The sequence below is a fragment of the Sphaeramia orbicularis genome, chromosome 6, assembly GCF_902148855.1.
Source record: "Sphaeramia orbicularis chromosome 6, fSphaOr1.1, whole genome shotgun sequence".
NCBI lineage: Eukaryota > Metazoa > Chordata > Actinopteri > Kurtiformes > Apogonidae > Sphaeramia > Sphaeramia orbicularis.
This window is the reverse complement of record NC_043962.1, coordinates 21,710,192-21,766,510: the sequence shown is the minus strand read 5'-3', so window position 1 is coordinate 21,766,510 and position 56,319 is coordinate 21,710,192. Positions and strand designations below refer to the sequence as shown.

At 34.9% G+C, this 56,319-nt stretch overlaps 1 protein-coding gene across 3 annotated transcripts; it reads left to right on the top strand.

Annotated features, from left to right (window-relative positions):
• Positions 1-16,736: 16,736 nt before the first annotated feature.
• On the top strand, positions 16,737-51,260 carry cd44b (CD44 molecule (IN blood group) b). Of its 3 annotated transcripts, XM_030135713.1 has the most exons (9): positions 16,874-16,905; positions 16,938-17,119; positions 36,665-36,824; positions 40,374-40,483; positions 40,651-40,710; positions 46,387-46,800; positions 48,309-48,401; positions 48,517-48,595; positions 50,470-51,260. In XM_030135713.1, exons 2-9 carry the CDS (start codon positions 17,053-17,055, stop codon positions 50,678-50,680), a joined length of 1,194 nt encoding a protein of 397 aa, XP_029991573.1. In that variant the 5' UTR covers positions 16,874-16,905; positions 16,938-17,052; the 3' UTR covers positions 50,681-51,260. The 3 variants fall into 3 exon arrangements, with proteins under 3 accessions (XP_029991572.1, XP_029991571.1, XP_029991573.1); XM_030135712.1 differs by having other exon boundaries at positions 16,737-17,119; positions 46,390-46,800; XM_030135711.1 differs by having other exon boundaries at positions 16,737-17,119.
• Positions 51,261-56,319: the final 5,059 nt, after the last annotated feature.

Here is a 56,319-nt window from a genome sequence, read left to right as displayed (position 1 = left end):
TGACGACAACATCTTCTCCTCTAAATGTGCAGTCATATGGTCAGTAGTTTAAAACAGTGACTCATTCTGAAACCACCTTAAAACTGACCTCATAATTATGTGTTCCATGAAAGTAGGTTATTAAGTTAGTAAGGTAGTAAGTTTTTATTTTAGGTAGTCCATAAAACGCTATTTTAGAAACAGTGACATATAAGACTACTCTATTTAGTTTACCCAAAAATCCATCAGTAGTATTTGGTCACTATTCTAAAATTATCATGACTTTATTAGGAACGGTTTGTAGGTATTACTGGTCACACAAGCAGCTGCATGAATGGAAATGTATTCAACATGAGGCAAACATAGGATAATGTTAGCCTTTCATAACATTAGCCTTTCATAATTGAAGCCTTTCATAGTGTTAGCCTTTCATAATGTTAGCCTCTCATAATCGTTAGCCTTTCATAATGTTAGCCTTTCATAACGTTAGCCCTTCATAACATTAGCCTTTCATAATGTTAGCCTTTCATAACGTTAGCCTTTCATAACATCAGCCTACTCACACAGTTTAACTATTGACGACAACATCTTCTCCTCTAAATGTGCAGTCATATGGTCAGTAGTTTAAAACAGTGACTCATTCTGAAACCACCTTAAAACTTACCACAGAATTATATTTTCCATGAAAGTAGGTTAGTAAGTTAGTAAGGTAGTAAGTTTTTATTTTAAGTAGGCCTCAAAATGCTATTTTAGAAACAGTGACATATAAGACTACTCTATTTAGTTTACCCAAAAATCCATCAGTAGTATCTGGTCACTATTCTAAAATTATCATGACTTTATTAGGAACAATTTGTAGGTATTACTGGACACACAAGCAGCTGCATAAATGTAAATATATTCAACATGAGGCAAACATAGGATAATATTAGCCTTTCATAACATTAGCCTTTCATAATGTTAGCCTTTCATAACTTTAGCTTTTCATAATGTTAGCCTTTCATAATGTTAGCCTTTCATAACGTTAGCCTTTCATAACATCAGCCTACTCACACAGTTTAACGATTGACGACAACATCTTCTCCTCTAAATGTGCAGTCATATGACCAGTAGTTAAAAACAGTGACTCATTCTGAAACCACCTTAAAACTTACCACAGAATTATGTATTCCATGAAAGTAGGTTATTAAGTTAGTAAGGTAGTAAGTTTTTATTTTAGGTAGTCAATAAAACGCTATTTTAGAAACAGTGACATATAAGACTACTCTATTTAGTTTACCCAAAAATCCATCAGTAGTATTTGGTCACTATTCTAAAATTATCATGACTTTATTAGGAACAGTTTGTAGGTATTACTGGGCACACAAGCAGCTGCATGAATGGAAATGTATTCAACATGAGGCAAACATAGGATAATGTTAGCCTTTCATAACAGCCTTTCATGATTTAAGCCTTTCATAGTGTTAGCCTTTCATAATGTTAGCCTCTCATAATCGTTAGCCTTTCATAACATTAGCCTTTCATAATGTTAGCCTTTCATAGTGTTAGCCTCTAATAATCATTAGCCTTTCATAATGTTAGCCTTTCATAACGTTAGCCTTTCATAACGTTAGCCTTTCATAACATCAGCCTACTCACACAGTGTAACTATTGACGACAACATCTTCTCCTCTAAATGTGCAGTCATATGACCAGTAGTTAAAAACAGTGACTCATTCTGAAACCACCTTAAAACTGACCTCAGAATTATGTGTTCCATGAAAGTAGGTTATTAAGTTAGTAAGGTAGTAAGTTTTTATTTTAGGTAGTCCATAAAACGCTATTTTAGAAACAGTGACATATAAGACTACTCTATTTAGTTTACCCAAAAATCCATCAGTAGTATTTGGTCACTATTCTAAAATTATCATGACTTTATTAGGAACGGTTTGTAGGTATTACTGGTCACACAAGCAGCTGCATGAATGGAAATGTATTCAACATGAGGCAAACATAGGATAATGTTAGCCTTTCATAACATTAGCCTTTCATAATTTAAGCCTTTCATAGTGTTAGCCTTTCATAATGTTAGCCTCTCATAATCGTTAGCCTTTCATAATGTTAGCTTTTCATAACGTTAGCCTTTCATAATGTTAGCCTTTCATAACGTTAGCCTTTCATAACATCAGCCTACTCACACAGTTTAACTATTGATGACAACATCTTCTCCTCTAAATGTGCAGTCATATGGTCAGTAGTTTAAAACAGTGACTCATTTTGAAACCACCTTAAAACTTACCACAGAATTATATTTTCCATGAAAGTAGGTTATTAAGTTAGTAAGGTAGTAAGTTTTTATTTTAGGTAGTCCATAAAACGCTATTTTAGAAACAGTGACATATAAGACTATTTAGTTTACCCAAAAATCCATCAGTAGTATTTGGTCACTATTCTACAATTATCATGACTTTATTAGGAACGGTTTGTAGGTATTACTGGTCACACAAGCAGCTGCATGAATGGAAATGTATTCAACATGAGGCAAACATAGGATAATGTTAGCCTTTCATAACATTAGCCTTTCATAGTGTTAGCCTTTCATAATGTTAGCCTCTCATAATCGTTAGCCTTTCATAATGTTAGCTTTTCATAATGTTAGCCTTTCATAACGTTAGCCTTTCATAATGTTAGCCTTTCATAACGTTAGCCTTTCATAACATCAGCCTACTCACACAGTTTAACTATTGACGACAACATCTTCTCCTCTAAATGTGCAGTCATATGGTCAGTAGTTTAAAACAGTGACTCATTCTGAAACCACCTTAAAACTTACCACAGAATTATATTTTCCATGAAAGTAGGTTAGTAAGTTAGTAAGGTAGTAAGTTTTTATTTTAGGTAGTCCATAAAACGCTATTTTAGAAACAGTGACATATAAGACTACTCTATTTAGTTTACCCAAAAATCCATCAGTAGTATTTGGTCACTATTCTAAAATTATCATGACTTTATTAGGAACGGTTTGTAGGTATTACTGGTCACACAAGCAGCTGCATGAATGGAAATGTGTTCAACATGAGGCAAACATAGGATAATGTTAGCCTTTCATAACATTAGCCTTTCATAATTGAAGCCTTTCATAGTGTTAGCCTTTCATAATGTTAGCCTCTCATAATCGTTAGCCTTTCATAATGTTAGCCTTTCATAACGTTAGCCCTTCATAACATTAGCCTTTCATAATGTTAGCCTTTCATAACGTTAGCCTTTCATAACATCAGCCTACTCACACAGTTTAACTATTGATGACAACATCTTCTCCTCTAAATGTGCAGTCATATGGTCAGTAGTTTAAAACAGTGACTCATTCTGAAACCACCTTAAAACATACCACAGAATTATATTTTCCATGAAAGTAGGTTATTAAGTTAGTAAGGTAGTAAGTTTTTATTTTAAGTAGTCCTCAAAATGCTATTTTAGAAACAGTGACATATAAGACTACTCTATTTAGTTTACCCAAAAATCCATCAGTAGTATTTGGTCACTATTCTAAAATTATCATGACTTTATTAGGAACGGTTTGTAGGTATTACTGGTCACACAAGCAGCTGCATGAATGGAAATGTATTCAACATGAGGCAAACATAGGATAATGTTAGCCTTTCATAACAGCCTTTCATGATTTAAGCCTTTCATAGTGTTAGCCTTTCATAATGTTAGCCTCTCATAATCGTTAGCCTTTCATAACATTAGCCTTTCATAATGTTAGCCTTTCATAGTGTTAGCCTCTAATAATCATTAGCCTTTCATAATGTTAGCCTTTCATAACGTTAGCCTTTCATAACGTTAGCCTTTCATAACATCAGCCTACTCACACAGTGTAACTATTGACGACAACATCTTCTCCTCTAAATGTGCAGTCATATGACCAGTAGTTAAAAACAGTGACTCATTCTGAAACCACCTTAAAACTGACCTCAGAATTATGTGTTCCATGAAAGTAGGTTATTAAGTTAGTAAGGTAGTAAGTTTTTATTTTAGGTAGTCCATAAAACGCTATTTTAGAAACAGTGACATATAAGACTACTCTATTTAGTTTACCCAAAAATCCATCAGTAGTATTTGGTCACTATTCTAAAATTATCATGACTTTATTAGGAACGGTTTGTAGGTATTACTGGTCACACAAGCAGCTGCATGAATGGAAATGTATTCAACATGAGGCAAACATAGGATAATGTTAGCCTTTCATAACATTAGCCTTTCATAATTGAAGCCTTTCATAGTGTTAGCCTTTCATAATGTTAGCCTCTCATAATCGTTAGCCTTTCATAATGTTAGCTTTTCATAACGTTAGCCTTTCATAACGTTAGCCTTTCATAATGTTAGCCTTTCATAACGTTAGCCTTTCATAACATCAGCCTACTCACACAGTTTAACTATTGATGACAACATCTTCTCCTCTAAATGTGCAGTCATATGGTCAGTAGTTTAAAACAGTGACTCATTCTGAAACCACCTTAAAACTTACCACAGAATTATATTTTCCATGAAAGTAGGTTATTAAGTTAGTAAGGTAGTAAGTTTTTATTTTAGGTAGTCCATAAAACGCTATTTTAGAAACAGTGACATATAAGACTATTTAGTTTACCCAAAAATCCATCAGTAGTATTTGGTCACTATTCTACAATTATCATGACTTTATTAGGAACGGTTTGTAGGTATTACTGGTCACACAAGCAGCTGCATGAATGGAAAATTCAACATGAGGCAAACATAGGATAATGTTAGCCTTTCATAACATTAGCCTTTCATAGTGTTAGCCTTTCATAATGTTAGCCTCTCATAATCGTTAGCCTTTCATAATGTTAGCTTTTCATAATGTTAGCCTTTCATAACGTTAGCTTTTCATAATGTTAGCCTTTCATAACATTAGCCATTCATAACATCAGCCTACTCACACAGTTTAACTATTGATGACAACATCTTCTCCTCTAAATGTGCAGTCATATGGTCAGTAGTTTAAAACAGTGACTCATTCTGAAACCACCTTAAAACATACCACAGAATTATATTTTCCATGAAAGTAGGTTATTAAGTTAGTAAGGTAGTAAGTTTTTATTTTAAGTAGTCCTCAAAATGCTATTTTAGAAACAGTGACATATAAGACTACTCTATTTAGTTTACCCAAAAATCCATCAGTAGTATTTGGTCACTATTCTAAAATTATCATGACTTTATTAGGAACAATTTGTAGGTATTACTGGTCACACAAGCAGCTGCATAAATGTAAATATATTCAACATGAGGCAAACATAGGATAATATTAGCCTTTCATAACATTAGCCTTTCATAATGTTAGCCTTTCATAACTTTAGCTTTTCATAATGTTAGCCTTTCATAATGTTAGCCTTTCATAACGTTAGCCTTTCATAACATTAGCCTTTCATAATGTTAGCCTATTCACACAGTTTAACTATTTGCAACCAAATCTCTTCTCCTCTAAATGTGCAGTCATATGACCAGTAGTTTAAAACAGCGACTCATTCTGAAACCACCTTAAAACTTACCTCAGAATTATGTATTCCATGACAGTAGGTTAGTAAGTTAGTAAGGTAGTAGGTTTTTATTTTAAGTAGTCCACAAAATGCTATTTTAGAAACAGTGACATATAAGACTACTCTATTTAGTTTACCCACGCTGTATACCCAGGACTACACTACTGGGTACAGCCCCCCAGGGGGTGTTTGGAACAATAAGGTGAGAGGAGGGCGCTGAGACTGAAATGGGGGGCGTTAGTCTGTATAAGTATCAACATCAAGCAGCATTTTTATGTAAGTGGAATGAATTTCCATGCCCCCCTCCCCCCAGTACTTCACAATAAGGTACGTCACACACACTTATTGAGTTACACCCCCCTGGTCTTTGGTGGTAACATCTGTTGCGTCCACCCCAGTCGTGAGGGGGCACCACCTATGCTACCTATATTAACTCCCTCAGAACCCCCCCTCCGATAACTTGTTGCAGATGGAGGATTTTTTTTTTTTTTTTTTTCAACTTTATTGAAAACATTTGAGTATACAATACAAAAATTTGAACAAACAACAAGATGTCTAAAAGGGAATAGCATTTGAACATATGAGTTTGAGAAAATATTTAATAGATTTAAAGACACAAAGTACAATATACAAATAATAGTATAAAAAAAAGTAAATAAATAAAAATAACAAATCTAACAAACATAAATAAATAAATACAACAGAGAGTTCAGTCAATATTAAAGAATTGTTTATAAATAGCCAGGGTGTTAGAGCTCTTTTTTTTTATTATAGATAAATTCTAAAGATTTAATATAGTTTTGTTTCGGACGAGGAATGGATGCGACAAGGAGGATATGATGAGGTGGAGGGGGGGGGGGGGTTACCTACGGAGTGAAATAATGTAAAGGGCAATTGTTCAGAAAAGACTGTGAAGTGTGTGTGTGTGTGTGTGTGGGGGGGGGGGGGGGGGGGCTGTCTATTTATTTGGTATTATTGATTTTGCTGTTTTTTCTTTTCTGTTTTTCCTTTCCTTTTTTTCTTTTTTTCCCTTTAATCTTCTTTCTATACTATTATTTACAACCTTTTACTGATTTCTCGTTTTTGTATACTCACATCCTGTGAGCCTTTTACTCATTAGACCACAGGTGTCAAACATGCGGCCCAGGGGCCAAATCCGGCCCACCAAAGGGTCCAGTCTGACCCTTTGGATGAAATTATGAAATGCAAAATTTACACTAAGATATGAACAATCCTTTTAGTTCAGGTTCCACATTCAGACCAAGTCAATCTCAAGTGGGTCAGACCAGTAAAATACTATCATAATAACATAGAAATAATGACAACTCTAAATTTTTTTTGTTAGTAAATGTAAATATATTCATGTATTTACACTAAAACAAAGTATAATTTCACAAAAAATGTAAATAACCTGAACAAATATGAACAACTTGAAATATCTTAAGGGAAGTAAGTGTAATGTTAACAATATTCTGCCTGATTTTAAATAGTTTGTATATTTGTAGATCCACTGTGATCTGTAAGTTATAATGAACATGTGGAAATGATAAACTGAAGCAGAATAGCGTTAAAATTACACTTAATGTTTCAGTTTGTTCATGTTATTCACATTGTTTGAAAGGATAGTTTGTAGATGTAAACATTTTCATTGTTTAATTTTACTTTTTTCACTCTAAAACACTGAGAAAATTTTAGAGTTGACATTATTTATATATTATTATGTTATTATTTTACTGGTTCGGCTCATTTCAGATCAAATTTAGCTGAATGTGGAACTGAACTAAAATGAGTTTGACACCCCTGCATTAGACTTTCAACTTTGTTTTCATTCTCTCTTCTGTCTCCACCAGAATATACCCAACCCACACAAAATAATCATAAATAATCACACAAATATATATATACACACACACATGCACCTGTCTTTGTTTTGCTTAATGTCTATGTCTGGTGTCTATAAACTTGTATGCCTTGAAATCTATGAATAAATATGCCAGATGTTTTGTCTTGTATTTTTTTTATTACCCCTGTTATAACGTTTGTCTAGCACTAAATTAAAAAAAAAAAAAAAAAAAGGTTGAGAACCATTGTTTTAGAAGAAGCAGTAAGAACAGACAGAGGAAGCTAAATTGTGTGTGAGAGCCCAAATTCTCTCTAATAAATCACCAACTGTTTAGTTTAAAAAAAGTGAAAACCCACTCCTGCATTTATCATTTATCATATTTATATTCTTACACACTATTCGCCACATAGTTCATTACACCCCATCTGTGCTGAGGTTTCTTTTCAGCAGATGGTGCATTTGTCGCTCTGTACGTATATGGTAATCTTGCAATCTTGTCTAGTTACCGAACCGGTCCAAGGGAAAAAACTATGTTCTCTTGCAGGAATGTTGAGGAGGTGCCATTAGTCGGCCATTACCACAAGGATTCCCAACCACAAGTGCGTCTGATTACGTCTGTGTATGTGTCTTCACTGAATAACCATCATGGAAATTTCTTCTTCTTTTTTTTTATTATATTTTTTTTTTTTGCTGGATGCATAATGGTTGAGTCAGCAGTCTGATGTTTAATTTAGGCTTCAGTCATGCTCAGGGTACAGCTGTTCTCCTCTTGTGTTTCACTTTGAGTTGCTGTGATGTCATTCGCTACAGAAAGCCAGATGAAAACCACAGGACGACAAGCAACACTCTTCTAACTTCTGGTCTAAACTTGAAAAAATATACCATATCTAAAAGTAATGAGAAAATAACTATAACATCTTGAAATGTAATTACATATTTTGAATATCATTGAATGTCATTCGTAATTTAGAATTCGTTGTAAATTTGATCATTTTATTTGGTAAATTGCATATTCACAAAAATAAATATACCAAAAACACACCCAAATTTTAAAATCTTCCTGATCGAATTGGAAAAATATGTCAAATCTTTAGAATTTATCTTTAACAAAAAAAATAACACTAGCACCTTGACAATTTGTAAAGAATTCTTTAAAACAGACTGAACTCTGTGATGCATTGTTGTTTATTGTACTATAATTTGTCTATTTTTCCTTGTGCCTTTAAATCGGTGCCTTTTTATTAGGCTCGAGCCCTGACGTACATGCCAGCGAGGTCCTATTAAAATCCCATGGTTTTGTTTTTTGTTTTTTTTTACTTTCACCACTTTGAACACAGATTTGACCCCCCGAACGTTAAAAAAAAGTCACTTTTATTTGACCAAAAATTCATTCATTCATTTTCTGAACCCACTTTATCTTCACTAGGGTCACGGGGGTCGCTTGGAGCCCATCCCAGCTGCATAGGGGCGAAGGCAGGGTACACCCTAGACAAGTCGCCAGGTCATCGCAGGGCAAATTTTGCCCTGCCTGGTTCTTGAACCCACACTTCTTGCACAGCAGACCAGAGCACTAACCACTAGTCTATTATGAGACACACCAAAAATTCAAGCCTGGAGAAATTTTTTTTTTTATTTGAAGTCGCCAAGAAAAAAAAAAATCCCTCAAAAATCCAAATGTATTAGGCGGATGGGAGCCCTCCCCAGATTTTTTTCCACATACAAACATGAAACTTGGTCCAAACATAGCCCATGTTAGGACAAGTTAAAAAAATTACATTATGGCCCCGCCCTACACCCAACAGGAAGTCGGCCATATTGGATGGAAGTGTGGACCTGTAAAATCCCACCCTTCATACTTTCATCATCTCCTCCTAGGGTTTATATCCTATTTGGACCAAACTTGGTAAAAATCACCTACACACATGTGTGATCAAAAATTATTATCTATATTTTTGATCAAATGTTGGGCGTGGCTGTGATGACCTCACAACGAAGCGGCCATTTTCAGGAGTATAAAAGTGAGTATATCTCACACACAGAGTGTCAGATTGAGTTGGACCCAGTGGAACATTCGTGCGGAATAACAACCTGAACACGATGATATGGAACTCGTATAGTTGGATCATAAAATGGCTCGTAAAATGGCGCCCCCTACATTTTTTATAGAGGATTCTGTTGGGTCTCTGTAAACTTGATTTGATTCTGATTTGAATTGATAAAGCACTTTGTGACTCTGTCTGTGAAAAGTGCTCTATAAATAAAATTTACTTACTTACTTTTTGAATGGGACAAAAAATTTTCTTTTGATGTCGTCAAACAAAATTTGGCACACACATCCCTCATGTCAAACTGAACCAAAAAGCCAATAAGGACACACCTCTATTTACAATTGTGTTGTCATGATAACACCCAAACTGTGCCATAGAAATGAATGGGGTTTTGTCAGAATCCCACCCCTCATACTTTCATCATCTCCTCTCAGGGTTTACATCCAATTTGGACCAAACTTGGTGAAAATCACCTACACACACATGTGATCAAAAGTTATCAGTGGCATTTTTGATCAAATGTTGGGCGTGGCTGTGACGAGCCTGTGATGAAGCATTTGTTGTCAGAAGTATAAAACTGTGCTTATCTCGCAAAATGTCGGGTCAAGCCTTCGATACGGTGTCCTCTCACTGTCGGTGGTCTCGGCGGTCGCATGGGGAGGCGGTGAGGGTCTTAACACCGCTTGTGGTTTAAATTTTTTCTTAAATTTAGTTGCTCAAATGCTTTTTCTTTTTGACATCTTGATGTTTGTTCAAAATTTATATGTTTTGTAAACCTGAATATTTTCAATAAAGGTGAGAAAAAAAACAAAAAAACACAGGATTGGCTGTAATTCGCTATATGTTATTTATCGAACCGACTCTCGTCCTTCAACATTTTTCCATCCTGTTTGAAATCTATCACGCCATCATTTCACACTTTTGCCGCCCACTCAGGTATAAGGTCATGTTTATGCACTTAAGTGAGACTTGTTGAACTAAGGTGAACAGGTTTATTTTGTATAGACTGACAGTGATGGAGGGTTTGGTGCATTCCATTAGGCTGAAATGTTGACCAAGTTAGTTGTTTCTGATTCAGTCCAGAGTTCAGTTGAATGTGTGTACTTTTTCAGCAGTGTTACATATTGACCCATGCATTCACTAAAGGAGAGTTTCCAGTTTGCGTCAGTTTTTTTTTTTTCTAAATAAAGGAACTAGGCTAGAAATTGTTCTATAAGTACCTATCAAGTGACTTCTGAGTCTCTCAAATGTTGTTTTTGTTTCATTCTATGCCTGTTTTTCTCTTTTATTTTATTAACTCACATGTTTACATTATGGTCGTAATTTTGTCCGTGAGTCACTTTTAATTTAGCTGTATTTTCCATCAATTTGCCTACCATTTCATATGCAAATTCGACACAAAAAAATTTCCCATGTGGTGTTATCACGCTTGTTTTCCGGTGTAAATGCACATTTAGTGATCCCCCGTGTGGAGCTACAAACACATATCACTATGGTAACCGCTACAGCAGGAAGTAGCTTGTATCTGTGTGATTTGAAGTGACATTATACAAAGTGTGAATCATTCCATGCGTCAAAGTGTGTGTGACTTGATCAGAACTTCTGATTTGGTTTAATTCTGTTATTTAAATGCTTATTGTACCTTCACTACATTCTCAAATTTATTGAATTCTAAATGTATTTTAACCCATAAAGACCTAATGCTACTTTTGTGGAAGTTCCCAAATTAATTTTTCAGTATTTCTACCTTTCATAACTGATTTATCACTTTTTTTATATATATACTTTCCTCTGTATTTTGCATTTTTGGTGTAAATCATGTATTTTCCTATACCGTCGTGGTAAAAATTATTAGACCACCCCTTGTTTTTTTCAACATCTTGTTCATTTTAATGCCTTGTACAACTAAAGGTACATTTGTTTGGACAAATATAATGAAAACAACAAAAATAGCTCATAAAAGTTTAATTTCAGAGCTCATATCTATCCATTTTCCATGTTTTCTTGATAATAACAAAAATCACTTCAGTTCTTACATCAATATACATGGCATTGTACTGAAAAAACAGTGCTTTTAGGCATTTCATGTTTTCTTTTCTGTCTGTTTTAGTCACATGATACACACAGGAGTTAATACTTGATTGCATAACCATTGTTTTTGATTACTTTTGATGGTCTAATACTTTTTTCTGTGACTGTATTTAATTCACAGATCATGTAGATGTTCATGAAAACTCAATAAATTCAAAGTTAATTTTATCAAAACAGAGACAAATGAAGAAAAAGTTACTTTTTCACCAAAGATATTGCTAACTGACTGTAAAAATGAGATTAAAGTCGTTGTATTTTGAGAATAAAGCCATAACATTATGAGAATAACGCCATAATTTAACCCATAAAGACCCAGCACTACTTTTGTGTCAGTTCCCAAATGACATTTTCTCCATATTTAACCTTTCATAAGCGTTTTATAACCATATATTATAATATTATCTTCTGTAGTTTGCTTTTTATCATTATAAATCAGGTATTTTCCTGTATTTAATTTACTGATAATGTAGGCGTTCATAAAAGCTCATATCAAAAGTTGAAGGTTATTATATCAAATACAGAGAAAACTGCAGAAAAAGTGACTTTTTTTGTAAAATATATCATTAACTGAACATAAGCCAAGTGTCTCCATCCACTGTCATTGATCCAACTCCATGGGTTTTACTGGTGAATCAATGTTGTAGAAGATGACAGTGTTTCCACGGTAACTACGGAGCCTCTGGACATCCAAATGGGTCATATCTGATGACCATGAAAAGATGACAAACTGCATTTTACACCAATTATTGAGATAGATAGATAGATAGATAGATAGATAGATAGATAGATAGATAGATAGATAGATAGATAGATAGATAGATAGATAGATAGATAGATAGATAGATAGATAGATAGATAGATAGATAGATAGATACTTTATTCATCTTGAGGGGAATTCGAGTATTCAGCAGCTTTGTATACAGCACAAGACAAAAAACAGACTAACACAAAACATAAAAAAAAACCAAAAAAACCCAGTGGGTTAGTAACCAGGTTGACATTAACCCTCCGGTATCCGGGTGTGCCTTTCACGCACACTTTGCACTTCGTGTTAAAAAACTTCATATTATTTTTCACAATTTAAATAAGGTTAGAATTTAAAAGTTGTTAATTTTTGCATGATCGTTAAAATTCTGACCACCAACTAAAATGTGCACATTGTAAACAAAAGAAAATTACCACACTAGCATCTGTCTCACAAGTGTGCCTAAAACGCACTATTTCTTCCATTTGATCTGTATGATTAGGGCTGACCAGGATTTAAAAAAATAAAATCAAATTAGAGCAGAAAAATAAATCAATATATAATATTTAATAGTTTGATTTATAGGTGTGCATTTTACGCACACTTGGTGACAGATGCTAGTATTTTTGTACATTTGACCTAGCGCCAAAAATAGTAATGCAAATTAACCAGTGTTGGAGTTAATCACTGACATATGCCAGGATGTAAAAATCAAATAATATGCGATCCATTTTTTACGTAGTATATTGAAAAAAATTTTTTTGTTTGTTTTTTGCATCCAAAAAAATGGTTTGTTTACATCACAAACATGGCATTTAAAGGGTTAAAAAAAATGTGACAGTTATTGAGTATTTGGTATTTTTATTTACGGCTCAAGTTGATTAAATAAAAAAAAAAGTGCAAAAGAATTAAAAACAAACTGTATGACATTTTTTTTTGACCAAGTGTGCCAAAAAGGCACACTTGGTGCTTAGTAAGGGCCTTGCTGGACGGGATACCGGAGGGTTAAGGATAAGGAAATACACTTGTTAAATAATTTCCTTTAAAAGAGCTTCCTGTAAAATACAGTAAATAAAGACTTCTGATTGTATTTACACATTTCAGGGCACAGTGATATAAAGTGTAACAATTATATAAAGTGTAGAGATTATTGACATGTATTGATAGGATTAATGGATCAACAGGTATTAATCAGTTTATGTTTTGTGTCACCGGTGATTGTTTGGTCTCTATGGGTTAACATTACAGAGTTTAGCTGCAGTGATTTGTCATTAAACCGTTCTGAGGGAAGTTAAAGGGCTCTTTTAGTGGAAGTTCATTGTTCTCAGCACCATTAACATTGTTTATGTTCCTTTTACGTGTTTCCTGCATTTTTATTTATGGATCATCCTTTCACCATATGATGAGGTTAATGTTGTTCCTTTTATGCAGTTATAATCGAAGAACATCTAAGTACACATAAATGATTAAAACATATGAATGATTAAATATGCATGTTCCACATAGTAACATTTCTAAAGAATAATCTGTCTTTATTAAAATATAAATATGCATTAAGCAAATTTTTTACCTCTCCTTGTGAAATAAATCTGGTCTAAACCCATTAGCCCAAATTTCCTTGTTGGTCTTGTCCTGTAATGAATGCGGTGTAAGCTGTTGTGTGGAACTGAAAGGCTAGGTCATATCAGTTTCTTTGGGCGCTGTTCCCATGACTACTGACCATGCTCAGCCATTAGACATTCTTTATGGTTGGTTGGTAAGGAAGTCACAGTGTTACGGACTAGCAGTGTCATGGTTCATTATTGCACATGTTTATTTGAGATATTGCACAATCACATGGGGGAGAAAAAACAAAACAGAAAACAATAAAATCTGTTGTCAGGGACATTCTGGAAAGCTAAGATGACTCAGCCAGTTGTCTGCAGAAATGAAATGTTAAACTGAGACATTGAATTGAAGTTTTTTTATTGGTAGGAAGTGAAAAATATATGGTTGTTGAGATACTGGCGATACCATTAAGCACGGTCCTATGTTTGAGGGCTTCTGAGATAAAGTATAAGCTACAGACAGTATGTGCACTGTAAAAAAAAAATCCTGTTTTTACAGAAAAAAAACTGGCAGCTGTGGTTTCCATAACAATACTGTAAAAAACACATCCAACTGTAAACATATTTATGGAGTAACATGTAGATTGAACATTTTAAACATGTATGTGTAACACTGGATTTAACTGGTAAATGGACTGCACTTATTCAGTGTATTTTCTCCACTTTCATGGTGTCCAAAGCCACCAGGTCAATTTAGGGTTCAGTCTCTTCCATGGACACTGTGACATATGGACAGTCAGAGCCAGGATTCGAACCACCAACCCCTTGGTTACTGGATGAGCTGCTCTACCAACTCTACCAACCCATTAATTTACAAACTTAAAATGTTAAATTGTTAAATGTTACTTTTTTATAACTTTTTGATTTAAAAAAAAGCAAATATGCCGTTATTTCAACATTATGGTCTTTGCAATTTAAATGGCACCACATTGTATTTCAGTTTACAGTTTTATTTTCTAACAACAATAGAAATACATCACTGTAAAAAAAAAAAAAAAAAAAAAAAAAAAAAAAAAAAAAATCCTGTTGTTTTTACAGAAAAAAACTGGCAGCTGTGGTTTCCGGAACAATACTGTAAAAAAAAAAAAACACATCCAACTATAAACATATTTACAGAGTAACTTGTAGATTTAACATTTTAAACATGTAGATTTAACTGGTAAATGGACTGCACTTATTCAGTGTATTTTCTCCACTTTCATGGTGTCCAAAGCCACCAGGTCAATTTAGGGTTCAGTGTCTTCCATGGACACTGTGACATATGGACAGTCAGAGCCAGGATTCGAACCACCAACCCTTTGGTTACTGGATGAGCTGCTCTACCAACTCTACCAACCCATTAATTTACAATCTTAAAATGTTAAATTGTTAAATGTTACTTTTTTATAACTTTTTGATTTAAAAAAAAGCAAATATGCCGTTATTTCAACATTATGGTCTTTGCAATTTAAACGGCACCACATTGTATTTCAGTTTACAGTTTTATTTTCTAACAACAATAGAAATACATCACTGTAAAAAAAAAAATTTAAAAAAATCCTGTTGTTTTTACAGAAAAAAACTGGCAGCTGTGGTTTCTAGAACAATACTGTTAAAAAAAAAAACAAACAAAAAAAACACATTCAACTGTAAACATATTTACAGAGTAACATGTAGATTGAACATTTTAAACATGTAGATTTAACTGGTAAATGGACTGCACTTATTCAGTGTATTTTCTCCACCTTCATGGTGTCCAAAGCCAACAGGTCAATTTAGGGTTCAGTGTCTTCCATGGACACTGTGACATATGGGCAGTCAGAGCCAGGATTGGAACCACCAACCCTTTGGTTACTGGACGAGCCGCACTACCAACTCTACCAACCCATTCATTTACAAATTCAAAATGTTAAATTGTTAAAGGTTTACTTTTTTATAACTTTTTGATTAAAAAAAAAAGCAAATAGGCCGTTATGTCAACATTATGGTCTTTGCAATTGAAACGGCAGCACATTGTTTTTCAATTTACAGTTTTATTTTCTAAAAACAATAGAAATCCATCATTTCTACATACAAATCTAGTTTTGTTCACATACTCTTCCTGTAAAAACTAGCTATATTAGATTCAATTGTTAACACAAAAATCTTTTCAAATAAACAACTTTGCATCGTATTGTCACTTACAGCTTTTTTATGTTGCAATTTTACAACTTTTTGGTGTTAATTCTACAGTCATTTTTTTACAGTGTGCTTGTGCTTACTTTAAAAAAAAAAAAAAACATTAAAAAAAAACCAACAAAAAAAAGCATTGATGGGGTCAGACAGGTGAAAATAGGTGTAATAGAAAGAGACCCACTCTCAGCACTTCAGACTCTATATCCATGTTTTTGGATCTACAGACTTGAAGTGCGTCCCTGTGAAATAGATATGACCTCATTCAATTGGTGGCACAGTATCACACTGACACATATGGAAAAAAGAAAAAGAAAGACGGGGAGTGCAAAAAGGAGCGAAGGCAAGAAAATCGGATGAATTGAAAATGGAGTGAGGAGTGAACAAAAGACCAGATGGGCTCTCAGAAACTGTTGCTGTCAGGAACATGAAAAGAGGAAAGAGACTAGAAGGTGGGGGTGGTGGTGGTGGTGGTGGTGGGGGTGAAGAGAGTGAGAGAGAGAGGGGTGGGGTCCGAGAATATGCAGCCAGACAGGAGGAGAGATCACCTTCTTATCCATTAACAAAGTGTGGAGGCAGTCAGAGAAAAAGAGAGAGAGAGAGAGAGAGAGAGTGGGGGGAAAAAAAGGAAGAGAGTAGTAGAAGAGGTGGGGCGGGAGGGGAGGTGGGGCAAGTGTGGGAGAGGCAGAAGGGTGTGTGCTCGTATGAACCACTCTTCCCCTTGTGCATGTGTGCCACTAGCCTCTGTGTGGTTTGGGCAGAGAATAGAAAAGTTAGACAAAGTCTGAGTGGGTTCTAGTCTAGCAGCCAACACAGACTCACATTAACTCCCTGCACAGTACCAGGTTTCTGCTCTTTTTTAACTACTCTCTCTCTCACTCATTCACACACACACACACACACACACATACACACACACACACTCACACTCACACACACACACACACCAGCCGTCACTCCTGGCAGAGGGAAGACAGGACCACAAGAGAGCTGTTACACACCTTTACTACCAGCTACTCACCCACAGCCATCGCCATCAGACACCTTACCCAGGATGTGGACTCTTCTCTTGGGGGTCACCTTTGGATTACTGGCCTCCTCCTGGTCGGAACCATTTCAAGGTGAGAGGACTTTTGCATATGGTTCTTTGTTTGCTTTGATTCTACCTGAATGGTAAAGCTGGTAAGACTCCTTTTCCTTTGTGTTACCACATTTTCAGCTCAAGAGGGTATTGTGTGTGTATGTTTTTTTTTTTTTTTTTTTTATTTTATCTATTGTTAAAAAATTGGAGTAAGCGCTTATACTGAAAGAAAAGAGTGAAATAAAGAAAGAAAAGAGGCTGTGCTGAACTGCTGCTGCTGCTACTGCTTGTAGAATGGATTAGTGGATGCCGGCTACAGAGCGTGTGTTCCAGCAGCACAGACAGGCTTACGTCTGGCAGTCTGAGACTCTGATAGACACAAAGGAGACAGGCGCTCTCGCTCACTCACTGTCTCACACTCATTCACATGCTAGGAAGTGATCCGTATTTATCAGGTTTTTTTGGATGATCAGTCTAGCCTTCACTTAAGGGCAGAAATAAACGTTTTGGTTTTTTTTTCGTTTTTTTTTTTTTATATTATGCTGCTATAGCTGTAGTCTGTTTAACGCTTTATTCTTTAACACAAAGGATGTTCTGCAAATACTCAGGTTACCCCCCCCCCCCCCCCCCTTATCCATCCATGTCTGCTTCTTTTTCCTTTTTGTCTCTTACTTACATGTGCTTTCTGTCTGAGGTTTTGATCAGAATCTGTTGCTCGGAGCGATCTATATCTCTAGAGGTGAAGTTGCTACTGAATCAAACAGGTCTAGGTTCGTCTGGTTCATTCCCATAGGAACAAGCAGTGGTGGTTGTTCACAAAGACTCTCTCTGGTATTGAAGCAAAGTCAGCATCACACTATAAATTTTTTGACCAATATTTAAAGGTAAATAAGTGACGACTTAAGACATTGTATAGGGTGGGGGTGGGGGTGGGGGCAGAGAGGTGGATTTAATTTACCCCCCTGGTGTTCCAACATGTGTTTCTTCCCCCTCAAGGTGTCTTGTGTGCTGAGGAGTTGTGTGATCATGTGTGTGTTTGTTCTTGTATCTGTACGACGTCTGAGTGTGGGAGTAATTGGTGTCTGGAAAGAAGTACTCTGTGGTAGTTACTGCTTATCATTGTCTTGGAACCTTAAAAATGTGCTTGTATTTTTCCTGAAGCACGTCATTAGAAATTGGACACCAGGGGCAGATTTCAGTCTAATTAGATTTTTTTTTTTTTTTTTTTTTTTTTTTTTGTAAATCCTTTCATGCATAACGTCCACATTTGTGAACACATACTTTAAGGTCATTTTCCAAAGGGTTATAAAGGCAATATTCTCCAAACCACATGGGTTTCCCCCTCTATAGACCCTAAACAATACAATGAAAAGAAGAGTCATCTTAGTTTTAGAATTTGGACTGCTCTGTGATCTCATAAAGTTATCCTCCTAAGACCCATCTATGGGTTTTCTGTCCACGTTTGTAGACATATACCATATCTTTATACAAAAAAACCCCAAAAAAACAAACAAAAAACAGCCATCCACCACAATGGACATTTCATAAAAATTTTTAAAAATGTGTCTGAAAAAAATATTGCATCATGATGTTTCCAATATGGGCAATTATTTTATTTAAAAAAGCCAAAGCTCAAATATTAAATATATTCTTAATAAAACCATATTTTAAAAAAAGTTCAAAATGCATTTCAACTTTAGCCTAATTTTGAGTAATAAAATCAATCTAAAAAAAAAAAAAAAAAACCTAGACAATTTTTTTCATAATTCATGCATGAAAGGGTAAACAAATCTGTCAATAGCATCTGCTGGCACATGGGAAATTTGAACACAATACTAATAATAGAACACTAACAAATTTCCACCGCTAGAAAGTTCTCACATTCATATTGAAGCAGCTGAAAAATATTCACAATGTTAATGTTTAGCTAAAAGTACAGCAGTGTTTTTCAACCTTGGGGTCAGAACCCCATGTGGGGTCGTCAGGAATTCAAATGGGGTCACATAAAACTTCTAGTAATTGATTAAAAAAGAATACATTGAAATTCTTATAAAAAATATGTTGTAATGTTTCAAATATATGCGTCAGGGGTGTCAAACTCATTTTAGTTCAGGGGCCACATTCAGCCTAATATGATCTAAAGTGGGCCGTACCAGTAAAATAATATAAATAATAGGTTAAGAACTTTGGAGTGAAAAAAGTAAATTCCGTAATGAAAATGTTTAAATCTGCGAACTGTACTTGAACATAACATGAACAAATATGAACAACCTGAAAATTCTTAAGTAAAATAAGTGCAACGTTAACAATATTACGCCTTAGTTTATCATTTATAGATATGCATCACAACGTACAGATGCACAGTTTATCTACAAATGCACAAAATATTTAGTAACAGGGAGAATATTTTTTAAAATTCCACATACGTCTAGTAAGACATTTCAGGTTATTCACATTTTTTTGCAAAAGGCTAGTCTGTAAATGTAAATATTTTTGTGAACTGTAACTTTTCTACACTAAAACAAAGAGAAAAATTAGCAGTTTTCATTTTTTAGAGGTTATTATGATAGTATTTTACTGGTCTGATCCACTTTAGATTGAATTGACCTAAAATGATTCTAACATCTTGAACGTTAATATTTTCAGTGTGATTTTTACATTTCACAGATTCATCCCACGGGCCAGACTGAAGCCTTTGGCGGGCTGGATTTGGCCCCCGGGCCGCATGTTTGACACCTGTGATATATGTCATTATAATTCAAACGCCACACACTTTTCCTTATAAAAATTTTTTTAAAAAAAGGTGCATTATATACATTATATAGCCAAAATATCATCTAAAATTAATGTTCATTTGCAACATAGTATAGCAAACTATTACATGATCAAAAACAAACAAATTTTAGCGAAAAAACGTCTACCTTTTCAATGAAATTTGTGATCTTAAAATGGGGTCACGAGCCAAAAAAGGTTGGGAACCACTGATGTACTGTATTACTTTATTCTAAATTTTGTTGATGGAACCGACTAAAACCGACTAAAATAATCTTCCAAATGCGACATTGGGTTAATTGCTTTTCTCATCTTATGAATGTTTCAACACATTCCTACAGTCTCAGTAATTTTATCATTTTCATTTAGTTTGGATCATCCACATATGCAAAAAAGCAGCATAATCACAGTCCTGGATCCTGCATGTAGAGCCTGTATTCATAGGTCTAGTCTCTCTCTCTCGCTCTCTCTCTCGCTCTCTCTCTCGCTCTCTCTCTCTCTCTCTCTCTCTCTCTCTCTCTCTCTCTCATACATATTCCAAACCACCTTGACCACTAGACTTCCTGCAAACATCGCAATATTTGCCTCCTTGTCGTTATGACCCCTCCTGTATGCGCCTGTTTCAAGTTTCAAGGTGAGGGGTGGTCAGGGGCCCCCGTCGACTAGGCCAGGCCCTGACAAAGAAGGCTTGTGCCTGTACGGACTCTTAGTACTATCTCCTGCCACCTGAGACTTTCAAACACGTGTTTACCTCCTTTTACTACTGTACCCTCCTCGACAAACCAACCTAAAGCCGAGCAGCACCGACGTCTTGTATAATTCCTCTCATTTTCTCTGTTTTCCCTTGTTGACTCTTCATCTTGACTTATGTGGTGTAGGGGTCCTCTTAGTCCAGGTCTCATCTATCTCTTTATGCACTGTTAAACCTACTAATTACTTTTAAAAAAAACATCTTGTGGGTTTCAGGCTCTCCAAATCCTCCTCCCTGCCTTCCCTTCGTCATATACACTACAGTCTTTGTGTCCCTGGGAAAACTGCTGTGAGAGAATGTTGTAATGTACACATATCCTCCTGCATGAGGAACTGGCTTCTAAACCATTATATCAACAGCCAGGATTACGCAGGATTTCTACTTCACTTTTAAATCACAACGAAACTAAAATGTGCATGTTGGAACAAAAACATATCATAATTGCGCTGTTGTTGTGACTTTATTTGGGAAAGACAAAGTACAAGTAATTTGTGTTTGTATTTATGATAATTTCGTGATGCATATGCAATTGCAGTTAATTTTTTTTTGTGATTTAAAAGATACAGTATATTTCATTTGTAATTTATGTTAAAAGTTGAGCAAAAATAAGCAATAGTTAATGCTAAGATTATGATAACTACGTTTCCCATGAGGCTTAGCATTACCCAAGAAGCATAGGAAATTTTCACGGAAGTAGATGTATGTATGCCACGAGTTGTGAAAAGTTGTATGTGTGTTTCAAGTTCCCGCATGCAGTAAAATGAATGCGTATTTTTAAACCGAGAGTCTCGCTTCATTATTTTTGGATGTAATTTGGATAATTACAACGGCTGTAGTTATGGAGCTCCAGCCTCAGGTTAGTGACATGATACAGTAAAAGTGAGTAAAAGTTGGTGAACTTGTGATGTCAAAAGTGGATGTTTTGTCTTTTGTCTTTGTAGGAATTTATTAACATATTTAAAATGCATTCAAGTTGCAAGAGCTGAAATAAAAAATAAAACATTCCCTCTCATCTCAGACCAAATTTAACCCTATAAAGCCTAAACCATTAAATCATTGACAGAAAATTCCAGTTCTTTGAAACTGAAGCCTTTATTGGTCCTTCTGAACAACCAAAAAAAATATCTTTTCAAATATCAATTTCCATGTATGAGTTTCAATTTTGTATCATATTTGATACATCGGGTCTCAGATGCTCAAATATTATTATTTTTGAATGAACAAAAACATAATATAACACAAACATGTCTAATAATAAATTGGTTTTCAATTCAATTACTGCATTATGTATTAGTTGTTGTTGAATGCTGAAATTAGGAAAAATGTGTTGTTTGATTCTTGTATTAAGTTACTGATAAAGGTGTAAAAGCACTTGAGGGGTAGGATTAAATAAGTTTATACTTCTTCCAAAACCACCTTTTCGACCATGCAACATTCAGACTTGCACGTACTTGAAGACAGATTCTGTTTGTTTAAGTGTTATTTTGTTTTTGTCTTACTTTGTTATGTTTTGTTTCTTTGCATGTTTGAAATAAATAAATACTAAATAAATACTTAATACTAAATTCCTTTTCAAAATTGGTAAAGTTCTGCCTCCTTCCTCTTTAATGACAGTCTTGTAGTGTCACTGGAAAGGCCTCTGGTGAACAAATTCCTCCCCCCCTGGTGGTTTATCCGTGTATTGCATGTATCTAATTGTATACATCAGGTTTTTCAAGAAAAAAACAAAAAATCACACTGATCATGTAGAAGGCTTCAAAACTCATGTATCAAATGTGATACGTTTGGTGTAAAAGGGTTAAAAAAAAAAAAAAAAAAAAAGAAATATAAAGATTGATCATTTGGTGCCATTTCATGTTTTTCTAGAAAAGCCAAATCACTTTTCCAAGTTTCTGTGTCAGCTGTTAATCACATACACTGCCTGGCCAAAAAGACAAAAAAAAAAAAAAGTCACATACACAGCATGATATTTTGTTGGACTTTAGCTAAGAATATCGAGTGAATTCATCACTTACCGTCCCTTGTGCCATGCAGTGTTTGTGCAGTGTCAGTAAATGTCACCAGATTTATTTCTGCTCAGAGTTGCATTAATTTTTCAAGAAGGTCTTGTATTGATGATAGGGAGTCAGACCATTACATGAAGTCTTCTCCAGCATCTCAAACATTCTCAATGTTTGGCAGATCTATGTGAAAATGATGTCTCATGCTCCCTGAAGCGCTCCCTAACAGTTTGTCCAGAAGAATCCTGCCCATGTGATCTTAGAACATCAATATTTTCGAACCAATTGAATCAACCCCAGATCATAACACTGCCCCCACAGGCTTGAACTGTAGACACTAGGCATGATGGGTTATCACTTAAAGGAGTGATATTTTGCATTTTTTTAAATGGAATTACGTATTTTATAACATTTCCCTGTGGTCTACATGAACTAAATGCTATGCTTGGGTCTGGATTCTTCATTAATTAAACTCTACAGGCCCATTTTCAACCCTATTTCTTAGTAATGACATGAGAAAGGTGGTTTTGAGTGCTGGCCCTTTAAATGTAAATGCCCCTCCCTCTCCAGGTTGTTGACTGTGCCACTTGAGTTTGTTAATACAACCAACAACTGAACATTTGAGGTAATCGGCTCAAAGTTTGGACATATTTTCAGTATGGACTACAACCGCTGCTGCTGACAAACAATTACGGCATAATCTGAGAAATGTTCATCGGAAGTCTTGACCTTACATGTGCAAATGTTGTGACGTAACTAGTTATAAAACATTACAAATTGCATTGCAACATTACAAATTGCATTGCAGCATTACATTATATAGCATTACAAGTGCTATAAATAAATAAATAAATAAATAAAGATTGAAATTAAGAACGAACTGAAACGGGTTGTAGGAATCCACGAGATTTTTGCCGGAATTAATATAAAGATAGCTTTGCAGCACCTGGAGGGTTCAAATTCAAACTTTATGAACTGTTTGGGTCCAAAAATACACAAATAATGCCACGTTTCCGCTACATGGAACCAGCTCGACTAGGCTCGGCTCAACTCGGTATTCCTGGAAACCGTTTCCATTACAGATACTACTGACTTTACAGTACCTGGACGTTGTAGCGATGTGGTGCATTACTTCCATGTTGTCTGTTCAGAGAGTCGCTGAAAACTCGCTCATTGCGTGTTGTCTCCTCTGAATTTTTACGTTGGCCACCAAAGACTGAATCTCCTCGACCGACCATGGTGTAGTTTTGGGCTGTTATCATGTGGATTAATGTACCGCTGTATTTACTGTCCACTTCCGCATCTGTTTTTTGTAAAACGGCGGGTCACAGAGAAAACTGTCTGACCAATCAGTGGTCTGCAGTGTTTACACGTCACCTTTTAGTATCTGGTACCCAGTCCTGGAACATCGGCGGAGGTGAGACCAAAAAAGTAGTACCAGGAACCAGATTCCAGGTTCTTTTTCATAATGGAAATGCAAAAAGGCCGAGCTGGGCCGAGCCGGGCCGAGTCGAGTCGATACCACGCAGTGGAAACGGGGCATAAATGTACCAAAGACTAATAAAAGAAGTAGGTTTAGCAAAATATGAGCCCTTTAAACTGCCTCTCTTCTCACCCTGTTTCACCCATAATCTGGATTCATCAGACCACATGACCCTTTTTCCATTGAAACATAGTCCAATCTTTCTGTTCTCCAGTAAAGTGATGGCTGTTTTGCAGCTGTATTTTGCAGCTCAAACATATTAATCACAGTAGTAATTATTCTACTTAGTTAAACTGAGGAGGGAATTATTTTTCTTCACCATCTAAAGTATTTAACCCTCCTCCCCTTCAATAAATTGTATTGAATTTTTGCAGAAGATTTGATGCAGTGCAGCTCTGGACAAGTAAGTGGGCTGTTTTCCTGTGCTTGTGTGTTTCACCACCTTCTGGTATTATATCTATCAAAATACTAAATGGTTTATTTGAACAGGAATTGGCAGAGAAATCACTGAAACTAATTCTTAAGAAAACCACTAAGCAGAATGCAGATATTCAAAGAGCAAATATTCCTACAGTGGAATGGTTTTGATGTTTTGGTTAAAAGGCAGACCTCTCGTAGTCAGACTTATCTTCATGCTGTGTTAGAACTGTGCCAGTTCTGGAGATTGGTCTGGCATCATCCACTATCATTCTGGAAATAGGAGAGGGGGGGTGGGGGGGGGGCTGTCCGGGGCTGTTTGGCCAATTTGTATTCATTTTAAAGAATCACGCTTGTTTTTGGCGGCAGGAAGCAGAGGATGCAGCGACAGTATCTTTGCCAAATACTGTCGGGGGGGAGCTGTAGAGGAACATCTGCACATGGAGAAGTGATTTGTGGGAGTAAAATAACTAAATCCCAGCTTCAGAAGATGTATGTCTTTGTTCAAACCATTATCAGTGAGTAGTGCTCGGAAGTTGATGTTTTTTTTTCCCCACATAGCAAGGAAGACTTTGAAAACAGAGATGCCAGATAGTGATAGTCGCCAGTTATTCCAGCTGCCAGAGTAGTTAAAATCTACAGATGATTGGTAGGGGTGTGTATTGGCAAAAATCTGGCGATACAATACAAATCACAATACTAAGATCACAATACGATATATCACAATACTGTTAAGAAGGCAATTTTTTAATTGGTTTAGGTTTTTGTTTTTTTGGGTTTTTTTAAAGATTATTTACTGGAAGAATTGAATTACACCATAAATATGCACAAATACTAACACATTTTTATTTGATCACAACAGGATCTAATGCTATGTCACAAAATGTTCCTGTGTTCAAATGTTCATATTCTATTAGTTCAGAACTAACATCAAAACATTATTTTTGTGCAAACCCAACAAAGGAACTAACATTATTTAATAAAAGAGTGTTAAATAATAATAAATAAAATATAAACAAAAAAGAAAATCACAATATATCATGATATTGTTAAAAAGGCAGTATTTTTTATTGGTTTTGCTTCTTTTTTTAAAGCTTATTTCCTGGAAGAATTGAATTACACCAGAAATATGCACAAATACTAAACACATTTTTATTTCATCACAACAGGATCTAATGCTATATCACAAAAAGTTCTTGTGTTCAAACTGAAATTATGTTTTACAGACATTACAGTTTAAGATCCTGTTCAAATGTTCATATTCTATTAGTTCAGAACTAACATCAGAACATTATTTTTGTGCAATCCCAACAAAGGAACTAACATTATTTAATAAAAGAGTGTTAAATAATAATTAAAAAAAAAAAAAAATTATATATATATATATATATATATATATATATATATATATATATATATATATAAACAAAAAAGAAAAACTAAAAAAAACTAAAATGAACCCCAAAATATCTGCATTTGAATAAATACCTAAAAAATATTGATACAGTACTTTTTAATATCGAAATGATATATCGTAATATATTGCAGAACCGATATTTTCTTACACCCCATATGATTGGTTAAAAAATACAAAAACATCCCCTAAACAGTGTCATTTTAAGGGAGTTCTGCAGTGAAAATGTGTCAAAGTCACCTCTATAATCAAATGTAAATGTGTTAGAGGAATGGCAGAGGTAATGTTTTCATTTCAATCATTGGAATTGACTGGAAAGCTGCTTCGCTGCCCTCAAAGGAGTATATAATACGCACAACCTAGAGATGTAGCCAGACGGGGGTTGAGAATGGAAACAGCACACCGGATAAAACAGCATGGAAACAAAGGAAGTCCTTCTTGTGACCTTCAGGTTATGTTGTGAAGGAGTGTTCCCAGTGCACAAACATATTTGCAGGCGGATCTCTTGTTTCACCTGTTCTACTGGACCATTGTTGAGAGCAGTAAAGGGACAAACATGGCTGCTGACATCGCAACTTCACTCAAGTGTGATAATGCAGGATACTGGAGCATTGTGGGAGTGATGGTAGTGAGGTCTCTCTCCTTAACCAGCTGATGTGGTGTGGCTAAAAGGATGTTACAGTAGTAAAGGCCTACAAGGACATTGACAATACGTTCTCTGTTCAGCCATGGAATTCCTGCATTCCTAATGTTTTGAGAAAAAACTAAGTGAGAACATTTTTGTCATGTGCATCTGAGCGAGACAAGAGGAAACAGAAAATCTAGATAAGATGATAAAAATGAGCAAATCTTGCGTGTTATTGAAATACATATAGTTGTCCTGCTATGCACTGTCACAGGTTAGGACTTAAAAACATTATGATCAGTGTTGTGCAAGTTACTTCCAAAATGTAATACATTACAGATTACTTGTTACTGTTATTTAAAACTAATTCCTTACCTTCAATATTATAATCTCAGAATTGTAATGCGTTACATGACTCCTGTATTACTTTTGAGTTACATACAGTACAAGTTCCTTTTACACTGCACCTCTGTTCTAGGGATATTTCGCCTTTATTCCAGAATGATCTCCGTGTAAACGAAATGGTGGGATTATTTGGTCCCACTTTTATCGCGGCTTTGTAACGCCTCTGGAGGTAGTAACAGAGCCATGATAAAGGCAGGCTCGTGATTCTGGAATACTACATAAAAGGAACACCTCTCGTTCCGCAACCAAGGTGTGACAATTTGAGGGATTTAAAAATGAGCGTAGGCCGTGTACAGTAAACAAACATATCAACGTGACCAGAAAGATGTAGAAGATCAAGATCCGTGAGCTGTTGTCACTTCGGGCGGAGGACTATATCCATGCTAATATTTGTGGAACGGTGAAAGACTCTGGAGAGGTTAGCAACACCGCTATGTTTGAGGTATTTCCAATGCAGAAGTGATACGTCACACTATACGCTGCGCTGCGTGACCGTCCCTTTGATTCCAGAACGCAGGTCCGCTGTGTAAAAGTCCAGCCTGTCTCACCTCTGTTACTCCTTTGGCTTGGCTGTGGAAATTGGTCAATGGTGGACGAAAATTGGGATCGCTATCTCGCCGTTTTTCTAGGATCTCTGTGTAAATGTGGCTGCTGTTGCCACACTGCATGCACAGTAGAACCCCCCCCCCCCCCCCTCTCTCAAAACAAGAGATAGGAGAGCCTTGAGACGCATAAATTTGCACCCTGAAGTACATGTGGGGATAGCTCGGAATGGAATGCTACGGCCTACGATGTTTGAATCCCAGCAGGAACTTTTGCATTTTTTTTCAGCATTTTACATGTTCAAACAGGGGGCATTGCACTGAAGACACCGGTAGATAAATCCACAACTGATAAAGAAGTCTAACTAGTCCTAGAAACGTTAGCTTACCTTGTCATTGCTAATCACATGGATCTTGCTAACTAGCTTCTGTAAAGCAGGGTTAGGGTTTGTGATGAACATACATCCATGCGGCCAATAGACTGTCTTCTGACATCTTCACCCATTGGCTGAACACCAACAGGAAATACAACTTTGCTGCTTCATTTTTGATTCCTTAAGGCACAGGTGTCAAATATGCGGCCAAAACCGGCTCACCAAAGGTTCCAATTTGGCCCACAAGATGAATTTACAAAGTGCAAAATGCAAAAATTACTCTGAAGATATTAACAGTCATGGGCATCAAAATCAAAAACAATAGCATAATAACCTATAAATAATAACTCCAAATTTTCTTCTTGGTTTAATGTGAGAAAAATATGACATTATGCCTTTAAATAATGGCAACACCAATTTCTTGTCTTTGATTTACTGCAAAGAACATTAAATTGTGATATCCTTTAACAATAAAATGTCAAAAACTTGACCAAATATGAACAACCTGAAATGTCTAAAGAAAAATAAGAGTAATTTTAACAATATTCTGCCTGTTTTGTGCCTTGGTAGATCTGATCTGTAATGCACATGTATAAATCATAAGTTGAGGCATAATATTGATCAAATTGTACTTATTTTTCTTTAGAAATTTCAGTTTTTTATAGTTATTCACATCTTTTTTTGTTTTGGATAGAAATAGTTTCATCATTTAATGTTATTTTTTGCACTAAAAAATTTGGAGTTGTCATTATTTATAGGCTATTAGGCTATTATTTGACTGGTCCAGCCCGCTGGAGGTCAAACTGGGCTGAATATGGCCCCTGAAAGAAAATGAGTTTGACACCCCTGCCTTAAGGTCTCACAGTCTTGCTGTTTTGTTTTGTTTTTTTAATTTGAGCAATGAAATCATGGGCGAAAAGTGTGGTGTAACGCAAGTGCTATTAAACATGTACCAAGTAAAATAGTACAGAAAATTTATTAGTGTTACAGCCAAAAGTAGTCAGTAACTGTAATGCATTACTTTTGTAACAACAACACTGATTATCAGTCAGCATCCAACTGTTTTGGTGTTTGCGCCTCTTGGCGTCTGCGTCAGTGTTTGAACACCTGCATGCAGGGGGTAATTTGTTCTTTATTGCCAGTACAGAAAAGACAAACAAAGAGTAATGAGAAAAAACAGACGGGGAAAGATAAAGTAAAGTGAGAGTGCAGAGACAGGTTTGTCTGTTTCGTCTGAAGCAGCTGGAGGTTCTTGGCAAGACACGGTGTTAAAGCTGCTATTCTCTCATGTTCTGGACACCCAGACTTTGCAGTCTCCTTGGTTTCATCTCCATTAGGTGACAATGGAGTCTTTTGAGAGAGTCACTAACTTGGCTGAGCAGGCTTGTGGACTGTATAAAGACACAGAGACACCGTGTCCTCTGCATACTAATGATTCAGCCTCACATTCACGTCGGCCTCCTTTTCAGCTCATTGATGGTACGTTGTGCTCTCTCTGATCTCTCTGGGCAGGGGGTGCAAAGCCGAGACTGTCTTGTTTTTTTTCTCTGCCGTGTTGTTATATGTGTTGAGGTTCTGTCAGGTGTGTCTGAAGGTGTGTTTGTGTGTGACGGAACAGAAATGCGGTGAACTGAAACTGCCGTACAGAGCAAGAACTGGCACTGGCTCAAGTTATCCAACTGCCTCTAACGGCAGAAAGCTCCACTTGAGGCTGTTGCAAAAACTCTGTTTACTCATGGAAGCAAGAGGGAAGTAGGGGTTTTTTTTGTAATCTTTCAGAAGTAGGCCACAGAAGTTCAGCACAATAAAGCACAAATTAGAAATACGTGTAATTCTTTAGTCAAACTCTCCTGTTATGTTCATTTTTATGTTATGCTATGGTCCTGGTTCAGCTTGACCTGGTGCCTTTTATACTCCATTATTAACCCCTTTAATAACAATAAAATAAGTGATGATGTATAGTTTGAAGCAATATGAACAGGGCATTATTTGACATTAGATCGGAGCAATATCAAACAAACTGCCACAAAAATTACAGTAATTACAGTCTTTTAACTTCTTGGGGGTTTTTTTGGCCTTATACTTCAACAGGCTAGAGGTGTTTGAGATGGAGGGTGGAGTTACAAAATCCAAGACATTTTAAAGTTTAGACAGCATAAGTGATTTGGTTAGGATTAGGAAAAACACCTTAGGGATCGGAATCGATAAGAATTTAACGATTCTGATTCCATTATTGATTTTGCTTATCGATTCTCATTGGGTGAGGGAATAAAAGAGTACAAATGGGTGTGTTTGCATTAGCTGTCTTTTATATTTCCACCTCTGCACAGAAAATATAACATATACAGTATGGACAAATAATAATAACAGATGACGCCGGGCCCAGTTTGGGGTGGGGTGGGGATGGGGGTGGGGACGGCATACAGTGAAAGTGAAAATAAAGACGCTTTACTAATTCCTGTATTGCCGCATTTCCACTACATGGAACCAGTTCAACTCGGCTCGTCTCCCGTTGTTTTTTTTCCCCTGCCTTCGGAAACTTGTATTTGAGGGGGTACGACATTTGTTACCTGCACTGGAACTGGGCCCGGATGACGGCCTGGCGTTCACTCTGCCGCTAGATTCACAAGCACCGCTAAGTAGCAAATCAAATATGTGACATTCCTGTAAATGAATCACATGCTGTGGACAAATGTTTGAGCAGACTGGAGGGATTCCACTCTTTTGAAGAAATGGAAGCTTTGACAGTGTTCCAGTGGACCTGGTGTCGTCTTTTTAGACCGTTTCTGCCTCATCACCATGTTGGCTACGTTCTGACCAAAACAATGCAGCGTACGTGTGACGTCATCGCACATGCGCAACGAAAGCGGAATCGATAAGCAGAATCGTTAAGCAGGCAGGCAAACGATTCCAAGGAATCGAGCTACTGGGATTCGGTTCTCAAAAAGAACCGGTTCTTGATTCCCATCCCTAAACACCATTATGTATTAACTAATGTTTATTACAGAAACACTGAGATTCTACATACATGTATACATGTGTCTGTCATACTGGGGTGAATAAATTATGTTTGCAAATAAAAAAATTTTAAAAACCCAGCTCATAATCTGACACTTCTGGAGTTTTTTCACTGATGGTCAAACTGATCAGAACATACAGTCACAGAAAGAAATTATTAGACCACCCCTTGTTTTCTTCAATTTCTTGGTCCTTTTAACGTCTGGTACAACTAAAGGTACATTTGTTTGGACAAATATAATGATAACAACAAAACTAGCTCATAAGAGTTTAATTTTGAGAGCTGATATCTAGACATTTAACATGTTTTCTTGATAATAACCAAAATCTTTTCAGTTCTTACATCAATATCTATGGCATTATACTGACAAAAACAGTGCGTTTAGGCCTTCCACGTTTTCTTTTCTGTCTGTTTTAGTCACATGATACACACAGGAGTTAGTACTTGATTGCATAACCATTGTTTTTGATGACTTTTGATGGTCTAATAATTTTTTCCGTAACTGTAATCTGTAATATGAACATGAAGGGAGCATCGTGAATTTATGAGACCTATTATTTTGATTTTATCTGTTGGTTACATTAATTAAGTCCAGCAGAAGTTCCATACTTCCTTAATTTTCAACATTACGTGCAGTGTCTTGTTCATGTTGTTGCTTTGATGCACTTCCTACTTACTGTACTCTTATTTTTATTGTGCCAGTATAAAGCTATCTCATTTTGTCTCAACATGTGGCACAAATGTTTTTATTTTTATGTTATGTTACACTGCAATATTAGCATCGTTTTTTACTGTTCAGACATCTGTGAAAGAGCAGTAAATGTTTATAAAGATGTTCTCTGTTCACATCTCAAAAAGCTTTTTGTATTGTGCCCCATCTTCTAATTTGTAATGCATATGTTTTGTCATATCCATGTGAGGAAATATTGTCACTAGTCACTTTTCCATTGGACATCTGCGCAAAACTTTACTCATATTTAGTAAATGTCAAAAAAACCTGAAGTGCCTGATGTCGGTTTTTCCATTAAATCACAAATGCGAAGATTTGTTTATTTATTATCGTGACATAACACGAGAAGTCATTCCATAAACATGGTGACGAATGTAAAAAGGGTGTTGATTTACAGATATATTCATTAATATTATTATGTATTACCCCTCTATCTTGTACTAAATTTAAAAATGATCGGGTTTCCTGGTGTGTCCACACATACCGCGACATGTTTCTTCTTCTTCTTCGCTAGTTGTAACGGACATCAACATCCGTTTTTTTTAATTCACCTGACTCTAGTTGTGAAAAAAGGTCTTTCCATTGCAATTTTATACATAGATATACATACATAGATATACCATTTGCGCTACACCTGAAAAACCACCTCTTGCCAGCACAAAAACTTTTAATCAAAAAATGAGACTTTTGGCGAAATTGTTTTTCCATTAGTTAAATTTTTATGCACAAGTTATATCTGCGCAATTTGAGGGTTAATGGAAAAATGACTACTTACAATATTCTTCTGGTGGAGTCATTGAAAAATCCTCTGTAGTTTCTCTTTCTTTCTACAGGGTGTCCCATAAGTCTCCATACATAGGAGACATAATACATATGGTTCTAACATGTATTTCTTTATATTTCTTCTTTATAGTTCTTCAGCAGTGGAGGACACGCATTGAAATGTGTTCCCGACAAAATGGCAGTCATATAGAGCATATTATATGAATAAAAATGGTTTATGTCAAGAAACATTTATTTTTCCTATGTATGGAGACTTATGGGACACCCTGTAGATGTCAGGTGTGACGGCAGGTTTAATATTTTCTTTCTGAAGACTGTAAATAGGAAAAGAAACCTATATGTTTGTTAGAGCTCATATTATACAAGTCCGATGCCTTTACAGAGTGTCTTGGCTTTGACATTTTTCACAATGTGTGGATCTGTTTCCATGGTAACACATGTAAATACGCACCAGAAGAACAGTTCAGATATATCAACCTATGGTACGTAATGTCTGTGGTCTCTGTAGGAAGTGACCCTTCTTTTATTGTGTGTTGTGTTTAACCAAACCCATGAGCGGTGTGTAGTTCATTGCTTTGACATTTTTATGTTCTGTTTATCAGTCTATCTGTCACATGCTGTTGTGTTTTGCAATTTGTCTTTTAAGCTTGCACAGAAGCCTATCAGTTTTCTGATTAAATTGTATGACATTCGCCATTTCCTGTTAATTAGAAACCACAACTGATATAATGCAATATGATGTTTTCGGAGAATTTTTTTTTTTTTTTTCAATCTAGATTCGTTGGAGAATCTCATGTCCTTGTGTGCGTGACTTTACTTTAAAATAAGACACAGGCAAAGTTCACTGCACAAATAATGTAATAGTTAATCATTTAGTGTAAATATAAAAGCTGTGTGTCCGTAATTACCACACCGACACTCTTTTTCCAGTGTGTTTCTCTCATGTTCTTCTTCATTTTAATGACAAAGCTCCGCTGCTTATATTAGACTTTGATAATGACCTAATGTATCTAATACTTGTGTTTGCATGCACTTATTACATCCCTAGTATGAAGTAAACACCCAGTTTACACACTTTGTTTAGGACGCTGAAATGAAGTCATGGAAAAGCCTAAGGCACAAACATTGTAGACGTGTGTGCTGCCTGTCTCATGATGCTTCTGTGCTTATTTTTCAGAAAGTTCATCTAAGCAAACAATCTCATGACTCATATATAGCCGAGAAACAAATATTTTTTTCTTTTTTTTTTCTCTTTCAGAACCATTGTATTTTATTGCAATATGAATGACTGAAACTCGAGAATGAGTTGAACTGAAACAAGAACTACAATGAAGATACAAGGATGACAAAAATAAAGCCCTACTTCTCAAAACCTTTCAATGAATCCACACCTGGCCTCATGCTTACATCATTCTGATTCCACTGTGTATGTGGTTTTGCTTCTAAGTTTACATACCTGTGCAGAATTTGTGATTCTTTGGCCATTTTTCAGAGAATATGAATGATAATACAAAACGTTTCTTTCACTCATGGCTAGTGGTTGGGTGAAGCCATATATTATCCAACAAATGTGTTTGCTCTTTTTAAATCATACTGACAACTAGGGGTGGGCGATATGAGCAAAAAAAAAATCATTGATTATTTTTTAGCTTACCGGCCGATAGGCGTCCGGCGGCATCTGTCATCCGTTACCAAATTTTCAATCATCTTCTTCTCTGAAACTACAATTCCGATTGACTTCAAACTTGGTATACAGCTTCTTTATGATGATGTCAACAAAAGTTAGTGAAATTATTTGGATCCAGGTCTGATTCTGGATTTGGTGCCACTTTGAAAAATTTCCCCATTATAAGAGATAGGAAATGGATCGATGCAATAACTCAGTAAATATAAATGATATCCAGTGTAAATTTCTACAGTCCAGCTCTGATGAAGAGATGACCAAAACATAATGGCCACCACATGTTGATCAGGATCTTCTTCTGGATCCAGGAACATACGGAAAATTTAACGTGGGCTCTTATTGGGAAAAAATTTCAATCGTCTTCTTCTCCAAAACTACATTTCTGATTGACTTCAAACTTGGTATACAGCGTCTGTATGATGATGTCAAATCAAGTTAGTGAAATTATTTGGATCTGGATCTGATTCGGGATTTGGTGCCACTTTAAAAAATTTCCCCATTATAAGAGATAGGAAGTGGATGGATGCAATAATAGCCTCTGGTATGTCTGTCCATCACCTAACCCTCCGGACCACACAGCCCCCCCAAATGCCATGATAGATGACCCATCTTGAAATACCATATTTTCATTCCAAAGGCATTCAGGCACCTTTTGCTGCATATAGATCCTTAAAGTCCTTCCATTGTTATTTGATAGTTACATACTTTGAGATATATACTGCCAACACATTTCACTACAATTTATGACCAAAGTTGACCTATGGAAGTCAATCAAGCCATTATTGTATGCACATTGTTTCCAGAATAACATGTGTGAAACACTTGTTTCAACAAAGCCAGGTCTATCAAAGAATAAATCCCGACCGTCCATGCTTTCAGCTTGGGCTATTTCTGTAATATAATAAATACACAGAACTGGGTGAGAATAAATGGCATCTGGAGACATTTCCCAAAGCTTTTAATTTGGCCGGTAAGATACAGGGTCATTGGTCCGATTTTTTAAAAATTTCTCAATAACGATAATCTGACGATGTCCTTCAAAATGTGAATTTCTTTCTTTCTTTCTTTTTGTTTTCATACAAAAAATGCTGTAAAACTCTAGTTGCTTACCAGGACATCTATGGATAGACACATCGCTTCAGAAGAACAGCTCTTGTTTGTTTTTAAAATGCTTCATACATCTTCTGCAAAACATGCACACAAACATATATTACACTTTGCTGAATGACTCGGCGAGGGTTTGCTGAGTGTGTTGTGCAGATTTACTCATCTTTTCTTCAGCTGTAGTCGTGCTTGTGGAGTTTCACACATTCCTCATACTGTTTCGTATGGTTTGTTCGCAAGTGATGGAACAGATTTGTCATTGAACCGCTCTTTGCGGCGACTGTTTTTTAGCATATCTTGCTTATAACGTTATTTTGACCAATGTCAGTCTTGTCAAAACCGAACCATTTCCAGGCTAGGAATGTGGACCTACGTCTCACTATGAAATCATCCGCTCAGACAGAAGACTCCTGCATTTTTCCTCCATGTGATACGATGTTGTGTTTTGGTTGTCGCAGAGTCACCACCAGACTGAATCCTGTCTGCTGATTGGCTTCTAAGGCACCCATTCAGCCAGTGAGGATTTTGATGCACCTCTCCTTTACTGTCTATGCACTGTTCATTTGTTTTCTTTTTGAGACAGTATGAATACTTGATAATGTAAAATTCCACATCATCAAATCAACATTCATGATATTATCGTAGGTGATATATATTGCCCACCTCTACTAACAACAGAAACTATCCGAATAACCCTGTTCTAAAGTTGACATACCCTAGTTCTTAATCCTCTGTATTGGCCCCTTTAACATCAATGATAGCTTGAAGTATTTTGTGGTAGTTGTGGATGAGGCTTTTTATTTTCTCAGATGGTAAAGCTGCCCATTCTTCTTTGCAAAAAACCTTCAGTTCCTTTAAGATTTTGGGTTTTCTTACATGAACTGCATGTTTGAGACCTCCCCACATTGGCTCCATTATATTGAGGTCAGGAGACTGAGATGAGCTCAACTGTATGTGACTTAAAAAGGGTTTGGCCAAAAAGACATTCACTGTATAATTGAATCTAATTAAATCTTCTGTATTTTTGCCTGCACTGTGAATTTACAGTCGTGGAAAAAAAAATTATTAGACCACTCCTTGTTTTCTTCAATTTCTTGCTCATTTTAATGCCTGGTACAACTGAAGGTACATTTGTTTGGACATATATCATGATAACAACAAAAATAGCTCATAAGAGTTTAATTTCAGAGCTGATATCTAGCCATTTTCCATGTTTTCTTGATAATAACCAAAATCACTTTAGTTTTTACATCAATAGCTATGGCATTGTACTGATAAAAACAGTGCTTTTAGGCATTCCATGTTTTCTTTTCTGTCTGTTTTAGTCACATGATACACACAGGAGTTAGTACTTGATTGCATAACCATTGTTTTTGATGTCTTTTGATGGTCTAGCTTAATCATTTTTTCCACAACTGTATCATAAGCCTTCACAGTGCATGTATCATGGTTTGAACTGAATGGGTTTCTTTCTCCCAACAGTAAATTCCCGTTCCTGCAGCTATGCCGGGGTGTTTTTGGTTGAGGGAACAAGCCATCACTCACTGAACTATGACGCTCAGAAGGTGTGTGAGCAGCTGCAGAGCACCGTGGCAAGTCCAGAACAAATCCAGGCCTTTGAAAAAGCCATGGAAAAATGCAGGTAAAACATAAGCCTTAAGAGTATTACTGTTGTTGTTGTTGTTGTTGTTGTTGTTGCCAACTTTTTTACACTTATACTTTTAAAGCAACAGTTTACTAATATAAGAGAATGATTTTCAAATAAAATGTAAGAATATAAGATTTAAAGCTGTAAATGTAATATATTATGTAAAGTAATGCAAGGCAAGACAATAAATGTCATATATGGGTTCATTAGTCGCTTTTCCATTGACCCTCAAATTGCGCAAATATAACTTGCGCATAAAAATTTAACTAATGGAAAAACAACAATTTCGCCAAAAGTCTCATTTTTCAATTAAAAGTTTTTGTGCTGGCAAGAGGTGGTTTTTCAGGCGTAGAGCAAATAGTATATCACGCAAAACTGCAATGGAAAGACCTTTTTTTGCCATTAGAATCAGGTGAATTTAAAAAATGAATGTTGGCGTACGTTACAACAAGTAAAGAAGAAGAAACATGTCGCAGTATGTGTGGACACCAGGAAACCTGATCATTTTTTAATTTAGTACAGGATAGAGGGATAATATATAATAATAATGAATATATCTGTAAATCAACACCATATTTACATTCGTTGCCATGTTTATGAAATGACTTCTCGTGTCATCTCACAATAACAAATAAACAAATCAAGACCCACTGTCCACATTTGTGGACAAGAGTTTCACAACTTTATACAAAAAAAAAAAAAAAGAAAACTGTCCACCACAAAGGAAATTCCATAAAAATTGTAAAAACTGCATCTGAAAAAAACTGTTGCATCATGATGTTTCCAATATAGGTGTGATGATTGACCATGTGGAGGAGGAAACACGCCAGGAGGCTGGAATAATCTTCACCGCAGTATGATTTATTTACAATGTTTGCCCAGGTGACATTGCCGATTGAGCTGTGTTAGTGAAAAAAAAAAACTAAAAAAAAAAAAAAAAAAAAAAACTCAACTAACTGATGAAAAACAGCTTGACAAAACATAAGGAAAATCAGTCTTCAACAACAGAAAATAAAGCTCAGCCCATGGCTAAGGGCAACTAGCTTCAGTGACCTGCTTCACCCAAGCAGAGCCACACTTCTCCTCCAGGACCTTCTACTCCAGGCTTTTTATACCCTTTGCCCCTCCCACATGAACAAACCAATCACAAATGTTCAATTTACCTTTCAATTAACATTTACTGGAATATTACTGATATCTTGACCTATACCTCATTTCACTACTTTTATTTAATACTTCCCCAAAAAGTCTCTAACAGTTTAAACCTGTTTTAGAGAATTTTTAACGTTAACCACTGGCCAACTCACAAAACTCCCCTCTGATGGCTGCCACCCTTGGTAAGTTCCTGATGCCCTCTACTATAAAAGGTTTGGGAACCTCCCTCTTCCTGTTTGTCTGTCAGGCCTGGGATCTGGTGATGAGCTGGAGAGAGCACGGAGTGAGCATCAAACAGTTAGGTAACAAAAGGAACAAAAGAACCAGACTAAGCTATGGCAAATGTGTTTTGATCTGTGGGCCCATTATGTAACTATTTCTAAGGATGCAAAAATGATAAATATGAAATGAAAATATGATTAATAGAAACAAACAAAACTAGACCAGCTAAGCTAGCAGGCCCAAACCCATGCTCCCCCTGTCACTCCAACCCAGAACCAGGCCCAGAGCCTGAGAACAAAGGACACAGGTTCAACCCACTCACAGGGCATGGGCTGCTACCATGACATTAGGCACTTATTTAATAGAAAACAAAAAAGCTTGGACTTTGCTGACATTTATTTATTTATTTATTTATTTATTTAACCTTTATTTAACCAGGAAGAAAATCCCATTGAGATTAAGAACCTCTTTTCCAATATCCTGGGTCTCAGGAGGTTAATGGAAAAACTAACATTACGCACTTGTGTTTTTTTCGACATTTAGTAAATATCGGTTAAAGTTTTGCGCAGATATCCAATGGTAAAGCGACTATTAACTTTACTGTCCACAATTCTTCTAGTTGTTTCAGTTCTTATAAATGTGCGTTTGTGCATGTACAGGGTGGGGAAGCAAAATTTACAATGGACATTTAGTTGTTTTTTCTCAGCAGGCACTACGTCAATTGTTTTGAAACCAAACATATATTGATGTCATAATCATACCTAACACTATTATCCATACCTTTTCAGAAACTTTTGCCCATATGAGTAATCAGGAAAGCAAACGTCAAAGAGTGTGTGATTTGCTGAATGCACTCGTCACACCAAAGGAGATTTCAAAAATAGTTGGAGTGTCCATAAAGACTGTTTATAATGGAAAGAAGAGAATGACTATGAGCAAAACTATTACGAGAAAGTCTGGAAGTGGAGGAAGCAACAAAAAACGTACCAAAGCTTTTATTAAAGCTCTCAAATCCACAATCCTAAAGGATCCAACCAAATCCATGAGAAAAATGGCAATTGAACTTGAGGTAGACAACAAGAGCGTTAGAAATGCAGTAAAATATGATTTGAAGTTAAAATCTTACACAAGAACACCAAAACACTTGTTGACAACAGCAACAAATCCAACTTTAGTAATTTTTGGGAATCATGTTTATGGCCGCCTTCTAGCCCAGATCTAAACCCTCTGGATTCTGCTATTTTAGAACATGCTACCAATAGAACATCACACAGCAATGTCGACTTTTTTAAAGATACTGTTAAAGAAGAATGGGAGAAGTTGTCACCCGAATATTTGAGGAACACTTGCGCAAGTTTCAGGAAGCGTGTGAAGGCAGTTATTGAGAAAGAAGGAGGACACATAAAATAAAAACATTTTCTATTATGTCAATTTTCTTGTGGCAAATAAATTCTCATGACTTTCAATAAACTAATTGGTCATACACTGTCTTTCAATCCCTGCCTCAAAATATTGTACATTTTGCTTCCCCACCCTGTATGTATATGTAAGTGTATGTATATATATATGTGTGTGTATATATATGTATAAATAGATGTGTACGTATATGGGTGTATATATGTATGTATGTATATGTGTATATGTATGTATGTATATATGTATATATGTACATGTTGTTGGTTTAGACAAAGGGGTGAGAACTATTACGCTCTGCTTCTTCTCACTCCTTTTCGAATATGACTTTTTTCCTTTTTCTTTTTGCGTGTTTCATTATTTTATGCTTCCTTGAATTTTCATTTCTATAGTATGTTGTGCAAAGAAGTCAAATAGTAGTAATCAGGAAGCTTGTATTATATCCATATTCAAAATAAATCAATTTTTAAAAAAAAAAGAAAGAAGCTGTTTTATTAAGGGTCAGAATTCAAAATTGGATCCCAGTAGTGAAATTAAACTGTAAATGCACCTGATCTCCATCATAACAGGAAAGAAGCACATTTTCTATTTTCATACAGATGCAGGTGCAGGAAGGAAAACAAGTCTGAGTGTTTTCCTCCTTTTAACAGTATCGTAATAATGACACATCTGGGACAGACGGTGGTTTGTTTCACACTTTGCTACATATTTCCTCAGAATATTGCTGCTACTGATGCTTATGTGTCTGTTCAGGAATGAAGAGACCATCAAAGAAAACTGTGCCAAGAACATGACTGGATTTATTATTGATCAAAATGTAACCACTGATCAACTCTACGTCGCCTACTGCTATGATGAAACAGGTGAACATGTCTTCCCTTCATTTACATTCACCACCATAACTCAAGCTTCATTTCATTTTGCTTCCTACAAATATAACACACATTTACAGTTAGCATCAAAGCGGTTGTACAGACATTTGTGATTTTTTAACAATTCTTTTCTATTGTTTTTATTTCTTATGTACCAGCTGGACCTGACAAGAACTGCGATAAAGCATTAGAAACTGAAGAACTCTCTGATGCACCAGGTTGGTAAAATACATCCATTCATGTTTTGCTTGTTATAATTTTATTGTATTTGTTGACATAGATCTGAAAACTATGACGGCGTACTAGGGCCACATAAGAAAATTAAAAAACACTTGTCACTATGAGAATAAAGTCATAAAATATCGAGATAAAACCTCTAATTTTACTAGAATTCAAATACAAAAAGAGTGGTAAAATTTTGATAAAGTATAAATAAAATAAATACTTGTTTTGACTTGTTTTAAATTGAGTTTTTTTAAGACTACGACTTTATTCTCCTAATATTATGGCTTTATTCTCAAAATACGATGACTTTAATCTCATAAAAGTACATTATTTTCATTAAATTATGAGGATTTTTTTAAAACTATGACTTTATTACCTCCGCCAAGGAGGTTATGTTTTTGCCAGGGTTTGTTTGTTTGTCTGTCTGTCTGTTTGTCTGTCCGTTAGTGTGCAACATAACTCAAAAAGTTATGGACAGATTTTGATGAAATTTTCAGGGTTTGTTGGAAATGGGATAATGAAGAAATGATTAAATTTTGGTGGTGATCGGGGGTGGGGGGGCCCCTGGGGGGGGCGCAGACCAGAAAATTTCATCAAAATCTGTCCATAACTTTTTGAGTTATGTTGCACACTAACGGACAGACAAACAGACAGACAGACAGACAAACCCTGGCAAAAACATAACCTCCTTGGCGTGGGGGGGCCCACGGAGGGGGCCACTGATCAGCCTTGGCGGAAGTCTGCGCTCTCCGAGTGCTTCTAGTTCTTTTAATATTATGGCTTTATTTTCAAAATTTGATGACGTTAATCTCATAAAAGTACATTATTTTCATTAAATTATGAGTTTTTTTAAGACTACGACTTTATTCTCATAATATTATGGCTTTATTTTCAAAATATTCCAACTTCATTCTCGGAAAATTTTGACTCTTTTTGTATTTGATTTTATTCTTATTCAAATTTCAAGTTTTATCTTGATATTTTACAACTTTATTCTCGTAGTGACAAGTGTTTATATATTCTTATGTGGCCCTAATATGCTGTTGTAGAAAACTAACTATTATACATGAACATATTTCATCTGCAGGATTAAAAAGTCACAGATTTCCACCTTCAGTCTCCACCTGAACACTAGCGCTCAGACTCTGCGTATCTATTTCACAAAACCATAGAAAAAACCACAGCCAAACAAAATGAAACCTCCTAGCCAACGCCTTGTTCTAGTTACCAAAATATCTCCGTCTATAGTCGGTGCTGACCTCCTGTCGGCTTCTGGCGATGTCACCCAATGCGTCTGCGAAGGTGAGCCGTACAGTTAACCCAGATCTGCTCGCACTAAACAACAAAACTCACGGCTGAAGTTACATTTTACGACTGTTCTGAGTGGAAATGAGCGATCTGTTACCCTTCCGCTGAGCATTCTATGCACATTATTATTTCAAACTCCACAGATAAGACAGAAGTCCGCCTTTACATGACCTCAATGGAATAACAGACCATTTCTTGATTTATATCGTGCTGCAAAATACAAACCAGTGCTGATGTTGTGCCAACGTATGTATCCCCAATCAGAATTGTGTCCCTGGGCCGTGGGAGCATGATTTTGATTTTTAATCTCATGATGATATTATATCTCATAATTTTGCATATCTTATCTCATAACAATGACTTTATATTTCATAATTTGACTTTTTATCTCATGATTAGGACTTTTTTTATCTCATAATTTTGTATTTCTTATCTGATAATTTTGACTTTTTATCTTAATTATGACTTTTTTTCTCATAACTGACTTTTATCTCATAATTTCTAGTTTTTATCTCATAATTATTCAGCTCTTACCTCATAATTATGACTTTTTATCTCATAACTATGACTTTTCATCTCATAATTTCTACTTTTTATCTCATAATTATTCAGTTCTTATCTCATAATTTCTACGTTTTATCTCATGATTATAACTTTTTATCTCATACCTATGACTTTTTAATCTCAGAATTTCTACCTTTTATCTCATAATTATTCAGTTCTTACCTCATAATTAAGGCTTTTTATCTCAACTTTTGACTTTATATCTCATAATTATGACTTTTTACCTCATAATTTCGATATCTCACAATTTTGCTTTTCGTATCTCATAATTATGACTTTCTAATCTCATAATTATGACTTTTTTTATCTCATAATTTATACTTTTTATCTCGTAATTATGCATCTCTTACCTCATAATTATGACTTTTTATCTCAGTTATTATTTTATATCTCATAATTTTAACTTTTTGTCTCATAATTTCCACTTTGTATTTAATAATTATTCAGTTTTTACCTCATAATTATGACTTTTTTTTTATCTCAATTATAACTTTATATCTCAAATTATGACTTTTTACCTCATAATTTCAATATCTCATAATTTTGCTTTTCATATCTCATAATTATTGCTTTTTATCTCATAATTTATACTTTTTATCTCATAATTATGCATTTCTTACCTCATAATTATGACTTTTTTTTATCTCAGTTATGACTTTATATCTCATAATTATGACTTTTTATCTCATAACTATGACTTTATATCTATTAATTTCTCCTTTTTATCGCATCATTATTCAGTTCTTACCTCATAATTATGACTTTTTTTTTTATCTCAGTTATGACTAGATCTCATAATTATGACTTTTTATCTCAATTTTGACTTTATATCTCATAATTATGACTTTTTATCTCAATTATGACTTTATATCTCATAATTATGACTTTTTAATCTCATAATTATGACCTTTTATCCAATAATTTATACATTTTATCTCATAATTAAGCATTTCTTACATCATAATTATGACTTTTTAAAATCTCAATTATGACTTTATATCTTATAACTTGACTTTTATCTCTTAATTTTCACTTTTTTTCTCATAACTATGACTTTATATCTCATAATTTTGACTTTTTATCTCACAATTATGACTTTGTACCTCATAATTTGGATATCTCAAAATTTAGCTTTTCATATCTCATAACTATTATCTGATAATTGTGACTTTTTATCTCAATTATAACTTTATATCTCATGCGTATGACTTTTTATCTCATAATTTTGACTGTTTATCTCAGAATTAGGACTTTTTATCTCAATTATAACTTCTTTTCATCCTATAATTATGACTTACCATGGGGATTTTTTTTTCAGTGGCAGAAATGGGCCGAGACCTATGAAAAATTATGCTCCTGCAGTCAGGGGAAACTATTCTGAGTGGGGATACGTAACCTTGGCACAACACTGGCTTTTACACAGATATGTCAAAACAAATACAAATGTTCCGCCCTAAGATTTGTTGTGGATCGATAACAGATCAGGATGATTAGTAATTCATTTAATATTAAACTATAATACAGTTACAGATGAAAACACAGTACGTAAGTTCATCTTGACCTTTATTTTGTCATGTTTGTGAGATACGCTATGCATTATGGGATAGAAAATTACAGTGACAAAACAGTTGATGTGTGCGCGGCTTAAGTTTCCTTCATGTCTTACACTTTTCTTAGGCTCTCGAAATAAGTGGCTTTTCACGCATAGGTTTCCACCTGTCATGCATGGATATCTTTAATAAAGGAACTCTTCATTGCTTGTGAAAACCCAACTGGGCTGGCTGTGAAACTAAATTAACCCATAAAGACCCAAACCTCCACCGCCGACCAAAAGCATCTACTGATTATAAAAAATGTATTTTAAAAATTTGAAAAATAAAAATGAAAAAAAAAAAAAAAAAAGAAATAAAACAAATTTAAAAATGTAAAAAAATAAAAAGATAATAAAAAGGAAACAAAAAAAACCCCAAAAGCATCTGCTGAAATAAACTGTTTAATACTTATTGATCCATTAATCCTATCAATACATGGAAATACTTGACGTAAAATACAGTTTGTCCTCTCTTCATGGTCATCAGATATGACCCATTTGGATGTTCAGAGGCTTTGTAGTTACCGTGGAAACACCGTCATCTTCTAAAACATTGATTCATCAGTAAAACCCATGGAGTTGGATCAATGACAGTGGATGGAGACACTGGGTTTATGTTCAGTTAATAATAGATTTGCTGAAAAATTCATTTTTTTCTTCAGTTTTCTCCGTTTTGATCTAATAACTTTTTGAATTAACTCTGAGTTGTCATGAAATTCTAAATCAAATACATGAAATTAGGAAAATACATGATTTACAGTGAAAAATGCAAAATACGGAAGAAAATATTATAATAAATGATGATAAATCACTTAACAAACATTAACTAGAGACAAAAATTCATTTCAGAGCTGCCACAAAAGTAGCAGTGGGTTTTTATGGGTTAACATAGCTTATTTTAATAAATAAACTATTTTATTAGTTTAATAGGGACTATGCATATTTATGAACATTGTTGTGTAAGATAATTTTCACTTGTTCCATTGGCAGATTTTTTTTTTGCGGAATTCAAGATTTTTTTGCTCAATTCAAGCAAAAAAAAAAAAAAATTTCCCAATTAAACAAGTGAAAATGATCTTGGTAAGATTTCTTGAAATAAGATTTTTAAGACCTATTGTCTGAAAATAACTTCTTATATCTCACTGAAAAGTTACTCTTTTGGTGATTATGTCTTATTTTAAGTGTGATGAGATATTTTGACTAGAAATGAGAAAAATACACTTGGTAAGATTTGGATTTTTTCCAGTGCCGTAAAGCAAAACCACTGAAGAAAAGGAACACAACACTGTAATAACAAACAAACAAAAAAAAAAACATTAAAAACCAGTATTATTCCGGCAGCAGGGATGCTGAAAAAATACTGTAAAATAACAGAAAACAACCATCTCATAAAAATATGGTAATTTTCTATACTTAAAATACAGTTTTTTGCCCTTACTTTACATGAGATTTTGCTTTTTTTTTTTACTTTTTAATATTTAATAAAGAATATTTTCATGTATTAAAACAATCAAATTACCTATAAATATATATATATATATATATATATATATATATAAAAATAATTTTCAGTGAGACTCAGTTGTCCAATCCACTGATAAAAACTGTATTTGGACAGTTTATCAGTGCTTATACATGTTACACATTCACAAAAATACATTTATTCAACATTTTTGTTGTGAAACCTCCTGTAATTACACAAGATATTTGTCAATTAACAAACAAGTCTTGTTAAACTGACAGAACAAATACTTCTTTTATGGTTAATTGTCAGTAATTTTATCTTTTTTTTTTTTTTTTTTTTTGCAGTATTAAACTTTAAATTAACAGTTTAATCTCATAAATAGAAAAGAAATATTTGTGAAATTATGATAAGTTTGCAAATGTATTTTAACTGTGTTTTTCTGTGAAAAAAGAAAAAAATTATTTTAAAAATTTTAAATTTTATGGTTATTCACAGTTACAGTTTTTTCCTGTTATTTTACATTTGACGTGTAAAATCAGTCTATTTTTGTCATTTCATTGATATTTTCCTGTATCTTAAAAATACAGGAAAAATCTGTCAAATAAACAGTGAAAATTCTGTTAAATTACATTTTTTTTTTTTTTTTCCAGTGAAGCACATCCTCACAGCAGCACATTTACCTGGAATAATAATGTCTCAGGGGTTAAAGGGTTAAAATAATAAGACTTTCTCTTTCTTAAGCAGCTAAGGCCTCATCCCAGCCTGAGATCCAAGCCCCGACAACATCAGGAGGTGATGCAGAGCCAGTGACTACTCCACAAACCCCACCAGAGGAGGCAACTGATGCCGAAGCTGCTGACCCCCCCACGGTAGCCCCCCCCAGGGAGGAGGCAGATGACACGGAGAAGCAAACAGTCCCACCACCAGCCACCGTTCAACCAGAGGAGCCCCAACAAAACACAGGAGTCGTTCCTGTTGTGGAAGAAAATGTCACTTTCACTCCTGAGGATTTTGGTCAGCCCGGTGGGTCTGGGATGCAGCCCCCCCTGTCGGAGGAGGAGGAAAACCACACGACAGCCCCTGTAGGAGAACCAGAGGAAACACAGGCCCCCACTGGAGATGAGAACACCGAGCCTGAGGACGCCAAAACACAGCGTAAGAACAAACAGGAACAAGGAAATACATGTGTGCAGGAAAGGGCAGCACCTGGGTGTGTGGGAAGGACAGAAATATGGAGTTAAAGGGATGAAAAAAGAGGTCGAGTTTATAATGAGTGCATATGGAAAGGAAAAGAGGTGTTTTTTTTTTTTTATTATTCTGTGTTTATGTTATTTCAGCTGTTAGTTTGATCACAACGAGAACTGTACAACATAGAGGAAAGTCCTGACTAGATGTGAATGTAGTCCCAGTGGTTAAAGCTCCAGCACATCATGACAGAAGATGCAACAGGTTTAGGACTAAAGTTAGACAGGACGCCCCCTAGTGTCTGACTGAGCTGCAGGACAGACTGGGACTGAACACAGCTGTCGGGGGGGGGGGGGGGTGAAGAGGAAGACTGGAGAAGGGCTGCTCTGCTCTGCTCTGTTCTTTTTCCTTTTTCTTTTCTTTTCTTTTCTTTTCTTATCTTTTCTTCTCTTCTCTTTCCTTTCCTTTTTCTTCTCTACTCTTCTCTTTCCTTTTCTTTCTTTCCTTTCCTTTCCTTTTTCTTTTCTTCTCTTCTCTTTCCTTTTTCTCTTCTTTCCTTTTTTTGCTTTCCTTTCCTTTTTCTTCTCTTCTCTTCTTTTCTCTTTCCTTTCCTTTTTCTGTCCTTTTTCTCTCCTTTCCTTTCCTTTTCTTTTCTTTTCTCTTCTCTTCTTCTCTTTTCTTTTCTTCTCTTTTCTTTTCTTTTCTTTTCTTTCCTTTCATTTCCTTCTCTTCTTTTCTCTTCTCTTCTTTTCTCTTCTCTTCTCGTCTCATCTCATCTCTCTCCTCTCCTCTCCTCTCCTCTCCTCTCCTCTCTTCTCTTCTCCTCTCCTCTCCTCTCTTCTCTTCTCTTCTCTCTCTTCTCTTCTCTTCTCTTCTCTTCTCTTCTCTTCTCTTCTCTTCTCTTCTCTTCTCTTCTTTCCTTTCCTCTCTTCTCTTCTCTTCTCTTCTCTTCTCTTCTCTTCTCTTCTCTTCTTTTCTTTCCTTTCCTTTCCTTTTCTGTAAATATACATATTAGTTAGACCACAACAATGCTAAATCAATACTCAGTCCTACCACACCACCAGTCAGTACATGTCATATATGGGTCCCGTCGTCGTCACTGTCCACAGTCCTTTCTGTGGTATTTCACTTCTTCTAAATGAATGACCCCTGGGGCTTGTTTCCTTGTGTATGTCACCATCCACAAGGAAAGTCTAAGTATATCAAAACACAATGCGTCCATTTACGTGTAAATCATATAACAGAAAAAAAAAAAAACTTTCTATTTATGAAACAAAAGTACAAAAACATGTAAAAAAAAAAAAAAAAAAAAAACACATTACCAGCAATTTATATTAAAAAAATCCATTCTTTTCTATAATACATTAATACTTCTATTGTTTTATGTGACTCATTTCAATTTTTGTGACATATGCTGGAATTGTGGGACCATTGCGTATTCATTTTTTGCATCTTTTTGCATCTTTTTGCATGTGCAGCTCCACATCAGCCTCCCAACGACAAAGGGCGGATGAATCCAGTTTTAGATGATGGGCCTAAATCTGACACACAGGACGGCAGTGGTTCATCCAGTGAGTACCCCATGGGGGATCGGGCTCGGGCCATGTTGTCGTATGGCTCCAGCCTTTTATATCGTGCTGGCCTGCTTTTGGTCCTGTCAGCTCATTGCTTCTTATCTCTTTGTAGACTGGCTGGTAATAATCGGAGTGATTGTGGCAGTTGCTGCTCTTCTTCTTGTGTGTGCAGCTGTGGCAAAAAGAAACAGGTAGGACTTGGATGACCAGTCTTTTATTTTTTTTATCTCACACTAATAGTACTTATTACTTCCTCTTGTACCATCTTATGCAGGGGTGTCAGACATAAAGCCCTAAAACTGGGGCCAAAAAGTCCGTTCGGCCTATGGGGTCAATTTGTGAAATGCAAAAATTACACTGAGACACAGTTGTGAGAAAAAAGTATTAGACCACACGTTGTTTTCTTCAATTTCTTGTTCATTTAAACGGGTTGTTTAGACAAATATAATGATAACAACAAAAATAGCTCATAAGGGTTTAATTTCAGAGCTGATATCTAGACATTTTCCATGTTTTCTTGATAATAACCAAAATTACTTCAGTTCTTACATCACAGGTGTCCAGGAGCCGCCAAGGGTTCTATCTATCTATCTATCTATCTATCTATCTATCTATCTATCTATCTATCTATCTATCTATCTATCTATCTATCTATCTATCTATCTATCTATCTATCTATCTATCTATCTATCTATCTATCTATCTATCTATCTATCTATCCATCATCTATCTATCGTTCTATCGTTCTATCGTTCTATTGTTCTATCTATCGTTCTATCTATCGTTCTATCTATCGTTCTATCTATCGTTCTATCTGTCGTTCTATCTATCTATCTATCTATCTATCGTTCTATCTATCTATCGTTCTATCTTTCTATCTATTGTTCTATCATTCTATCTATCGTTCTATCTATCGTTCTATCGTTCTATCGTTCTCTCGTTCTATCATTCTATCTATCTATCTATCTATTCATTCATTCATTCATCAGTTTATAAATTCATTCATGTATTTATTCATTCATTCATTCATTCATTTATTTATTTGTTCTTTCGTTTGTTCATTCATCAATTTATATATTTATTAATAAATTTATCTATTCATTCATTCATTCATCAGTTTTATATATTCATTCATGTATTTATTAATTAATTTATTAATTTGTTCTTTCATTCATTCGTTCGTTTTTTCATTCATCAATTTAAATATTTATTTATTTATTTGTTTAATTTATTCATTCATTCATTCATCAGTTTATATATTCATTCATGTATTTATTTATTTATTTGTTCTCTCATTTGTTTGTTTGTCCATTCATCAATTTATCGATCTGTTTTTACTTGGAACAGACAATAAAGTTATCTATCTATCTATCTATCTATCTATCTATCTATCTATCTATCTATCTATCTATCTATCTATCTATCTATCTATCTATCTATCTATCTATCTATCTATCTATCGTTCTATCTATCGTTCTATCTATCGTTCTATCGTTCTATCTATTGTTCTATCATTCTATCTATCGTTCTATCTATCGTTCTATCATTCTATCATTCTATCTATCTATCTATCTATCTATCTATCTATCTATCTATCTATCTATCTATCTATCTATCTATCTATCTATCTATCTATCTATCTATCTATCTATCTATTCATTCATCAATTTATATATTTATTTATTTATTTATTTATTCATTCATTCATTCATTCATTCATTCATTCATTTAACCTATATTTGACCAGCTAAGTTAGTTCAGAACTGATTTTCATTTTCAGTACAGACCTGGTCAAGAGGCAGCACACAAACAGAACCAACAACAGATTAACAACAGATTCATGTAAAACAAACCAACAAGGATGAACAACAGAACAGATTACATGTACAACAAATCACACAGTGTCATATAACAAACAGAAAACCTAAAGAACAGATGCGGTGGTCCTGAAAAAAAAAAAAAAAAAAAAATTCACACCCCTAATCTCAGTCTTTTTTCTACAAACCACACCATTCCACAGAACATCATCATTAATATCTCTCACTGTCTTCTCTTTCGGTTGCAGTTTGTGCGGTAAACAGCAGACCCTGATGATCACCAAAGACGCCAGCGAGGGTAACGGGGCCGCGGCGTCGGTGTCCAGCTCCCATGCACAGGAGAGAGAGCAGGAGATGGTGACCCTCATGAACAAGGAGAAGATTCAGGAGAACGGCAACACAGAGGAGTTCACTGTCATCACGCTAGAGGAGTCACCAGATAAAGAGCAAATGGCATGAGAAACGAGTGTAGAAACAGATAGGGCCCAGTATGTGAAGACAGGAGGGGGTGTAGTAGTGGTGGAGTTTTTTTTGTTTTTGGTTGAGGAGGGGGTTGAGACTGCTTTGGTGGCCAGCACTGAATGGACAGGCTCGTGTGTGTGTATTTTTATGTTATATATATATATAGAAAGACTGTCTAACCGAGGTACAAAGTTTTTTGCGTGTGAAGCCTCGCATCGGGACCGTGTTTGTCAGCGTTTGTTTGTCTGTTTAAACCAGGCTGAACCCAATGACGGTCAAAGTGTGTCACGCATTGTGCAGTATCATGAATGCTTTTACGGTGTGTGAATGTGTTTTGCGGCAGTTCTTTGTGTTTGTGAACTTGTATGCTTTGTTAATGATGGGGTATGTGGGTAAGTGTGGGTTTTTGAAGGGAGGGGGGCGGTGATAAGAGATTAAAATGTAAAGAACTCATTGATTAGAAAGTTTATGATTTTTTTTGGGTAACACTTTATAATAAGTCTGCACTATGAAGCATTAGTTAAGCATTAACAAATACTGAATTCATTATTTATAAAGCGTATTTCTGACATGAATACTTATTAGTATATGGTTTATAAGCACAGTTTTAATGGTTTTACTCATCATTAATAAGCACATTAGTTATGGATTAACAAATAGTGAATTCATCATTTATAAAGCTTTTTTTTCCTTTTTTTTTTCCAACCTTTGTTTATTTGGACTTTTATAGAAATTGGGCAATACAAACATTGTATCATATGTGACATCAGTTGAAAATAAACTGTTGCACAATTTCTATTTTTTTTTTTTTTTTTACATGCAAACAAACCCAAGAACAAGGACAAGTACACCAACCTTCTCCATTAACAAAAACAAAAAGACAAAAAAAAAAAAAAAGGTTCACATTTAGAATATCGATGCGATATGTGTTACACAAGGTGCATTACTGAATACAAAAAACAAAACAGAGGGCCAGGTGGAAAAATTACCATAAAGGTCAATCTGGAACAAAGGGAAAATTTGTTTTCCTGACTAGCTGAAACAAAGGATTCCAGATTTGTGAAAATTTATCAACAGAGGCATAAAGTGTTGTTCTAATTTTTTTCTAATTTGAGAAAAGCATATAAAGCATATTTCTGACATGAATACTCATTAATATATGGTTTATAAGTACAGTTATAATGATTTACTAGCTCATCTATAATGTGCTTAATGATTGTATTTTCATACTTTATAAATTATGGATTCAGCATTTAAACATTTAGTATTCAGACATGTACTAATGGTTAGTGAATATGTTAGCGGGTATTTTATACTAACTCACACATTTATTTTTCAATTGATGTCCTATAAACAGTTATTAATACAGGAATTCTTTATTTCAGGTCGTTATAAAGCACTTACTACTCATTAATTAAATATATGGTGTGAGCTCATCTAAAGTGTGGATGATCTATACCAAGGGTGTCAAACTCATTTTAGTTCAGGGGTCATATTCAGCTAAATTTGATCTGAAGTGGGCAAGACCAGAAAAATAATAACAGAATAACCTATAAATAATGACAACTCCAAATTTTTGTCTGTGTTTGAGTGTAAAAAACCCCCAGAAAAAAACACATTAAATTATGAAAATACTTACTTTTATGAACTATCCAAAAAAAAAAAAAAAAAGGAAAAACTGAAATTTAAATTAAAAAACAGTAGTTTTTTGTCAATGTGCATTATGGATCAGATCTACAAAGACACTAAACACTGAGGAACAGGCAGAAAATGGTTAAAATTGTGCTTAATTTTCTTTAGACATTTCAGGTTGATCATATTTGTTCAGATTATTCATATTTATTGTTACAGGATAGTTTGGAAATGGAAATATTTTAATAATTTAATGTTATTTTTTGCACTAAAACAAAGGAAAAAAATTAAATTGTTAATTCTAGATTTTTTTTGGCTTAATTTAAGATTTTTTTTTTACTTAGTTGAAGATTTTTTATTTTTTGGCTTAATTCAAGATTTTTTGCTAAATTTGAGATTTTTTTTGCTTAATTGAAGATTTTTTTTGTCTTAATTGAAGATTTTTTTTTTACTTAATTGAAGATTTTTTTTTTTTCCCTTAATTCAAGCTAAATTTTTTTTTTTTTTTTGCTTAATTCAATTCAAGACTGTGGAATTTTTGCATTTGGCAAAAACATCCCAGGGGCTGAACTGGACCCTTTGGCGGGCCGCATTTGGCCCCTGGGCCGCATGTTTGACACCCCTGATCTATGCCGTATAAAGCATTTACAAATGAGATTTAAAGGAAAGACTCACAAAAGTCTCAGTTATTCTAACAAAGGAAAGACACAGCACATGGGATTATCAAACAAACTGCATGATTGAATGATGAATGATTATGAATGATTAGTAAAACATTTATAACTGTGCTTATAAACCATACACTAATGAGTATTCATGTCAGAAATATGCTTTATAATTAATGAATTCAGTATTTGTAAATGCTTAACTAATGCTTCATAGTGTGTACTTATTATAAAGTGTTACCTTTTTTTTTTTTTTTTTTTCAAATTGGTTTAACCCTAATGATATATGGGGCCTTTTAGACGAAATAATATATACAACCAGTGAAAAATGAAAACCAGGCTGATTATTAATATGCTATTTTATCTGAGAAAATGGGTAGAAAAAAAAAAAACAGCCAAACAATTGTTGGTATTTTCTATGTGTTTAATTTTATATCCTTAATTTTGTAACCTTGTGTATATTTTAGACATTACCTGTGGACTGGAGTTTAGTTTTCCATTTTTCAAGAAAACTGGGAATGTCACTACCTTAATTTATGCAGCTTTGATTCCCTTTTTCTTGATCTCTGTATATAAAGTAAATGTTTTGGAAATGCCTTAGCAATAGCTGCCAGTGCTTTTCTTCTTTTTTTGGTAGAAAGGGGCTTTGTTTTCCCTTTTTAAATAAGGAATGTGTCACTTTTTAAGAGTTATTTCATTAGAAATAGCACCTATGAGAAAGCAGTTCTTCATTACATTGTAATAGTTAAACGGGAATAGATATTGTATGAATCAGTTTGATGTATAGAATCCAAATCTGTGCTAACTGAGCACCTTCGAAGCCATTTTCTGTGGCAAAAGTTAATATATTATAATCCATAATCATTATTCTAATGCGCAGGTGTCAAACATGCGGCCCGGGGGCCAAATCCGGCCCGCCAAAGGGTCCAATCCGGCCCCTGGGATGAATTGTTAAATACAAAAATTACACTGAAGATATTAACAATCAAGGATGTTCAATCTAAAATGGGTCAGACCAGTAAAATACTATCATAATAACTTAGAAATAATGGGAAAAAAGCTATTGTTTTCTTTTTGTTTTAGTGTCAAAAAAGTAAAATTATACAAAAATGTTTACATTTACAGACTGGCTTTTCACAAAAAATATGAACAACCTGAAAGGTCTTATGTAGTATTTTAACAATCTTCTGCCTATTATCAAATGTTTTGTGTATTTGTAGATCCACTGTGATCTGTAAAGTTGTAATGCACATGTATAAATGATAAACTGAGGTGTAATATTGTTAAAATTACACTAATTTTTCTTAAGAATTTTCAGGTTGTTCATATTGGTCATGTTATGTTCAAGTACAGTTCGTTACGGTGGCCCAGAGGTGCAACAGCCCAAGAAATTATCCACTATAAGAAAAAAAAAAAAGAGAACAGCCCAAAAAATTATCCATTATAAGAAAAAAAAGAGAACAGCCCAAAAAAATTATTCACTATGAGAAAAAAATAGAACAGCGCAAAAAATTATCCACTATAAGAAAAAAAAGAGAACAGCCCAAAAAAGTATCCACTATAAGAAAAAAAAGAGAACAGCCCAAAAAATTATCCACTATAAGAAAAAAAATAGAACAGTGCAAAAAATGAAACACTATAAGAAAGAAAATAGAACAGCGCAAAAAATTATCCACTATAAGAAAAAAACAGAACAGCCCAAAAAATTATTCACTATTTTTAAAATAACTGTATTTTTAGCACACTGACCTCCACTTCTGGTGGGTTACTTTGTTAGCATTAGCCACATTAGCTGAAGGCCTTAAAAATTTTCAGCCTATGCTTTTATTTTTTGTGGTGGCCTTAATTTTAAAGCAAGAGACCTTTTGGGTAAACAGTGCCCCCTTAATTGAAAAGGTGGATGATGTTTTTTTTTGTTTTTTTCTTATAGTGGATAATTTTTTGGGCTGTTCTCTTTTTTTTCTTATAGTGGATCATTTTTTGGGCTGTTGCACCTCTGGGACACTGTAGTTCATAGATGTAAACATTTTAATTACCGAATTTTACTTTTTTCACTCCAAAACATAGAGAAAACTTTGGAGTTGATATTATTTCTAAATTCTTATCCTATTATTTACATTATTTTACTGGTGCCCACCCATTTTATTTCATATTAGGCTGTATGTGGCCCCTGAACTAAAATGAGTTTGACACCCCTGTTCTAATGAGTTGGCATTGTAAAAAGACAGTCATAACAGCCCTGATGTTATCCTGCGGATAAGTAGAATGGGTAACGTGACGTATGCAAACTACATACACAATGTGTACATAGATCAGAAAGAATGAAACTGAAAATAAAATAAAAAAAAACATTAAAAAAAAAAATTGGGTAGAATCTATGGAGCTTAATCATTTCTGAATAGAGGATTTAAGCTCAGTCTAAAGAGTTGAGTGACAGTGGCTTAGCTTTGGGTGCTCAACAAAACAGCACCCATGATAATGAGGGGCCCATGTGCTGTAGATTAAGCAATGTTTGAGGTTTCTTCATAAGAAAGCGTGATGTTCTCTGTGCGCTCCCGGTGGAATGTGATGAATGAAGCTTGTGTACTCGCCCAGGCATCATGTGCCAATTACTTTGTACGTTCACACATGTAAACAATCCGCTACAGCTTTCTACTGTCCCTCATACCGTTGAACTTTACCACCAATTGTGTCATATCAATATTCTCTGTGCAAAAAGTTCCTCTCCCTGATTTTTAAATAGAAAACTCAATCATATAGGCTCCAGTGATTGCAGATCTTTGTTTCTGACTGGTTCCATTTTTTTTTTTTTTTTTTAAATTCTGCTTTTGCTCTTATACAATTAATTTCAAGAAGACGTAGCAAATGTTCTAGCGTAGGCAGGTTTTATAGTCAATTAACACAAAAGATGTCACTGAAAAAGATTTGTAAAGTCTTGAATGAAATAAATGTGTACGGAAAGAGATGGAATGTGGTGTTTGCTCGCTCATTACTCCAATTGTGGAGCCAAGAGGGAAACAGTGAATGGCATGGTGATGTGAGTGGTTACATTAGAGGAAGTGTTAGAGGAAGTCAGGTTTCTATGGTACCCGGCTTGTGATGCGAGAGCATGTTAGCTCAGGAGACAAAGACGGCCATTTTGAAAAATAGAAGTGGGATCTTTCCATACAATACTGAACTGAGAATGATACTTTTCATTCACGCTATTGTCTTTAATTACTCATTTTAATCATGCACTGCTATACAATGAACTCATTAAGTAAAAACCTAAAGCTTTTCAGTGTTAACTCATATGCCATCACTGATATTTTTGAGAATAATGTGCATACTTCTGAGTCT

Excerpts from the sequence above, each read along its gene's own strand:
- cd44b (XM_030135711.1), top strand. The coding sequence starts at position 17,053 with ATGTGGACTCTTCTCTTGGGGGTCACCTTTGGATTACTGGCCTCCTCC. Across the intron at positions 17,120-36,664 it reads CTGGTCGGAACCATTTCAAG|TAAATTCCCGTTCCTGCAGC; the intron begins GTGAGAGGACTT and ends TTCTCCCAACAG. Across the intron at positions 48,402-48,516 it reads GGACGGCAGTGGTTCATCCA|ACTGGCTGGTAATAATCGGA; the intron begins GTGAGTACCCCA and ends ATCTCTTTGTAG.